The following is a 72,089-nucleotide window of genomic DNA, read 5'->3' as shown; positions in this document are numbered from 1 at the left end:
CAACTCCTTGTTGCAAAATTCAGGCTTAAATTGAAGAAAGTAGGGAAAACCACTAGGCCATTCAGGTATGACCTAAATCAAATCCCTTGTGATTATACAGTGGAGGTGATGAATGGATTCAAGAAATTAATCAGATGGACAGAGTGCTTGAAGAACTGTGGACAGGTGTTTGTAACACTGTGCAGAAGGCAGTGTTCAAAACCATCCCCAAGAAAAAGAAATGCAAGAAGGCAAGGTGGTTGTTGGAGGATGTCTTACAAATAGCTGAGAAAAGAAGAGAAGCGAAAGGCAAAGGAGAAAGGGAAAGACATGTCCAACTGAATGCAGAGTTCCAGAGAATATTAAGAAGAGATAAGAAAGCCTTCTTAAGTGAACAATGCAAAAAAATAGAGGAAAACAATAGAATAGGAAACACTAGAGATCTCTTTAAGAAAAATTAAAGATGTCCAGGGCACATTTTGAAAAAATGGGCGCAATGAAGGACAGCGATGGTAATGACCTAGCAGAAGCAGAAGAGATTAAGAAGAGGTGGCAAGAATATACAGAAGAACTGTACAAAAAAAGATCTTAATGACCCAGGTAGTCACGATGGTGTGGTCCCTCACGTAGAGCCAGATATCCTGGAGTGTGAAGTCAAGTGGCCTTAGGAAGCATTACTAGGAACAAAGCTAGGAGAGGTGAAGGAATTCCAGCTGAGCTATTTCAAATCCTAAAAGATGATGCTGTTAAAGTGCTCCACTCAAATGCCAGCAAATTTGGAAAACTCAGCATTGGCCACAGGACTGCAAATGGTCAGTTTTCATTCCAATCCCAAAGAAGGGTGACGCCAAAGAATGTTCAAACTATTGCACAACTGACCTTATTTCACATCTAGCAAGGTAACAATTAAAATCCTTCAAGCTAGGTCTCAACAATAGCTGAACCAAGAACAGATATTCAAGCTGGATTTAGAAAAGGCAGAGGAACCAGAGGTTGAATTGCCAACATCCATTGGATCATAGAAAAAGCAAGCAAATTCCAGAAAAAAACATCGACTTCTGTTTCATTGACCATTCTAAAGACTTTGACTGCAGGAATCACAGCAAACTGTGGAAAATTCTTAAAGAGATGGGAATAAAAGATCTCCTTACCTATCTCCTGAAAAACCTGTATGCAGTTCAAGAAACAGCAGTAGGAACTAGACATGGAACAACTGACTGGTTCAAAATTGGGAAAGGAGCACATCATGCCTGTTTATTATCACCTTGTTTATTTAACTTCTATGCAGGGTACGTCATGCAAAATGCCAGACTGGATGAAGCTCAAGCTGGAATCAAGATTGCTAGGAGAAATATCAACAGCCTCAGGTATGCAGATGATGCCACTTTAAAGGCAGAAAGCAAAGAACTACAGAGCCTCTTGACGAGGGTGAAAGAAGAGAGTGACAAAGCTGAATTAAAACTTAACATTCAAAAACTAAGATCATGGCATCAAGTCCTATAATTTCATGGCAAATAGATGGGGGAAAAGTGGAAACAGGAACAGATTTTATTTTCTTGGGCTCTAAAATCACTGTGGACGGCAACTGCAGCCACAAAATTAAAAGACGCTTGCTCTTTGGAAGGAAAGCTATGACAAACTTAGACACAATATTAAAAAGCAGAGACATCACTTTACTGAAAAAGGTCTGTATAGTCAAAGCTATGTTTTTTCAAGTAGTCATGTGTGGATGTGAGAGCTGGACCATAAAGAAGGCTGAGTGCAGAAGAACTGATGGTTTTGAACTGTGGAGTTGGAGAAGACTCTTGAGAGTTCTTTGGATAGGAAGGACAACAAACCTTTCTATCCTAAAGGAAATCAATACTGAATAGTCATTGGAAAGACTGATGCTGAAGCTGAAGCTGCACAGCTTTGGCCACCTAATGTGAAGAGCCGACTCATTGGAAAAGACCCTGATGCTGGGAAAGATTGGGGGAAGGAGGAGAAGGGGGCGGCTGAATGGCATCACTGACTCAGTGGACATGAGTTTGAGCAAATTTCAGGAGATAGTGAAGGACAGGGAAGCCTGATATGCTGTAGTCCATGGGGTCACAAAGAGCTGGACAGTAATTGGCAACTGAACACACACTGGCTGAAGTTTATGAATCTCGAGTTCATGAATTAGAATGTTTGCGTTCATGTTCTAGCCTTATTTTTTATAGTTTTATTTAATTTTAATAGGTTATTAATTTAATTTTAATTTAATTGGTCAATACTGTTTAAACTCAGGTTTAGTTATAATTTCAACATAGTGACCTGAAAAGAGAAAAAGAAATTGTTGTGTGATCCCAGGCAGCAGCATTTAAACATCACCATTCCCCCATAAAGCCATTCTGTTTTATATGACTTTATCCTTCTAATGTCACTGTATCTTTCCCATGGAGTGGCTCAGCCTTTAGTGCGGGCTCCCTTCACGTGTGTGCTGAGTACTCAGCTGCAGTGTGAGCACCTGAACAGCAGGTGGTGATGTTTGTAATACACGTTAGGTGGTCATCTTGGGTTAAGCAGGTAGGTTTAAGAAATTTAGGAACATTGTTACCTTCCTGTGCCTTTAAAAAGATAGCAAAACAAAATATATAACTTTATAATGTATTTATGGTATCAGCCAAGTATCAATCAAAAATACCTACTCAATTAGAACACCATGTTCTAGATCAAGGATATTTACTGAAAGTGAAAGTGTTAGTCACTCAGTCGTGTCAGACTCTGCCACCACGTGGACTGCAGCCCACCAGGCTCCCCTGTCCATGGAATTCTCCAGGCAAGGATACTGGAGTGGGTTGCCATTCCCTTCTCCAGGCAACCGTCCTGCCCCAGGGATTGAACCCGGGTCTCCTGCATTTCAGAGAGATTCTTTACATTTGAGCCACTATGTTTATTATCCTCCTAATTTTACCAGTGGTGTTGCCCTGTGCGTTCTCTTATGACTAACATCATCTGCTTGCATCTCCACCCTTGCCTTAGTTTAGATGTCTGCATTTCTCTGTGTCTCTGCCTGCTTCTTGGAGGTCTTCCTCATAAACACATTAGCATCACTGCTAGAACTGTTTTAAATGTGTGTGCTCCACTTTCCTCTGCTTTGCAGATATTGCATTTTTCACAAATTGAAGGCTTGTGGCAACCCTGACCAGACAAGCCCCTCAGTGTCCTTTACTAATAGCATTTGCTCACTTGGTATCTCTGCATCACATCTTGGTAATTCTTGCACTTTCTCAGACTTTTCCATTATTATTTGTTAGGGTGACCTAGGATCAGTGATTTTGATAAGGCTGTTGTGATTGTTTTGAGGTGCCAGGAATAGCACCCATGTAAGACAGTGAGCTTAATCAATAAATGTATGTGTTCTGACTGCTCCACTGGCTGGCCATTTCCCTGTCTCTCCCTCTCCCTGGGCCTCCCGATTCCCTGAGACACAGAAATACTGAAATTAGGCCAGTTAATAAAAACCTACAATGGCCTCTAAGTGTACACGTGAAAGGAAGAGTCTCACCTTAAATTAATGCTAGAAATGCTTATGCTTAGTGAGGGAAGCTTGTCAAAAGCTGAGATAGCTGTGAATTCAAAGGAAAAGTTCTTGAAAGAGATTCAAAGTCCTACCGTAGAGAGCACACAAATGGTGTAGACTTTTTGCTGATATGAAGAAAGTTTTACAAATACCTTCAACACTTTCTTAAGCCAAAACCAATCTAGAGCAAGGTCCTAACTCCCTTGAATTATATGAAGGCTGAGAGAGGTGTGGAAGCTGCAGAAGAAAGTCTGAGGCTTGCGGAGTTGTGACATTTAACACATAACAGTGCAAGGTAAAGCAGCAAGTGCTGATGTAGAAGCTGCAGAAAGTTATCAATTAAACTAAGATAATGAATGAAGGAAGCTACACTAAAACATAAATTTTCAATGTAGATGAAACAGCCTTACATTGGAAGCAGGTGCCATCTAGGACTTTCATAGCTAGAGAGGAGAAGTCAATGCCCGACATTAAAACTTCAAAGGACAGGCTAACTTTCTTGTTAGGGGCTAATGAAGCCAGTGACTTGAAATTGAACCCAGAGTTTATTTACCATTCTGAAAAGTGTAGCATCCTTAAGAATTAAATCTACTCTCTCTGTGCACTATGAATGGAATAACACAGCCTAAATGATAGCGTGTCTGTTTGTAATATGGTTTACTTTTTTTAAGCCTACTTTTGTGACCCATTACTCAAAATAAAAACATCCCTTTCAAAACATTACTGTTCATTGACAATGCATCTGCTCATTCAAAGTGTTTGATGGAGATGTACAATGAGATTAATATTTTAATGCCTGCTAACACAACATCCATTATGCAGCCAATGGGTCAAGGAGTAACTTCCACTTTCCAATCTTAAAGAGGAGAGTGAAAAAGTTGACTTAAAACTCAACATTCAAAAAACTAAGATCATGGCATCTGGTTCCATCACTTCATGGCAAATAGATGGGGAAACAATGAAAACAGTGACAAATTTTATTTTTTTGGGCTCCCAAATCACTGCACTTGGGGACTGCAGCCATGAAATTAAAAGATGCTTACTCCTTGGAAGAAAAGCTATGACCAAACTAGACAGCATATTAAAAAGCAAAGACACTACTTTGCCAACAAAGGTCCACCTAGTCAAAGGTATGGTTTTTCCAGTAGTCATGTATGGATGTGAGAGTTGGACTATAAAGAAAGCTGAGTGCCAAAGAATTGATGCTTTTGAATTGTGGTGTTGGAGAAGACTCTTGAGAGTCCGTTGGACTGCAAGGAGATCCAACCAGTCAAACCTAAAGGAAATCAGTCCTGATTATTCACTGGGAGGACTGATGCTAAAGCTGAATGTCCGATATTTTGGCCACTTGATGCGAAGAACTGACCCACTGGAAAAGACCCTGATGCTGGGAAAGATTGACGATGGAAGAAGAAGGGGTTGACAGAGGATGAGATGGTTGGATGGCATCACTGACTCGATGGACATGAGTTTGAACAAGCTCTGAGAGTTAGTGATGGACAGGGAAGCCTGGTGTGCTGCAGTTGATGGGGTCTCAAGGAGTTGGACACGACTGAGTAACTGAACTGAGTCTTATTATTTAAGAAATACTTTTAACAAGGTTACAGCTGCTATAGATAATGATTTCTCTGATGGATCTGGGCAAGATCCATTGAACTCCTCTGGAAAAGATTCACCATTCTGGATGCCAAGAAGAACATTTTGTGATTCCTGGGAGGAGGTCAAAATATCAACATTAACAGGAGTTTGGAAGAAGTTGATTCTAACCCTCATGGATGACTTCCTAGGGTTCAAGACTTCAGTGGAGAAAGTAACCTCAGATGCAGTAGAAACAGCCACAGAGCTTGAATTAGAAGAGGAGCCTGAAGGTATGACTGAATTGCTGCAATCTTATGATAAAACTTAAACAGGTGAGGAATTGCTTCTTATGAATCAGCAAATAAAGTGGTTTTTTGAGATGGAATATACTCCTGGTGAAGACGATATAAATACTTTTGAAACGACAATAAAGGATTGAGAGTATTATGTAAACTGAGTTGATAAAGCAGTGACTGGGTTTGAGAGGATCTATCCCAATTTTGAAAGTTTTACTGTGGGTAAAATCCTATCAAATAGCATTACATGTTGCAGGGAAATCATTCATCAAAGGGAAAGTCAAAGAATGTGGCACACTGCACTGTTGTCTTACTTTAAAAATTTTGCCATGGCCACCCCAACCTTCAGCAACCACCAACCCAATCAGTGAGTGCACACCAGGGATCAAGCCTGAGTCTCTTGCATCTTCCTGCATTGGTAGGTGGATTCTTTACCACTGAACCACCTGGGAAGCCCCAAAAGCCTAGTATTCCCAGGTGTCTCCCATCCAAGCACTAACTTCCCATCCAGGCCCAACCCTTCTTAGCTTCCAAGATCAGACATGATCAGGTGCATTCAGTTCCGGACCCAGGAATCCAACCAGTGTCTCTGAGTCTCCCGCATTGCAGGCCAATTCTTTACCACTGAGCTTCCAGGGAAGCCCATGATCAATTAGTCACTGTCAGTATTGAGGTAAGACCCTCATCAGCAAAAAGTTTATGATTCACTGAAGGCTCAGATGATGGTTAGCATTTTTAGCAGTATATTTTATTTAACATATATACATTGTTTTCTTAGACATAATGCTATTACCCACTTCAGACTATAGCATAACAGCATAGTGTAAACACAACTTTTTATATGTACTGGGAAGCCAAAAAATTCATCTGACTCACTTTATTGCAATATTTGCTCAATTGTGGTGGTCTGGAGCAGAGTCCACAGGTATCTCTGAAGTAGGTCTGTGATAGAATTGAGCTATTTTTTGCCACTTCTTGAGTTAGTGCATTTTTCTCAGCCTTTTTTTCCTCACAACTCTGCTTCTCCCCCTACCTTAATTCCACATCCAACACTTAATTAAATGGAGTCAGACTGATTATAAAACAATCATTACTTTCCTTTTCTATGCTTGAACGTTCCAATCAGCAGCAGCAGCCTTTGAGTGAGATTCCCCACTGATTACAGCAAGCCTGGGCAGCTGAATGGCCTTATTGAGAACACAATGGAATAATTGTTTAATAAGCCTTACCACTGGGCAGTCAAAAGCTGTCAGTCAACTTGGTTTTTATGGACAACATTAAAATCTACTTCTCTTAAATTCCCTAAACATGAAGCAATATGAATGACTTATTTTAAATAATGCTGTCTCCAAGAGGCCAGGCTGTGGGAGGAACATCAGGGTTTCCCAGCCGCACACATCCAGAAAACAGGCAGGGGTGAACACAGAGCGGTAGAAGACGGTGAGTGTAAATTCACACCCACTGCCAGACTCGTAATTACACTGATGGTGACTCACAGCACCTGGAATAAAGGCTAAGCTGTAGCAAACAAACATAGATGGTGATCGCCGAAGATACACACCAGCTCGTGTCTTTGCACAGTTAAATGGATAAGAAAGACGCACAGAGAGAAACGACAATGGATTAATAAAGTAAAATCAGTTTTAAAGTGTTGTAGTCCTCTCTCTCTTCCTCTCTCTCTATTTCTGCCTCTCTCCCCCATGGATGTCAGAAGAAGAATAACCTCAGATATTCAGTTTAGAGTATTGTGCCTTCTTAGACCTGAGGGGGTTGTCCATATTTGTTTTGGCTGATATTCAGTAGTTAATTAATTTTCAACAATCTGGCAAGGTCATGAACAGAAAACTTGCCTTGAATTGCCCTCTGAGACTTTCTAAGAAGCCTTTCTGAAAACCTTTGAACAAATTTACAACAGTTTTCTACTGCAAGATTTTGGTGCTGGTTGCTTTCTTTTTTCCTATTTATTTGCATTGATCTGAGCTAGCAATTGTATCTGGTTTATGTCACTGAACATGATAATAATAATGACTTGTGTAATTGAATGCCATAATAATGACAAATGCTGACATTTCTTGTTGGTTCCTGGGTGCTAAACATGGATTCTCAGTACTTGATGCAATTTATCTCATTTAATCTTTACCAAAGACCCTGTCTTTATATCTTTATTTTTACAGTTGAAAAAACTGACAGATAGATGGTTAAGTAGTAGATTAAATAGTGTGTGTCAACATTTTATATTTCTCTTAAATTTGATGAAACAGCATCAAGATGGAGAATTTAAGCTCTGACTGATTTATGTCAACCGAACAGAACACATGCTTTATTTGGGAAGAAAAATACAGAAGCTTCGTTCCCTGGAGAGGCAGCTTTAACATAAAAAGACACCATGTCCTCACAGCATGTGGAAGATAGTGCTAATCCTCTAAAATTTAGAGACATGGCTTTGACATTTTTTACAAGCACAGAAAACAACAAAAAATTAAAACACTTTCTATCATGCCCCAGTATTCACACAAACACACACACATTTATGAAAATACTCTCATACATAATACTTACTCTTCCTGTTTGTAATAAAATCTGATATTTCTTATTTATTCTATTTGCTAAGTGCTGATAGGGAGTTATAAAATGATTCCATAAACCGCCAATGGGTTATAACCTGCATTTTGAGGAGTAAGCTGGCTTGTATAGCAAATGGGAACCTAACATCAAGATGCAAATAGGTGTAAAAAGTTATCAGTACACTTCAGCACACTCTGTTTAATGTCATCTCCTACATGTGATTAATGAATGATAAAGAATGAAGGAAATTCCCTATCATGGTATTTCTTGGCTACACTTCTGAGTTGGTTGTGAAATTCCCTGTGGAAATGTAGAAATGTTATCATGCAGCACACAGCTGCAAAAGCCTGGCTGCTGGTAGCTAAAGACTGAAGGACTCTAAATATCAGAATGGTACGAGAGAAAGGAGAATTAAAAAAAGAGAGAGAGGGTTAAGGAAAAGAACATTGAGAGTCACCTGGGATTTTGGAACTTTGGCCTGCAGAGGCTCTGCCCATGTGATGGGTGGGGAGAAGGGAGAAGGCAGGGCTAGCCGGGGAGAGAGGAAGTGTGGGCAGCTGAGCTGGGTTATCCAGACCAGTGCAGCTCATCTAGGATTGACTCTGATGAGTCTTCAGAGACCCGGAATCTGATGGATCTACTGATGTATCCCAGTAGGCAGAGGTTGCAGACAGCCAAGATGTTCAGTCCTTAGCAAGACAACAGAACTGTGGATGGAGGTAGTGGTCCTTAGATTAGCATATATAGGAGTTACCTGGGTGAACTTGTTTAAATCTAGGTTCCTGAGTATCATCCTCATAAAGTCTTATGTAGAGACTGGGGATTCCTTGCATTGTTAAAAGGATGTACTCCTGCCTTGAGAGATGCTGCTTTAGTTTTAAGATCAAGTTGTAAAGGCAGGTAGGGAAATGATGAGTGTGGACACATGATCAGGACTTGGGCAGATTCTGTAAGTTTTTGAAAAGGCTGAATTTCCGTGGGACTGGTTTTTGCTCCAGGCTCACCAGGCAGTTTGATACCAGGTCTTTAGCTTCAAACTTGACCCTGGATAATGATGCTTCTAACCCTCAGAATACCCTGCCTGCTATGGAGGCAGAACTGGAGGAGACAGAGAGTTTTTCAACAAAACCCACTAGATGGTTAGAGATTTAAAGTGGTTCTCATGAATTCATGTTGCATCAGTTAAGAATGAAGGTGTAGAGAACAATAATATAATTAGTAAGGATCTCTGTGGCTGGATGAATTTCTCAGGAGGGTCATAATCTAAATGACCCTGTATAGTCTACCTGGGTTTTCTTGGCATTGCTGAAAAAAGAAAAAAAAAAAAAACTTTATCTGTTTTGTTGTTGTGAAGGAAGGGTCTGAACTTCAGACCCAGTCTTGGGAAAGTTCACTCCCCCTGACCTGGAATACCTGAAGTTCATATGAATACAATATATGTAAGGAACAATTTGGAAATCCATGCTGCAGGTCATTTGAGTGTATTATGGGAGCTAATATTTTCTTTCATCTTTTCAAGTTCTTCTCTGCATGACCAAACAAGTGATCTGGGTGTGATGCTGATAATTATTTCTGGAGTTTAGAGCCAAGACAGAGAGACATGTGATATTGAAACCTGACTTTCTTCTCTGCTTCTAAAAGAATGAGAGAGAGGTGCCAATTTCACTAAGATTTAGCCCAAGGAGTCTTGCAAAACAACACATTACAGATGTCTGCTTTTTTAAAAGAGCATCACTTGTAGAATACGCTTTCAAGTTGATGTCAGTAGTTTCATAAATTTAGGAAAACTAAGCTTATTTTCTCTGAAGCCTTATGGAAATTTGACATTGGAAATGTTTAGAAGATAATATTTTTAGGTCATCAGAGTATTTGTTCTAAACATTTCTCAAGGAAAAATGATTGTCCATTGTTGAATATCTTTATTATCTATATGTCTTTGCTTTGGTTGAAATTTGTGTCAGGTATTTTCATCACAAGATTTTCCATACCTCTATCCTGCTGCTGCTGCTGCTGCTAAGTCGCTTCAGTCATGTCTGACTCTGTGCGACCCCATAGCCGGCAGCCCACCAGGCTCCCCCGTCCCTGGGATTCTCCAGGCGAGAACACTGGAGTGGGTTGCCATAACCTCTATCCTAGGAATGAGTAAATTTTATATGTGGATGACAAAGTGTCTTGTTATTAATACTACTTTTATGAATACATTAAACTATGTCAAGTTATCAATCCACAATGCAATTCTACTTTCTCCCCTTTCCTCTCATATTAAAATTGAACTTGGCATATTAATAGAAAACAGCAGCTACACTAAACTCCTTAGAAAGCTTTTCATACCTCTTGAACCAAAACCCTGCTTTCTCCAAGCTGAGGGTGGTGAGTGTGGCTGGCATTAAGTCAATGTATTGCAAGCTGAAGTTCTTTTTCCAAAACACAAACCTAGTATGGAAAGCTGTGGCTAAGACTTCAGGACTCCGCTCTACCGAGGTGCCTCAAACCATAGTCATGGGGAGCCTTCTTCAGCAGTCATGACTTTCTGCTGTTACAGAATCTTCAGACTTTCATCTGTGATTGTCACAACGTTATTTCTATTGGTTACAGACAGGGGCCCTTCAAACACACAAGCAAAATGAGTTGCGGCATTTTTGCCCAGACTACTGCGGACAGAACATCGCTGAACTACAACACTTTTGATTCCCACTGACTCAGATCAGAATATATATTGGCAACCTGTTTCAGCCTTAAGGTCTCAATACCAGGCCATCATCCAATCCCAACCTACTACTCATTATGAAGAGTAACCTGGTGAGGGAATTATATAACACTGAAAATAAAGCCTATTTTAAAACTGTTTAAACAAGTATTTGCATGAGAGATACTTGACCCAGAAGGTTATTCACTCTGTTGTAGGCTCATTCCTTTGAGGGAGAGACAAGCATCATTAGGCAGAATCTGTAAAGACATGTTTAGAATTCTATCTCAAATTCGTCAGGATGAGTCTTCCCCCAATTTCATCTAGTTATTCTTCTATTCTGGAATGTTCCATCCAGTTCTGAGAGAGCTTACCTGCTTTGTCCACTTGCTGCCAGGAAATTGCAAATGAAATTGAAAACATTGCTCCGAAGACTCCATGTGAAAAAAAAAAAAAAGAACATCCTTGGTTCACTATATTAGTATGCTCAGTTAATAAACTTAGGTTGTGTCCTTTTCATTAATATTTCTAAAGAGCATGGACGAAGGTGTCATGATTTATATAATCACATTGACGAAAAATTGCAGAGCTGAGTAGATTTGAGACTTTTAGAGTTGGAAATATATGTTAAAAATCTCTGGGGAAGCTTTAGGTCTTAATTTATTATTTGTATGACCTTGGGGAGTCACATAACCTCTCTAAGTTAAATTCTTCTCTTCCATCATGGGTAATTTATAATAAGTTTCATCAGCCTCATAGAATTATAATGAATAACCCATGATATAATGCTTCTAAAACATTTAGAAGCAGCAAAGTTCTATAATCACTGGAAGGGTCAAATGTCTCCTTTTAGGCTTGGGGGAAAAAAAAATGAAGCCTAGAAAATTTGGTGCCAGGACTGGGACTAATGGCTGAAGGTCTTAATGAAGCTAATCTAACAGTCCAATTTGTGTTTCCAAATGTACACTTTGAAGTGACTACAAAGTATTGGATTTTTCATTTAACAATTAATTCACTGAATATGTTATTATATGTCATCAACAGGAAAGAGAATGCAGTCCCATGGCTGTTTTCTGAGGGGGTGGCCAAGTTTGAATGACAGGCAGGTCTGCAGAACTGTGAGATGGGTTTTAAGAATTTATAGCTGCTCTTTGAGTGATATGACCAGAGATTCCCAATTTTCATTCAGCTGAGAATTGGCTAACCAACCAGTTCTTGTGGAAGGAGTCTACAGATCCCTGGAAGTTCTCTGTAACAACAGGACTTACAGGTAACCCGACACAGGAAGAGAATTACTCTATATTTTACCTGAAGAGAGTCAGGAAAGAAGGCTTAGACAGCTTAGAGAATTTCAGGTAGTATTTTTAATGTTTGGTGGATATCTATAAAGAATTCTACCTACCAAAGTATGAGCTGCCAGTAAAAGACCGTGTGATATTTGCAAAGTAATTAAGCATTTCATAACCTCAATTTCTTTAGCTGCAAAGTGAGGACAATAATTTTCCTACCTGCCTTCCAGGGTTTCTGAGAATCAAATGAAATAATATTTGTGAAAGTGCTTTAGGCTCTATATATTTATATGTGCTATAAATTTAAGGAGAGTTTTATACAAAAGTGAGTTTTACATTAAAGTGCCTCTGACTTGAGAAAATTCTTCCCTTCTGTTTAATGTTTTATTTTGTGTTAACAATAGCAAAAATATTTCTGTTGAGATATTTTCTTTTAATTTCCTCTCTGAACATCCTGAATACCTTCCCTACTTTTCTTAAAATAACTTTCAATGTCTTTGGAAAACTATAACACCACCAAAATGAGTGACCTGAAAGTGAAAGATGATGATTATAATATTTCCATTGATTTTATTCTAACAGGAAGCAGTGCAGTCCCATGGAAACACTCACAATCTGACCTAGTCTGTAAATAACTTTAATAGACTATATTTAAAGCTATTTATTGAAATACTAGTGGAAAGTTATGGAGAGCTGTGTTTCTACAGGAAAATATGAAAGGGAATGGAAAGCGACAGTCACTGGAAGTGAAAAAACATGATTAAAATTGCTGGATGTACTGAAATAACTTATTTCCTCTTGTAAAGTTTATGTCATTAGGGGTTCCTGCTAACATTGCTGGACATCCAACAGATCACAGCCCCATACTAGGTATCCACTTGCTAAAAGCATGATGCCCATATAACAGAATGTTAAGCTGGTGTTAATTCAAAATGATTACCAAACCATTTAATTTATTTTATTTTCCTTCTTTGACACGATGAATTCTAAGTTGTTTCATTGATTCATTGAACAAGTATTGATCACACCAACACCATATATTTAGTCTCTCAAGAAATTTAACAGTGAGTGGAGAAGTTATGTAAAAACATAAAGTTTATGTCATAAAAACCTGAAGAGAATTATAAAATATGAAGTTGGTGTTGTTCAGGCACTCAGTCATATCCAACTCTTTGCAACCCCATGGACTGTAGCATGCCAGGCTTCTCTGTCCTTCACCATCTCCTGGAGCTTGCTCAAACTCATGTCCATTGAGTCAGTGATACCATCCAGCCATCTCATCCTCTGTCATCCCTTCTCCTCCTGCCTTCAATCTTTCCCAGCATCAGGGTCTTTTCCAGTGAATCAGCTCTTTGCATCAGATGGCCAAAGTATTGGAGCTTCAGCAACAGTCCTTCCAGTGAATATTCAGGAGTGTTTTCCTTTAGGATGGACAGGTTGGATCTCCTTGATGTCCAAGGGACTCTCAAGAGCCTTCTCCAGCATCATGGTTTGAAGACATCAATTCTTCAGCAATCAGCCTTTTTTATTGTCCAGCTCTCACATCCATACATGACTACTGGAAAAACCATAGCTTTGACTATACAGACCTTTGTTGGCAAAGTGATGTCTCTACTTTTCAGTATGCTGTCTAGGTTGGTCATAGCTTTTCTTCCAAGGAGCAAGCATCTTTTAATTTCTTGGATGCAGTCACCATCTACAGTGGTTTTGGAACCCAAGAAAATAAATCTGCCACTGTTTCCATTGTTCCCCTCTATTTGCCATGAAGTAACGGAACCAGATGCCATGATCTTAGTTTTTTGAATGTTGAGTTTTAAGCCAGCTTTTTCACTCTCATATTTCACCTTCATTAAGAGGCTCTTTAATTTCTCTTTGCTTTCTGCTGAAAGGGTGATGTTATTTGCATATCTGCTGCTGCTGCTGCTGCTGCTGCTAAGTCACTTCAGTCATGCCCAACTCTGTGCTACCCCATAGACGGCAGCCCACCAGGCTCCCCCACCCCTGGGATTCTCCAGGTAAGAATACTAGAGTGGGTTGCCATTTCCTTCTACAATGCATGAAAGTGAAAAGTCAAAGTGAAGTCGCTCAGTCGTGTCTGACTCTTGGTGACCTCATAGACTGCAGCCTAGCAGGCTCTTCCATCCATGGGATTTTCCAGGCAAGAGTACTGGAGTGGGGTGCATTTGCCTTCTGCATTGCATATCTGAGGTTATTGATATTTCTCCCAGAAATCTTAATTCCAGCTTGTGCTTCATCTAGTCCACATTTTGCACAATGTACTCTGCATGTAAGTTAAATAAGAAGGGTGACAATATGCAGCCTTGACATACTCCTTTCCCATTTTGAAGTAGGTTAAAAGAGATGTCTTCAGAGATGGTAGTGCTTGGATTGGCCCTCAAAGTATAGAGAAGACATTGACAATTAAAGAAGGAGACAGATACAGATGTTTAGTAAAATACAGGGGAAATTACAGGCATGGTGCTGCTGATGAATAGCCAGAGCTCATGGTGACATGGAGCAGAAGACATGGGCATATGTTTAACCAACTGAGTCTCTATTTATGAAAGGTCTTGAATATGGGTCTGTCGATTTGCTTTTGAACTGAAACAAAATGGAGATGCACTGAAGCTACTGAATCATATCACTGAGACAATTGAAGAGTCCAAAGATTTCCAAAGATTAGAGAGACTAATCCGGCAGTACCTACAGGCTTGACTCTGATATCTATCTCCACAGTAGAGAGATAGTGGGTGGTTATGAGTGGAACAACGAAACAGCAGATCATTTTACAATGAGGAACATAACTCAAGCTGTGTGCGTTCGGTGGAAACTCTGAGCTCCCCATTGCCATCTTGGGAAAGATGTTGAAAGATGTTGACTTGAAAGACGTTGAAAGATGTTGACTTGAAAGACGATGAAACAATAAAACATCTTGCTTGGTTTCACAGGGGATTCAGAATCTTTGTCAGATAAAAGATATGGAGATAACCCAGGAAAAGTTCTTTATTTCAAAAACAGGTTTTCCCAAGAAGAAGGAAGTAGGAGTGGAGGAAGAGAAGGAGATCATATTTATTTTAAAAAATTTAAACCCTTCCCTCCAGTTTATCTGCCACTCACTTCTAAGCTACCTCCGTTTGACAATAATTGATAGAAAACAAACACTTCTACACCAGAAAAGCCCCGTGAAGCTCTAGTCACAACAGTAGGGTGATATATCAAGGCAGCAAAAAATATAGCTTTCAAAGAAGGACGGCTATATGCGTGAAAGACTGAGAGGATTAGAAAGCTGAAGTCTCGTTTTAAAAATATCTTTTTAATCTTACAAAATTGTAAATCATATGGGTATGCACTTGAAGACTTGTTCATTACTTGGCATAACAGAATCAATACCTAGAGTGCTCTTCAAAAGCCTTACAAAGGAAGGATTAGGACAATTAAAAGAGGGGTTATTTCAGACAAAGATAGTGTCCAGCATCCTCACAGTGGCATGGACGGACAACATTAAGAGGCTTATGAAAAATACGAAATAGAAATGTACACTTGACAGAGTCATACTACACTATTAGCCAGAGCTAAGGTACCTTTAGTGAGAAGCAGACCACAACCTCGTCTTTTGTGGAATTACTGTTAATAGAAGGAAGGGAAGAATGTTTATTCTGTGAAAAGGAAAATATATATATATATATTTTATATTTTCGTATTTCTGCTGGGTAGTAGGCACTCTGTTCAGCACTTTTACAAGAGTCATTTCACTTATTCCTCATAGTAACTCTGTTGCACATGTGAAATTTGAAAATAAGTAGCTTATCCAAGTTCACATAGGCATGAAGAAACAGATCCAGGGTCTGTGTACAGACAGCAATGCCTTTTCTTTCCCTCTTTGCTACAAGTATTTTTTCAACAAATAACTACTGAGTACCTACTATGTGCTATGCACTAAGAACACACTAGTGAACAAAGTAACAATCTCCGTTCCATCCTGGGGTTTACATTCTAAACAGACAAATCTACAGTGAAGTATGAGGTGGAAAAAACTGCTGTGAAGAAGTACAAAGCAACAGGGTGAAGGGCGTGTTGGTGGCGCTGTCATAAAAATGCTGGTCAAGCAAAGTATCCGTGAGAAAGTAACATTTTGGAGAACATCTGAATACAAAGAAGCAGCGAGACAGAGGACTCTGCCAGGAGTGGATTCCGGGCAGGTAAGACTGTGAATGCAAAGGCAGGGAGGCAAGAATGAACTTGCTGTCTTCAAGAAACAACAAGATAATGTGACTAGAGCAGAGAGTCAGGCAGGTTGTGAGAAGTAAAATTTTTCCACCGCCTTAGAATACAGATGGTAATTGATGCCAGGAGTTTAGTTATCCAGGGAAAGAGGGACTTGAGTATTTAAAGGACAAGTAAAAGAAGATAAACTTGTAACAGAAGTTGAAAGAACAGATGACTCAGAGTAAAATCTTCAGAGCATGGTACCAGGAATGCAAGAGAAAGAGAGACAGAGCATTTGGGGAAGAGCCCGACCAGTCAGGTAAAGTTCAGCTGAAGGATAATATGAGTACCAAAGGACCCCTGGTACACTGACCAAAGTGGGGATTGTTATTTTGGCGATTTGATAGCAACCCAATGGAAGAAGGACAGCGTTTTTGATAAATGGTGAAGGAATACTTGGACATTCATAGGCAAACAAGAAAAATGGAATTGACCTAAACCTTACACCTCCTAAAAACATTAACTCGGATCATAAACATAAATATACAACATATAACTATGAAGCTTTTAGATATAAAAAAATAGAAGAACATTTAGGCAATCCAGGAGAGCAATGAGTTCTTAGACTTGACACTAAATGCACAATCCATAAAAGGAAAGATTAATAAATTACACCTCATCAAAATTAAGACTTATGATATTTGAAAGGCTATTAACTTGTTTCTGACAAAGTTCTTTGTTGCAGCAGTCCCCAGCTTTTTTGGACTTTTTTTTAATCATTGAATTTTGAGTCCCACCTGGGACCAGTTTCATGGAGGACATTCTTTTCATGGATGGGGGTGAGGAGTAGTTTCAGGATGCTTAAGTGCACTGCATTTATTGTGCATTTTATTTCTATTACTATTACATTGTGATATATAATGAAATAATTGTACAACTCACCATAAGGCAGAATCTGTGGGAGCCCTGAGCTTGTTTTCCTGCAACTAGTTGGTCCCATCTGGGAGTGATGGAAGACAGTGACCCCTGAAATGAGTTCCTTATGTCCGGTCTACTCCATAATATTTTGGTTGCTATCACTGCAGAAAACCCTGCTTCACAAAGAAAGGCTGTTGGAAATGGAAGGAAGTTTTCAGTGCTGTGTGTGGCAATCTCAGGGATTCTGCCCTGACTTTAATCCAGACAGTGTGGAGATTTGAAGTTGTCTCAAGCATAGTTTTAAGGCCACCATCATTTGTGATCTAAAGTGGTAATCTGAGTGATGGAGGGCCATTATAAACACAGATGAAGCTCCGCTTGCTCTCCTGTGGCTCACCTCAGGCTGTGCAGCCTAGCTCCTAAAAGGCCATGGACCAAGACTGGGGTTGGGGATCCCTGATCTAGGGACATGACTCCCAGTTGACCCAAGAACTGGACCTGGGGAATTGGAGGCCCTTCCCCATCCTGTCCTTGGAATGTATGCAGGCACACAGAATATATAAAAAACTCAATGATAAAAAAAAATGCCCAATTTAAAATGAACAATAAAGTAAATGGATGGTAGATAAATAAACACACAAAAGATGGTTAATATCATTAGCCATCCTGAAAATGCAAATCAAGTCAAATCAAATCACAATGCTGTATCACTAATAGAATAGTTAAATTTCTTTTTTACTTTATTTTTTAAAATTTAAATTTATTTATTTTAATTGGAGGCTAATTACTTTACAATATTGTATTGGTTTTGCCATACATCAACATGAATCCGCCACGGGTGTACACGTGCTCCCCATCCTGAACCCCGTTCCCACCTCCCTCCCCGTACCATCCCTCTGGTCATCCCAGTGCACCAGCCCCAAGCATCCTGTATCCTGCATCAAACCTGGACTGGTGATTGGTTTCTTATATGATATTATACATGTTTCAATGCCATTTTCCCAAATCATCCCGCCCTCTCCCTCTCCCACAGAGTCCAAAAGACTGTTCTATACATCTGTGTCTCTTTTGCTGTCTCGCATACAGGGTTATTGTTACCATCTTTCTAAATTCCACATATATGCATTAGTATACTGTATTGGTGATTTTCTTTCTGGCTTACTTCACTCTGTATAATAGGCTCCAGTTTCATCCACCTCATTAGAACTGATTCAAATGTATTCTTTTTAATGGCTGAGTAATACTCCATTGTGTATATGTACCACAGCTTTCCTATCCATTCATCTGCTGATGGACATCTAGGTTGCTTCCATGTCCTGACTATTATAAACAGTGCTGCGATGAACACTGGGGTACACGTGTCTCTTTCAATTCTGGTTTCCTTGGTGTGTGTGCTCAGCAGTGGGATTGCTGGGTCATAAGGCAGTGCTATTTCCAGTTTTTTAAGGAATTTTTTTAAGTTAAATTTTTAACTTTTTAAGTTAAATTTTTAAAAAGTAATACTTATTATCAAGTATCTAATAAGCACCAAGTATTTATTAGAATCAATATCTATTGGCAGATATTGTGATCAGATATTAATAAGTAAGTGAGTGTGTGTGCTCAGCTGTATCTGACTCTTTGTGACCCCATGGACTGTAGCCCTCCAGGCTTCCTTGTCCATGGGGTTTCCCAGGCAAGAATACTGGGAAATCTTCTTCCTCCAAGGGATCTTCCCTATCCATGAATCGAACCCATGTCTCCTGCTCTGGCAGGAAGATTCTTTACCACTGTTCTACCTGGGAAGCCCTGAGATATTAATATAATTATGAAAATGAGCTTTTATCTGAAATAATTCTGTGTACACTTTATTATTTTTTAAAAGATAAACGTTTAGCATAATTGTCTTATTTTCAAAATAACCACTATCTGGAAATATGTTGTATATGTTTGTTTTCTAGTTAGAGAAAGTGGGAAACAAGCATTAAAATAAATCAGTACAGTTTAATATAATTAAGGTAGTCTAAAGAACTCTATTTTACTTAGTTTTTGGCCATTGCCTCCTGTTCAGTACAATGGTAAAGAATCCACCTGCCAATGTAGGAGACACAAGAGCTGCGGGTTCAATTCCTGGGTGGGGAAAATCCCCTGGAGTAGGAAATGGCAACCCACTCCAGTATTCTTGCCTGGAAAATTCCCTAGATGGAGGAGCCTGGCAGGCTACAGTCCATGGGGTCGCAAGGACTTGGGCACGACCGAGCACGCATGCACAGAGAGTTCCTGTTTCAGGAGGATACAGTGTAGACATTCTTCCATGGTGTACTTGGTCATGCACAGCACCACAGAGTAAACGGATTTTTTTAAATGCATTTGTTTGTGTCGGTCTTAGTTGTAGGTCTTAGCTGTGGCACACAGGACCTTCCTCGTGTCATGTGGGATTTTTCATTGTGGTGCACAGCTCTCTAATTGTGACGTGCGGTTCAGTCGTTGCCCTGGGGCATGTGGGATCTTCCTGGATCAGGGATCAAACTCGCTTCCCTGCATTGCAAGGCAGATTTTTTTTCTTCCAGCAAGAGAGAAGCGTTTTCTCTTTGACAAATTATTTTCTGAAGTCCAACATGTCGTCAGGTTCTCCCTACCCAGGTGAGGATGCGTGAGGCTCCGTGTTCCCCGGCAGACTGGAGGGCGCCAGCCTTGCCCACCCACCAGCAGCAGCAGAACAACGCACAGGGCCTTTGGAAGGCAGCTTTTCAGCTCCACGCATATTTCAGAGCTGCTCTTGAGGCAGGAATCGGAGTTCTTGTCCACGGAGTGGAAGAATGGAATCCGCAAACACACAGACACTCATGGTGGCAAGTGAACAGGATTTATTAAAGAGGAGGAAAGTATGAACCTCCCAGCACAGACACGGAGAGGGGGTAAAGAGTCCTCTGCAAGGCAGATTCTTAACGACTGGACCGAGGGGAAGTCTTGTGGATAGGCATTTTATGATTTTAACATTAAAATATTTGATTACATTCTGTTGAAATATCCTGTGATGTTACATGTCTATATGTGGAGAAGCCGTCTACGGGAATTCTCTATGCACTTTGGTTTTCAATTTTTTACTTTGGTAATGGGTTTGGACAAACATGAAAACAACAAGTTTATAAAGAAACACTTATTTAAAAAATTTTACAACTTACAACAGTTCTCTTTTTTCACTATTTTGTCATATTGGTTGTTAAGCATTTTAACTTATTATATAATGGCAAAGCATAGAGAGGTGTAAAGGATGATGTAATAAACATTCATGAACTAGTTTTGATATTTGTTAAATCTTTGTCAAATTCAATACTTTAGTTTTTTAAAAATGCTTTAAATTCTTTCGTTCTAAAATGTGTATTAAAGTTTCATCTGAAGCCCGCTGTGTATACCTCCCCAATACTCTCTTATCTCCTCCTCTCTATAAGTAGACCCACTATCCTATGTTTCAAATGTGGGATTTCTATGAGCACTTTTATAACTGTATTCTATATGAACAGTTCTATAAAGCAAATATAGTAATTTTTGAGCAACGTCTGACATGCTTTTAACTTTATATAAAGAACACAAGTTCCATTTCCACTCAGAATTTTGTGTTTGCAGTTTGTCAGCTCTCATAAATGTAGCTTTAACTCTTTTTTTTTTAGTTGTCATGGTAGTGTTTAGTCTGAATATATCACAATGTATTTTCTTACACTTCTACTTAAATATTTAGGTTCTTTCCAATGTATGGCAGGTAAGCAGTTCTACATGGCTACAGATTCACATGTGGGAGCATTTCCCTAAAGTATATACACTTGGGGTTCACAAATCTTCATATTTATGAAGTGGTTTTATCAATTAACAGCCCCATCAGCAATACTTGAGAGTTCTCATTTCTCTACATCTTCACCAGTATTAATATGCAACACCATTTAATTTTTGCTAATTTGACAAGTACATTATTATTGCTTTTACATGCATTTTTTATATTTTATGTATTAGTAAGCTTCATATATCAATCTTGATATATGAAATGTATTAACTCAATTCATATTTCCTCTCCTCTAAATTGTCTGTCCATACCTTTTGCCTACATTTTTTTTTATTGGACTGTTTCTTTTTCTTACTGACTTTTGATATTCTTATTTCCTGAACGTGATGCTTTGTGAAATACATAAAGGGGCATGGCTAGGTTTAAACCTTATTTATAAAGTTTAAATATCTAGAATATTGTCTTCATTGTAATTATTTCAAATTTATCAATCTTTAAAAAATATATCTTATATGCCTTGTATAAGAAATTCTTTGCTGCCTCAAGATCATAGATACTCTATCATTTCTTATCAAAGTTTCAGAGTTTTGCTTTTTATATTTAAGTGCTTGTTCCACATGGAATTGACTTTGCCTGGTGTGGTATAATGTTGGAATCTAATTTTATATTTCCCCCTATGGATAACCCTTAGTACCATTAGTACCATTTTTTATATGATCTTCCCATTACTCAATGTTGACAAATATCAAGCTTTCAAAGCTTGCAAACGTGAGAGAGATTCTGCAGCATCACTGGAGATTGTACAACATAACTGGGGATCTTGGTACCACATTCATCTCTTCTGGTTTTTTTTTTTAATTTATTTATTTTTAATTTAGGATAATTGCTTTACAATATTGTGTTGGTTTCTGCCACAGATAAGCATCAATCAGCCATAGGTAAACATACGTCTGCTCCCTTTTGAACCTCCTCCTTCCTGCCACCCCTTCCCTCCCTTCTAGATTGTCACGGAGCCCCAGTTGATGTTGCCTGAGTCATGCAGCAAATTCCTACTGGCTGTCTGTATTACATATGGCAGTATGTATGTTCCCATGCTACTCCCTCCTGTCACCCACCCTCCCCGTCCTCCCTGCCCCTGCCCGCACGCCTGTGTCCACGGGTCTGTTCTCTATGTCTGCATCTCCATTACTGCCCAGCAAATAGGTTCATCAGCACCATCTTTCTAGATTCCATATAGATACATTGATATACAATATTTGCTTTTCTCTTTCTGACTCACTTCACTCTGTATAATAGGCTCAAGGTTCATCCACCTCATTAGAATGGACTCAAATACAGTTATTTTATGGCTTAGTCATATTCTGTTGTATATATGTACCACAGCTTCTTTTTCCATTCAGCCATTGATAGACATCTAGGTTGCTTCCATGTCCAAGCTATTGTAAATTGTTCTGCAGTGAATATTTGGGTACAAGTGTCTTTTTCAGTTTTGCTTTCCTCAGAGTATATGCCTAGCAGTGGGATTGCTGGGTCATACAGTAGTTTTATTCCTATTTTTTTAAGGAACTTCCATATTCTCATAGTCCATATTCTTCAATTTACATTCACACTAACAATGCAAGAGGGTTCTCTTTTCTCCACACTCTCCAGCATTTATTGTTAGTGGATTTTTTTGATGATAGCCATTCTGGCCAGAGTTTGGTGATAGTTCATTATAGTTTTGATTTGCATTTCTCTGTATGTCTTCTTTGGAGAAATATGTTTAGTTCTTTTGACCACTTTTTGATTTGGTTGGTTTTTTTGTATCAAGCTGAATGTGTTCCTGCTTGTATATTTTGGAGATTAATCCTTTGTCAATGATTTTGTTTGCTATTATTTCCTCCCATTCTGCAGGTTTTACCTTGTTTATAATTTCCTTCACTGTGCAAAAGCTTTTAAGTTTAATTAGGCCCCATTTGTTTAGTTTTGCTTTTATTTCCATTACTCTAGGAAGTGGGTCATAGAGGATCTTGCTGTGATCTATGTGTTCTGCCTATGTTTTCCTCTAAGAGTTTGTTAGTTTCTAGTCTTACATTTAGTCTTTAATCCATTTTGAGTTTATCTTTGTGTGTGGCGTTAGGAAGTGTTCTAATTTCACACTTTTACATGTAGCCTGTCCAGTTTTCCTAGCACCACTTATTGAAGAGACTATCTCTTCTCTATTGTATATTCTTGCCTTCTTTGTCAAAGACTAGGTCCCCATATGTGCATGAGTTTATCTCTGTCTTGTTTCATTGGTCTATATTTCTGTTTTTGTGTCAGCACCATGCTATCTTGATGACTGTAACTTTGTAGTATAGTCTGAAGCCAAGAGGTTGGTTCCTCCAGTTCCATTCTTCTTTCTCAAGATTGCTTTGGCTATTCAGAGTCTTTTGTGTTTCCACATAAATTGTGAAACTTTTTGCACTAGTTCTGTGAAAAATGCAGTTGTTTATTTGATAGGGATTGCACTGAATTTGTAGATTGCATTTGGTAGGTTATTCATTTTCATGATATTGATTCTTTCAACCCAGGAACAGGGAATGTCTCTTCATCTGTTTATCTCATCTTTGACTTCCTTCACCAGTGTCTTATAGTTTTCTGTATAGAGTTCTTTTGTCTCTTTAGGAAGGTTTGTTCCTAGGTACTTTATTCTTTTTGTTGCAATTGTAAAAGGGATTGATTCCTTGATTTTTCTTTCTGATTTTTCATTGTTATTATATAGGAATGCAAGTGATTTCTGTGTATTGGTTTTGAATCCTGTGCCATTACTAAATTCACTGATTAGTCATTTTGTGATAGTATCTTTAGGGTTTTCTATGTATAGTATCATATCACCTGCAGTCAGAGTTTTACTTCTTCTTTTCTTAACTGAATTCCTTTTATTTCATTTTCTTCTCTGACTGCCATAGGTAGGACTTCTGAAACTATGTTGCATACTAGTGGCCAGAGTGGGCATCCTTGTCTTCTTCCTGATCTTAGAGGGAATGTATTCAGTTTTTCACCACTGAGAATAATATTTGCTGTGGGTTTGTTGTATATGGCCTTATCTCTTTGGTTTTGAATATCACACTCCTTCCATCTGTTTCCTTTTCCCAAATAATTTCAGCTTTGGCTCTTTCTTATGAGCTATATCATCAGCTCATTATTTCCTCCTCATCATCCCCCAGAAATTTGCTGATATATTGATTCATGTACATATTTTATTGATTAATTTTGGAAAAAATTTTTATAAAATTGAAATTTCCAATTCATTTATTCCATTTTATTTTGTAATCTTCAATATATTTCAATTGTTTTGCATATACGTCTGACAGGTATTTGATAGATTTATTCTAAAATTTTAAAGTAGCACATGTTTATATTGTTAAGTTTTTATCCTTAGAAAATTCCAGATTCATATGCCCCCTTCATGAATCACAGCCTTGTCATGGCAAAGGGGCTTGTGTGACTCAATGAAGCTGAGCCATACCTCGAAGTGCCACCAAGATGGGTGAGTCATAGTGAAGAGTTCTGACAAATGTGGTCTATTGGAGGAAGGAATGGCAACCCACTCCATGGATAGCATGAAAAGGCAAAAAGATATGATACTGGAAGATGAGCCTCGTCAGGTCAGGCATCCAATATGCTACTGGGGAAGATTGAAGAGCAATTACTAATAGCTCCAGAAAGAATGGAGCTGCTGGGCCAAAGCAGAAATGACACGCAGTTGTGAACGTGTCTAGTGGGGAAAGTAAAGTCCTCTGCCGTGAAGAACAATATTGCACAGGAACCCGGAATGTTAAGTTCATGAATCAAGGTTTGGAGGTGGTCAAGCAGGAGATGGCAAGATTGAACATCAACATCTTAGGAATCAGTGAATTAAAATGAATGGAAATGGGTGAATTTAATTCAGCTGACCATTGCGTCAACCACTGCAGGCAAGAATGAAATGAAATAGCCCTCATTGTCAACAAAAGAGTTCTGAAATGCAGTACTTAGGTGCAATCTCAAAGGAAGGGCAATGCCAAAGAACGTTCAAACTACTATACAATTACACTCATTTCACATGCTAACAAGCTTATGTTCAAACACCTTCAAGCTAGACTTGAGCAATTTGTGAACTGAGAACTCCCAGATGTACAAGCTGTGTTTCTAAGAAGCAGAGGAACCAGAGATTAAATTGCCAGTGTTAGTTGGCATCTACTCCTGCTTCATAGACTACACTAAAGTCTTTGATTGTGTGGATCACAACAAACTGTGGAAAATTCTTAAAGAGATGGGAATACCAGACCACCTTATCTGTCTCCTGAGAAACCTCTGTATGGGTCAAGAAGCAACAGTTACAACCGAATACGGAACCACTGTCTGGTTCAAATTGGGAAAGGAGCACAATCTATGTAGCACCCTGTTTATTTAACTTCTATGCAGAGTACATCATGCAAAATACCAGACCAGATGAATCACAGCTGGAATCAAGATTGCTGAGAGAAACATCAACAACCTCAGATATGCAGATGATATCACTCTCATGGTAGAAAGTGAAGAGGAACCAAAGAGACTGAATGAAAGTGAAAGAGAAGAGTGAAAAAGCTGGCTTAAAACTCAACATTCAAAAGGCTAAGATCACGGCATCCAGTCCCATCACTTCATGGCAAAGAGATGGGAAAAGGTGGAAGCAGTGACAGATTTTATTTTCTTTGGCTCCAAAATCACTGTGGGCAGTGACTGCAACCTGAAAATGAAAGACACTTGCTCCTTGAAAGGAACGGAACAAACCTAGACAGTGTATTAAAAAGCAGAGACATCATGTTGCCTACAAAGTTCCATTCAGTCAAAGCTATGGTTTTTCCAGTAGTCATGTGTGGATGTGAAAGTTGGACCATGAACAAGACTGAGCCCTGAAGAATTGATGCTTTCAAATTTTGTGGTGCTGAAGACTCATGAGAGTCCCTTAGACTGCAAGGAGATCAAACCAGTCAATTTTAAAGGAAATCAACCCTGAATATTCATTGTAAGGACTGTTGCTGAAACTGAAGCTCCAATACTTTGGCCACTTGATATGAAGAGCTAGCTCATTGGAAAAGACTCTGCTGCTGGGAAAGATTGAAGGCAAAAGGAAATAGGGTGGCAGAGGATGAGATGGTTGGGTGGCATCACCGACTCACATGAGTTCCAGCAAATTTGCACATGAGTTTGAGCAAACTCCAGCAGATAGATAGTGGAGAACAAAAGAGCCTGGTGCGTTGCAGTTTATGAGGTTGCAAAAAGTCAGACATGACTTAGAAATGAACAACAACAAGATTCCTATGCGGGAATAAGATGTAATACAAAAAGAAATCCCATGTACACTTTCCCTAGTGTCTCCCAATGTAACATCTTACAAAACTATAACAAAATAACCTAACCATTTCTATAATATTTGTCATTTTAAAAACGTTAAATAGATTCATATAGTTGGTAATGTTTTGAAGCTGGCTTTTTTTTTTCCCCCACTGGGCATAATTTTCTGGAGATTCATCCTGGTTGTCACATGTATCCATAGTTTCTTGTTTTTATTGCCAAGTAGTATTCTGTGGTAAGAATGTGCCACAGTTAATTCACAAATCACTCACTGAGAGACAATCATTGAAGAAACTATGGGTGATTTGCAGTTTGAGGTTATCACAGATAAAGCTGCTGAAAATGTGTGTTTATGTGTTTCTGTGAACACAAGTCTTCATTTCTTTGCAATAAGAGCCAAGGAATACAACTACTGAGTTATATGGTAGCTCCATGTTAACTTTTTAAAGAAACTGCTGAATTATTTTTAATGGTACAGAGCAACTGTACCATTAAAAGTTTTATGAGATCCACTTTCTCTGTATCTTCACCAGCATTTTGTGTTGTCACTATTTCTTATTTTATTTTATTTTATTTCCACTTTATTTATTATTTTTTTTCTAGTCGCAAGGTTTGTTTATTAAATTATCTTTCTTTTTATTTAATGTTATTTTATTGTGGTAAGAACAAAGATCATAACATGAAATCTACCTTTGTAAGAAAAAAATTTTTTTTTATTATTAGCGTGGATTTTTTTTTTAATTAATTTTATTCTATTCTCAAACTTTACATAATTGTATTAGTTCTGCCAAACATCAAAATGAATCCACCACGGGTATACATGTGTTCCCCATCCTGAACCCCCCTCCCTCCTCCCTCCCCACACCATCCCTCTGGGTCGTCCCAGTGCACCAGCCCCAAGCATCCAGTATCGTGCATTGAACCTGGACTGGCATCTCGTTTCATACATGATATTTTACATGTTTCAATGTCATTCTCCCAAATCTTGCCACCCTCTCCCTCTCCCACAGAGTCCATAAGACTGTTCTATACGTCATTGTCTCTTTTGCTGTCTCGTATACAGGGTTATCGTTACCATCTTTCTAAATTCCATATATATGCATTAGTATACTGTATTGGTGTTTTTCCTTCTGGCTTACTTCACTCTGTATAATAGGCTCCAGTTTCATCCACCTCATTAGAACTGATTCAAATGTGTTATTTTTAATGGCTGAGTAATACTCCATTGTGTATATGTACCACTGCTTTCTTATCCATTCATCTGCTGATGGACATCTAGGTTGCTTCCATGTCCTGGCTATTATAAACAGTGCTGCGATGAACATTGGGGTACATGTGTCTCTTTCCCTTCTGGTTTCCTCAGTGTGTATGCCAAGCAGTGGGATTGCTGGATCATAAGGCAGTTCTATTTCCAGTTTTTTAAGGAATCTCCACACTGTTCTCCTACAGCTCAACTCCAGAAAAATAAATGACCCAATCAGAAAATGGGCCAAAGAACTAAATAGACATTTCTCCAAAGAAGACATACAGATGGCTAACACACACATGAAAAGATGCTCAACATCACTCATTATCAGAGAAATGCAAATCAAAACCACTATGAGGTACCATTTCACACCAGTCAGAATGGCTGCTATCCAAAAGTCTACAAATAATAAATGCTGGAGAGGGTGTGGAGAAAAGGGAACCCTCTTACACTGTTGGTGGGAATGCAAACTAGTACAGCCACTATGGAGAACAGTGTGGAGATTCCTTAAAAAACTGAAAATAGAACTGCCTTATGATCCAGGAATCCCACTGCTGGGCATACACACTGAGGAAACCAGAAGGGAAAGAGACACGTGTACCCCAATGTTCATCACAGCACTGTTTATAATAGCCAGGACATGGAAGCAACCTAGATGTCCATCAGCAGATGAATGGATAAGAAAGCTATGGTACATATGCAGAAAAAGAAATAAAAGGAATCCAAATTGGAAAAGAAGAAGTAAAACTCTCACTATTTGCAGATGACATGATCCTCTACATAGAAAACCCTAAAGACTCCACCAGAAAATTACTAGAACTAATCAATGATTATAGTAAAGTTGCAGGATATAAAATCAACACACAGAAATCCCTTGCATTCCTATACACTAATAATGAGAAAACAGAGAAATTAAGGAAACAATTCCATTCACCATTGCAACGAAAATAATAAAATACTTAGGAATATATCTACCTAAAGAAACTAAAGACCCATATATAGAAAACTATAAAACACTGGTGAAAGAAATCAAAGAGGACACTAATAGATGGAGAAATATACCATGTTCATGGATTGGAAGAATCAATATAGTGAAAATGAGTATACTACCCAAAGCAATTTATAGATTCAATGCAATCCCTATCAAGCTACCAACAGTATTCTTCACAGAGCTAGAACAAATAATTTCACAATTTGTATGGAAATACATCTTCCTATTAGGCTCTTTCACAGAGAAAATGTTTCTAATTTTGATGCAGTTCAATTTTTTTTTCATTTTATGAATCATTACCAAATGAATGGTGATAAACATCCTTTGGTTATAGTATATAGGCTAATGTCATTAGTATTAAAATTCTAGAAGTTATATAAAATTCTAAAATTTGCACAGGTATTTTTATAATGATATCAGTAATAGTTCTAATTATCTTAAAACATATGTTGTAGTGAATTGATTAATTTTCTTTGTTAGCTGTCAGTTATGTTCTAATCAGGTCTTTAACTTTTTTTTAATTAATGTATTTATTTTAATTGGTGGATAATTACTTTATAATATTGTGATGATTCTTCTCACACATCAACCTGAATCAGCCACAGTAAACGTGTGTCCCCCCATCCTAAAACCCCCTCCCAGCTCACTCCCCACCCCATCCCTCTGGGTTGTCCCAGAGCACAGGCTTTGGGTGTCCTGCTTTAAACATGCTCTTTTAAAGTTTTTGCCACTCATAGAAAGTTATGTTTTACTCTGATGGTTTTGTAAAGATGTTTCATCTTAAAGAAGATTTATAGCAAGGACTTTTAAACAAATACAGTTTTCTAATAACTTTCAGATCATACTGCTGAACTGGCTAAGAAATTTTAAAATTCTAGTAGAAACTCTGATGGTTCCATAAAACTGTTTACCAAATGTTTGTCTCCTTATAAAAACAGAAAGAGAATTCTAGGGTCTTCCTACTCCACTAACTTGTAGGTCTGTTTTGTTTTTCAGGTATTAAACCAGCCTTACATTCCCAGAATAAACCCCACTCAATTATGGTACATATTTTTCCTTATGGATTGGTGAATTATATTTGCTAATATTTGTTAAGGATTTTTATGTCTCTTTTCATGCATGTCATTCTATAGTTTTATTTATATTCTCTTTATCTGGTTTTGATATGAAGATGATACTAAGATATAAATTAAAAATGTTTTCTTTTTCATTTTCTCGAGAGATTGTATAGAATTGGTATGAAATCTCTTTAATCTTTTGGTATAGTCTTCCAATGAAAATATTTGTGCCTGTACATTTCTTTGAGGAAGGTTTTTTTGTTTTGATTTGTTTTGTGCAGTTATGAACTTAGTTTCTTTAATATGCATAAGGCTTACAACATAGTCCTTTTCATATTGAATGAGTTGTATTAATTTGTGTTATTCAAGAAACTGTCCCATTTTACTTAAATTTTAAAATGTACATCTTTGAGTTGTACTTGTTCCCTTATCCTTTTGCAATCTGAAGGATATTTAGTAATATCTTCTGTTTCATTTTTTATATTTAATATGTGCATGCATGCTGCTGCTTCAGTCATTTCTGGCTCTTTGTGACCCTTTGGTCTATAGCCTGCCAGGCTCCTCTGTCCATGGGATTCTCCTGGCAAGAATACTGGAATATGTTGCCATGCTCTGTCTTATTTCTTTTTTTATTTGTCAATCTTGCTACATATTTGTCAATTTTACTAACTTTTCAAAGAACATGGATTTGGTTTCATCATTTTTTCTTTTTTGTTGAACTTCTTATTCCAATTCTGTGGATTTCTGCTTGCATATTATTTCTTCTGATTACTTTGGCTATCGCTTGCTTTTCTTTTTTTAGGTTTTTGAAGTTCAAGCTTAGACTTTTCCTCTTTTCTAATGTACACATGTAGTGACATAAATTTCCCTATCATTACTACCTTAAGAGTGCTCCACAATTTTGATGTATTGAATTTTTGTTTTCATTTGGTCTACTGTATTTTAGAAACCCCCCTAAGACTTTCTCTTTGATGTATGGAGTATTTAAAAATCTGTTTTATCATTTCACAAATACTTTGAGATTTTCTTGTTTTCTTTGTATTACTGATTTCTAGTTTGATTCCATTATGGTTAGAGAACATACTTGGAGTGATTTTGATTTCTTTATTTTTAGTGCTGTTTATTTCATGCCCGAAGGTGTTTTATTTTGGTGTATGTTCTGTGGCCACTTGAAAATAATGTGCTATTTACTTGTGTGAAATGTTATGTTAAGTATTGGTTAGCTCCAATGAGTTAGTGTTGTTGAGTTCATTTACATATTTGCTGAGTTTCAGTCCAATTGTTCTAATACTTATTGAGAGAGGGATATTGAAGTTTCCAACTATAATAGTGAGGACTTTTCCCATTTCTTTTTTCAGTTCTATTAATTTCATTTCATTTAAGCTATTTTTTTCTCTTTCCTTTTTTTAATTCCTCTATGCTCACCTGCATTCACCAACCCACTTATTAGCATTTAAAATTTTGATCATTCTGACAAGTATGTAGTATTATTGCATGATAGCTTTAATTTCAGAGAAGGCAATGGCACCCCACTCCAGTGGGTTCTTGCCTGGAAAATCCCAGGGATGGGGGAGCCTGGTGGGCTGTCGTTTATGGGGTCCCACAGAGTCGGACACGACTGAAGTGACTTAGCAGCAGTAGCAAGAGCAGCTTTAATTTGCATTTTCCTAATGACTAATAAAGTTGATCATCATTTCCTATATTTATTTATACGATACCCCCTTTTGTGTATTGCCTACTGAAATATCTTACTCAATTTACTCTTAAGTTGTTTGTCTTTTTCTTTTTGATTGGTATAGTTATTATAGATTTCAGACACTTTTTTTGGTCAATTATGTGTTTTGAAAATATTTTCTTCCTTATCTAGTCTCTTAATGATATCTTTTGATAAACATAAATCTTTCTTTTTAATGTACTTCATTTGATTTTTTTTTTAATGGGTAAGATTTTCAGTATATTATCATATGTGAAATGGGTCACCAGTCCAGGTTCGATGCATGAGACAGGGTGCTTGGGGCTGGTGCACTGGGATGACGCAGAGGGATGGGATGGGGAGGGAGGTGAGACAGGGGTTCAGGATGGGGAACACATGTACACCCACAGTGGATTCATGTCAATGTATGGCAAAACCACTACAATATTGTAAAATAATTAGCCTCCAATTAAAATAAATAAATTTATATTTAAAAAAAAATACGAATGGCCCATGTCATTAGGAGCTTACCTTCAAACTGAGTAAGCGTTAATATGCTTGTAAGACTATGATATGTATGTAAGTGCTTCATGGCACTAGGTTTCAGATACTGTATAATGCAAGTAGAAAAACAGGGCTTCCCACGTTTCTCTAGTAGTAAAGAACCTGCCTGCCAATGCAGGAGACTAAGAGACCTGGGTTTGATACCTGGATAGGGAAGATCCCCTGGTGAAGGGCATGGCAACCCACTCCAGTATTCTTGCCTGGAGAATCCCACGGACAGAGGAGCCTGATGGGCTACAGAGTCGCAAAGAATCGGACACAACTTGGTGACTGAACAACAAGGGAAATTCCAGTGTGTTGAAACATGATGGAAGAGATGAGTTTTGAGCTAACATGGAGGAAATACAAAATTTAGTTTTATACAAAGAAAAGGGAAAATATTCAGGAATCTTCCAGAAAGACATGTTAACAGAGCATATAGTATAAGTAAGTGTAGATAAAAAGAGGCAGTTAAGGTAGTGATTAAGCTTGCAGACTCTGGGACCACACTGCTTGGTATCAAACTTTTGCTCTGCTATGAGCAGGTTTCTTTGTGACCCTGGGCAAGTTGTATCACCTTTCTTTAGCTCAGTTTTCTGAGGTATAAAATGGGAAGGGAGAAATGATCAACCATTACTTACCTCTTTCAGGATTAAAATTAAACTACATTTTCAATTCAGTTCAGTTCAGTCACTCAGTCGTGTCCGACTCTTTGTGACCCCATGAATCGCAGCACGCCAGGCCTCCCTGTCCATCACCAACTCCCAGAGTCCATCCAAACCCATGTTCATTGAGTCAGTGATGCCATCCAACCACGTCATCCTGTGTCGTCCCCTTCTTCTCCTGCCCTCAATCTTTCCCAGCATCAGGGTTCTTTCAAATGAGTCAGCTCTTCACATCAGGTGGCCAAAGTATTGGAGTTTCAGCTTCAAAATCAGTCCTACCAACGAACACCCAGGACTGATCTCCTTTAGGATGGACAGGTTGGATCTCCTTGCAGTCCAAGGGACTCTCAAGAGTCTTCTCCAACACCATAATTCGAAAGCATCAATTCTTCGGCACTCAGCTTTCTTGATAGTCCAACTCTCACATCCATACATGACTACTGGAAAAACCATAGACTTGACTAGACAGACCTTTGTTGGCAAAGTAATGTCTCTGCTTTTTAATATGCTCTCTAAGTTGATCATAACTTTCCTTCCAAGGAGTGTCTTTTAATTTCATGGCTCAATCACCATCTGCAGTGATTTTGGAGCCCCCAAAATAAAGTCAGCTACTGTTTCCACTGTTTCCCCATCTATTTCCCATGAAGTGATCAGACCAGATGCCATGATCTTCATTTTCTGAATGTTGAGCTTTAAGCCAACTTTTTCACTCTCCTCTTTCACTTTCATCAAGAGGCTTTTTAGTTCTTCACTTTCTTTCATAAGGGTGATGTCATCTGCATATCTGAGGTTATTGAAATTTCTCCTGGCAATCTTGATTCCAGCTTGTGCTTCTTCCAGCCCAGCGTTTCTCATGATGTACTCTGCATAGAAGTTAAATAAGCAGGTGACAATATATAGCCTTGACATACTCCTTTCCTGACTTGGAATCAATCTGTTGTTCCATGTCCAATTCTGACTGTTGCTTCCTGACCTGCATATAGGTTTCTCAAGAGGCAGGTCAGGTGATCTGGTATTCCCATCTCTTGCAGAATTTTCCACAGTTTATTGTGATCCACACAGTCAAAGGCTTTAGCATAGTCAATAAAGCAGAAATATACGTTTTTCTGGAACTCTCTTGCTTTTTTGATGATCCAGCAGATGTTGGCAATTTGATCTCTGGTTCCTCTGCCTTGTCTAAAACCAGCCTGAACATCTGGAAGTTCACGGTTCACGTATTGCTGAAGCCTGGCTTGGAGAATTTTGAGCATTACTTTACTAGTGTGTGAGATGAGTGCAGTAGTTTGAGCATTCTTTGGCATTGCCTTTCTTTGGGATTGGAATGAAAACTGACCTTTTCCAGTCCTGTGACCACTGCTGAGTTTTCAAAATTTGCTGCCTGAGGCGAGAGTGATTATGAATACTTGACCTTGGGGCTTTAGTCCAGTGGTTAAGATTGCGTCTTCCAGTGCACAGGTGTAGGTTCAATTCCTGATTGAGAACTAAGATCTCACATGTTGCATGGTGCAGCCAAAAAAAATACTTCCTTGTACTTGATATATGTTTCTTATATTTCAGATAGATTTTAGTCAGTCTATGAATTTGTGTACAACAGAAACAAACATGTGGAGATTAAACAACATGCTACTGGGGACCAGTGGGTCAATGAAGAAATCAAAGAAAAAATTTAAAAATACCCAGAGACAAATGGAAATGAAAATACAACCTTCCAAGACATATAGGTTGCAGCAAAAACAGTTTTAAGAGAGAAGTTTTTAACAATACAGTCCCAGCTACAGAAATAAGAAAATTTCAAATAAACAATCTAATATTACACAGAAAAACATGGAGAAAGAAGAGCAAACAAGCTCCAAAGTTTATAAAATAAAGGAGATAAAAGCTCAGAGTGGATATAAATGAAATAGAAGCATCCTCCAAAAAATAAAAGATCAATAAAACTAAGTGCAGGTTCTATGAAAACATAAACCAAATGGACAAAACATTAGCCAGATTCTCCAAGAAAGAGAGCTAAAGCTCAAATAAATAAAAGTAGAAATAAAAAAATGTTATAACTGCTATCAGAAATACAAAGGATCTTAAGATCCTGCCTTTAAAAATGATATGCCAATGAATTAGATGACCTAGAAAAAATGGATGAATTCTTAGAAACATGCTATCATCCATAGCAATCATGAAAAAATAGAAAATCTGAATAGGCTGATTACTAATGAGGAGATTGAATGAGTAACCAAACTTCTGCCCCCAAATAAAATTCAAGGACAAGATGGCTTCACTGGTAAATTCTACCAAACATCCAAAAAGGGTTAACACTTATCCTTCTCAAACTCTTCAAAAAAATGGAATAGGAAGTTAAACTTTCAAACTCACTCAGACTTATCCTGATTCCAAAACAAGACAAAAAAATCCATAAAAGAGAAAGTTATAGCCAATATTCCCATGACATAGATGTAAAAATGATCAGTAAGTTCAGTCACTCTGTCACGTGTGACTCTGCGACCCCATGGACTGCAGCACGCCTGTCCATCACCAACTGCTGGAGCTTGCTAAAACTCATGTCCATCGAGTCAGTGAAGCCATCCAACCATCTCATCTTCTGTCATCCTCTTTGCCTCCCACCTTCAATCTTTCCCAGCATCAGGGTCTTTTCCAATGAGTAGGTTATTTGCATTAGGTGGCCAAAGTATTGGAGTTTCAGCTTCAACATTAGTCCTTCCAGTGAATATTCAGGACTGATTTCCTTTAGGATGGATTTCTTGGCTCTCCTTGTAGTTCAAGGGATACTCAAGAGTCTTCTCCAACACCACAGTTAAAAAGCATCAACTCTTTGGTGGTCAGCTTTCTTTATAGTCCAACTCTCACATCCATACATTACTAATAGAAAAACCACAGCTTTGACTAGACGGACCTTTGTTGGAAAAGTAATGTCTCTGGTTTTTTAAAAAATTTATTTATTTAAATTATTTAATTTATTTTTTTTTGAAGGATAAATGCTTTATAGAATTTTGCTGTTTTCTGTCAAACCTCAACATGAATCAACCATAGGTATACACATATCCCCTCCCTTTTGAAACTTTCTCTATCTCCCTCCCCACCCCACCCCTCTAGGTTGATACAGATCCCATGTTTGAGTTTCATGAGCCACACAGCAAATTCCCCTTGGTTATCTACTTTACATATAGTAATGTAAGTTCCCATGTTACTCTTTCATACACCTTACCCTCTTCTCCCCTCTCCCCATGTTGATAAGTCTATTCTCTATGTGTGTTTCTCCATTATTGCCCTGTAAATAAATTCTTCATACCATTTTTCCAGATTCCATATATATGCATTAGAATATGGTTTTTATCCTTCTCTTTCTGATCACTTCACTCTGTATAATAGATTCTAAGTTCACCCAACTCATTAGAACTGACTCAGTGCTGTCTAGGTTGGTCATAGCTTTTCTTCCAAGGAGCAAGCGTCTTTTAATTTCATGGCTGCAGTCACCATCTGCAGTGATTTTGGAGTGCAAAAAAAATAAAGCCCATCACTGTTTCCATTGTTCTCCCATCTACTTGCCATGAAGGGGTGGGACAAGATGCCATGATCTTTGTTTTTTGAATGCTGAGTTTTAAGCCAATTCTTTAACTCTCCTCTTTCACTTTCATCAAGAAGCTCCTTAGTTCTTCTTCACTTTCGGCCATAAGGGTGGTGTCATCTGCATATCTGAGGTTACTGATATTTCTCCTGGCAATCTTGACTCCAACTATGCTTCGTCCAACCCAGCATTTTGCATGAGGTACTCTGCATATAATTTAAATAAGCAGTGACAATATACAGCCTTGACGTACTCCTTTTCCTATTTGGAACCAGTCTGTTGTCCTGTGTCCAGTTCTAACTGTTGCTTCTTGGCCTCTTTACAGATTTGTTAGGAGGCAGGTCAGATGGCCTGGTATTCCCATCCCTTGAAGAGTTTTCCAGTTTGTGGTGATCCACACAGTCAAAGGTTTTGGCATAGTCGATAAAGTAGAAGTAGATGTTATTCTGGAGCTCTCTTGCTTTTTCAATGAATTAACGGATGTTGGAAATTTGATCTTTGGTTCCTCTGCCTTTTCTAAATCCAGTTTGAACATCTGGAAGTTCATGATTCACATACTGTTGAAGCCTTGCTTGGAGAAGTTTGAGCATTATTTTGCTAGCATGTGAGATGAGGGCAATTGTGCAGTAGTTTGATTCATCTTTGGCATTGCCTTTCTTTGGGATTGGAATAAAAACTGACCTTTTCCAGTCCTGTGGCCTCTGCTGAGTTTTCCAAATTTGCTGGCATATTAAGTGCAACACTTTTACAGCATCATATTTTAGGGTTTAAAATAGCTCAACTGGAATTACATTACCTTCACTAGCTTTTTTCATGGTGATGTTTCCTAAGGCCCACTTGACTTCAAAGGATGTCTGGCTCTAGGTGAGTGATCAGAATATCATGGTTATCTGGGTCATTAAGATCTTTTTTGTATAGTTCTTCTGTGCATTCTTGCCACCTCTTCTTAATATCTTCTGCTTCTGTTAGGTCCATACCATTTCTGTCCTTTATTGAACCCATCTTTGCATGAAATATTCCCTTGGTATCTCTAATTTTCTTGAGATCTCTAGTCTTTCCCATTTTATATTTTTCTTCTATTTCTTTGCATTGATAACTGAGGAAGACTTTCCTATCTCTCCTTGCTATTCTTTGGAACTCTGCGTTCAAATGGGTATATCTTTCCTTTTCTTGGGGATGGTCTTGATCATTGCCGCCTGTACAATATTATAAACCTCTGTCTGCAGTTCTTCAAGCAGTCTATCTATCAGATCTAATCCCTTGAATCTATCTATTTGTCACTTCCACTGTACAATCATGAGGGATTTGATTTAGGTCATACCTGAAAGATCTAGTGGTTTTCCCTGTTTTCTTTAATTTAAGTCAAATTTGGCAGTAAGGTGTTCATGATTTGAGCCACAGTCAGCTCCCAGTATTGTTTTTGCTGACTGTATAGAGTTTCTCCATCTTTGGCTTCAAAAATATAATCAGTCTGATTTCAGTATTGACCATCTGGTGATGTCCATGTGTAGAGTCTTCTCTTGTGTTATTGGAAGTATATTAGTAATATTATACTACTAATATACAGAGTATATTAGTAAATCAAATTCAACAATATCTTAAAAGGATTATACAGCATGATTAAGTTGGATTTATCCCAGGAATGCAAGGATGGTTCAATGTCTGTAAATCAATCAGTGTGATATATCGCTTAACAAATTGAAGTTTAAAAATCACATGACCATCTCAGTTGTTGTGGAAAAAGATTTTGACAATTCCAATATACATTTATAACAAAACTCAGTAGAGTGTATATAGATGAAAGGTACCTTAATGCAGTAAAAATCTTTTTGACAAACCCACAACTAACATCATACTCCACAACAAATAGCTAAAATTGTTTCCTCTGAAATGATGAATGCCCAGAAGATAAGAATGCCCACTGCTGCCATTGATATTGCATGTTCTAGCCACAATAATTAGGCAAGGAAAAGAAATAAGTGCTTTCCAAATTGGAAAGGAGAAAGTAAATCTGTTACTCTTTGCAAGATGATTTGATAATATATGCAGGACTCTACTGATAAACTATTAGAACTAATAAATGAATTCAATAATGTTGCAAAACAAATATCAATATACAGAAATATGTTGTGTTTCTAAATACTAATAAAAAATCTGATAGGGTTATTAAGAAGAGAATCCTTTTTACAATGGTAACAAAAAAAGCAAAATACCCAGGAATAAGTTTAACAAAAGAGATGAAAAACCTGTTTTCTGAAACCTGTTAGGCATTGATGAAAGAAATTGAAAAAGACAGAAAAGGAAAGATACTCTGTGCTCATGGATTAAATAATTAATATTGTTAAAATGTCCATGCTATCCTAAGCAATCTACAAAACCTCAATATAATACTCAAAATTCCCATAGAGTTTTTCTCAGAACTGGAAAAAAGTAATTATAAAATATTTATGGATGGAGAAGGAAATGGCAACCCACTCCAACAGTCTTGCCTTTGAAATCCCTTGGCTAGAGGAGCTTAGTGGGCTACTGTCTATGGGGTTTCAGATGAGTTAGACACAACTTAGTGAGCCATAGGGCACTTTTGAGGGGAGGAAACAGGCCCAGAAAAGTTGAGGCACTAACCAAAGGCCCCAGAACTTTTGATAGCAGAACCACAACTATGGCTGAGGACTCCCAGCTCTCAGGCCTCTTGATCTTAGCCTCTTTCACCAGATATTCATGTGGAAAACTAGAATCTAAAATATGCCTGAGGGCTTCCCTGGTGACTCAGTGATAAAGAACCCACCTGTCAATATAGGAGATGCGGGGTCATTCCCTGGTCCGGGAAGATCCTGCATGCCACGGAGCATCTAAGCCCATGTGCTACGACTACCGTGCCTGCGCTCTAGAGCCCAGAGCAGCGACTGCCGACACACAGCCTCAGCGACTGTAGCTACTCTGCAGCGAAACTAGCCGCTGCAGTGAGAAGTCCACATACCACAGCTAGAAGCCTTTGATACTTGCTCACTGTGACTAGAGAAAAGCCTGCACAGCACCGGAAACTCGGCATAGCCAAAAATTAACAAGCAAAATTTTAAAAAAATATTTATGGAACCACAAAAGTCCCCAAATAGCCAATCTTGAGAAAGAGAATTGCATTTTGAAGAATCTTGCTCCCTAATTTCAAGTATAGTACAAAGCTATCTTAATGGGAGCTGTGTCGTATTGACATAAAAACAGATACACGGCTCAATGAAATATAATAGGAATCCCAGAAATAAACACATACGTGTGGTTAATTGACTTAGACAAAGGAACCAAGGATATACAATGGGGAAAGGAAATTTCTTCATTAAATGGTGCTAGGAAAACAGGACAGATAAATACAAAGAAATTAAATGACCGTCTTATACTGCACACAATAATTAACTCAAAATGAATTAATTTGAATGTAAGACCTGAAACCATAAAACTCCTAGAAGTTAGACAGTTAGCTCCTGGATATTGGTCCTGATGTGGAATTTTTGGATCTGAACCCAAAAGCTAAGGCAATAAAAGCAAAAATTAAAAAGTAGAATTATATCAAACTAAAAAAATAAAACAAAACAAGAAGACTCCATAGCACAGGAAGACATTAACAAAGTGAGAAGACAACATACTGAATGGGAGATAATATTTGCAAATCATAAATCTGATAAGCAGTTAGTATCCAAAATATATAAAGATTTCAGACAACTCAATGAAAAATAACAATTTGATTTTAAAATGGGCAGAAGTCTGAAAAGATATCCCCCCCCCCCAAAAAAAAAGACATTAAAATGGCCAGCAAGTACATGAAAAGATGTCCAACATCAATAATCATCAGTTCAGTTCAGGTCAGTCGCTCAGCTGTGTCCGACTCTTTGCGACCTCTTGAATCACAGCACGTCAGGCCTCCCTGTGCATCACCAACTCTCAGAGTTCACTCAAACTCATGTCCATCGAGTCGGTGATGCCATCCAGCCATCTCATCCTCTGTCTTCCCCTTCTCCTCCTGCCCCCAATCCCTCCCAGCATCAGGGTCTTTTCCAATGAGTCAACTCTTTGCATGAGGTGGCCAAAGTATTGGAGTTTCAGCTTCAGCATCAGTCCTTCCAATGAATCATCAGGGAAATGCAAATGAAAACTACAATGAGGTATTACTTCATACCTGTCAGATGTCTATCATCAAAAAGTCTGCAAATAAATGTCAGAGTGTATATGGAAAAAAGAGAATTCTTGTGCACTGTGGTTGAGTATGTAAATTGGTACAGCTCCTATTGAAAAATATAGATTTTCCTTACAAAATGAAAGCTAGTATTACCATATAATGCAGCTATTTCACGTCTGAGTATTTATCCAAAGAACAAAAACCTTAATTCAGAAAGCTACATGCTCCACTATGTTCATTGCAGCATTGTTTAAAATAGTCAAGATATGCAACCAACCTCAAGTGCCCATCAGCAGATGAATGGATAATGACGTGTTGTACATGTACAAGGGAATATTGCTCAACCATAGAAAAGAAGGAAATCTGGTGATTTATAATAGCATAGATGCACCACAAAGGTACTAAACGAAGTGAAGTAAGTCAGAGGAAGGCAAATACCACACGATACCACTGGCATGTGGAAATATATTTTAAAAGCACAGCAAAACTAAACTCACGGAGAACAGAGAGGAAGGGTGTTGGGGGATGGGTTAATGGGTAAAGGCGGTCAATAGCATGGTGATGGATAGCAACTAGATATATTGTGGTGATCTCTTTCAGTGTGTACACAAAACTGGAATTCTTATGTTGTATACACTTTTACATATACATATCGGAGAAGGCAATGGCACCCCACTCCAGTACTCTTGCCTGGAAAATCCCATGGACAGAGGAGCCTGGTGCGCTGCAGTCCAGGGGGTCGCTAAGAGTTGGACACGACTGAGCGACTTCACTTTCATGCATTGGAGAAGGAAATAGCAACCCAATCCAGTGTTCTTGCCTGGAGAAGCCCAGAGACGGGGGAGACTGGTGGGCTGCCGTCTATGGGGTCGCTCAGAGTCGGACACGACTGAAGTGACTTAGCAGCAGCAGTAAGGCACACACACACACACACACACACACATATATATATATAGACTACTATTTGTTGACAAATAAATTAATTGAAAATCTATAAAATCTTGTTTTCCCACTTAATGACTTTCAGATCAAAAAATATCCTTTCAGACTTCTTGCTAGGATTGAAGGTCATTCTGGTGGGCTGTCGTCTATGGGGTCGCATAGAGTCGGACACGACTGAAGCGACTTGGCAGCAGCAGCAGCAGTACTTAATTTAGAAAATGAATCATGGGATAAAAGTTATTTCCTTTTTTATTCTGACTTAATGTAATTGTTCAGAACTACATCTTGTGGGTAAAATTTTTACATGATATGCTAAAATCATATAGTTTCAAATTATCTCAAATTTGCCTTATATAATGAATTGTATTTATTTACATACATACATATAGAGGATACAGTGTATAAAAAAATAACGAAGCATCTCACATACTTTCTGAACTGTCTCAGGACCTAATTCTATGAACAACACACTGAAAACACTCTGTGAAAAAAATAATTTGCCTTGTAATAAAGTTGCTTTGGGGGTGTGTTTCTCAACTGATAGAACTGCAGTCTGTTGCCTGTCAAGATATGGAATTTTTTCAAAGTGTTCAAAACAACAACAACAACAAAACCTCCATTGATACCAACTCTCTCTCAGAACCTCCTAGCAAGTAGAAAAGGCCACACAAGTTATGGTGGAGCATTCATGTCTGACACTAATTTGGTGTCTGAAGCTGAGTGGACAAATTAATGTTATGACACAGTGAGACTTTCTAGCCCTCTAGTGAGAACTGTTAATGCCGATGTACAGGTTGCAGTAGAGTAATAAACCAAGCAGAGACCTGCACACTGCAGTTACACAGAATGGAAAGGTTATACAGAAAAACATCTGCTGAGAGTTTGGACTTTCTGCTTGGAATAAACCTGGCTTTTATTTGAGATGAAATTTTTCTTTTGTTTCCATCATTAAAGCTACTACTAAACCTTAAAAATTCATGTGGAATACCCAGTCATATTTCTAAAGCGGATGAAATATGTAAGTATTGTATTAGTTAACATTAAAAAATATTTTGATATTTCATAACCACACATTATTTTTAGAAACTGACATTGCTAAAAAGAATACATTATTGCATTCATTCAAAACATTTCTTCATAACAAATAAACTATGGGCATATTATGGAATAAAAATTCTGTAAAGCATTTTAATATACAATCATAGAGGACACTGAGTGGCATCATTAAGATGAATGTTATGTTTCTTAAAACCAAGATACTTGTTACATTCCATGCACTTTTGGGGGCTGTTTTTCAGGTGTTGTTGTTTGCTAGTCAGAGAGAGAAGAATCATGGTGAGCTAGGAAAAACAAATCAAAATATGCTAAAAACATAACACAAACTGAATTAAGGTAAACATTTTTGAGTATCTAAAGAAAGCAATTTAAAGAAGTACTAAATATTAAAAGCCACAGGGAGTTTTTAGGTAACAACAGTGCAATTATTTCATCTCAATTGAGGAAAAAGCATCTGACTTTAACTTTCAAAGAGAGATTTTTCAAAGTAGAATTTAGGACAGACTTCTAGGGAAAAAAGGATAGTTTACTAATAATAGGAATATAAACTGTGTAACTAGAATTACACTTTTGAGTTATTTGATGAAGAATGAAAGATGCCCTGAGTTTTGCTGTATCATAGTCCTTCAATTAGACATTCTACAATAGAATCTATTGTACTATCTGGGTATGTTAGTCATCAGCACCATTCACCACTCCCGCTCCATTTCTGTTTCTTTAGTATGTAACACAGAATTGCATTCCTGCACCCTTGAGAAGTCTGGCATGACCTCAGGGCTAGGACTAGGGTGAAGTAAGTGAGGTACTTGCTTCTGATACAAAATTTAAGGGGAGATGCCAGATAAATTTAGTATAAATTTATACTGTAAATAATATGAAAAAGAAATAATATTTTAAGGCAATATTTTCAAGAATCAAAATTAACACAGAAAATCCAAGATGATAAAAATAATATTTTTATTATTATTAAAATAATAATTTTTAAGGCAATATTTTCAAGAATCAAAATTAACACAGAAAATCCAAGATGATAAAAATATCAAAATGTAAGTAAAGTAGGACAGTATTACTGATCTTTCCTTTTGCAATATAGATTTGTATGGCTATGTGATGATGGAGGAATGAGTCATATCTAATCATAATATGTGAATTTGAAGCCATACTCATTGGGGGCAATCAATTATTAGCTATGCACATAGAACAAAACTTATTTATAAGATGGAATGACACTCTCAGTCAAACTTATAATACGAAAACATCCAGTTTTATTAAATTGTAGCTCAATGGGCATTCCTTGGATCATTACTGCTCTATCATTATAAAACTCTATCTGGAAGTAGCTTCACAAAGGAAGTATTATGTTTACTTAAGAAGCAGGAAATTCTTCTCATGTACAGATATAGCCAGGCAGCTGTTTATTCAGACTTTATTGATTTATTTTATAAATTAATAAACTAGTATCCTCACGTTCAGTGAAAACTTTTCTAACTATTAATATATAAAAGAAGTACAGGGAAAAGTCCTTGCCTTAACAGGAGAATATCATTGGCAAGATGATACATTCAATGTCCTTTTCTAGAAAAACTGAGTCACAAAAGTCTAATAAGTCACCTGTTTAGAATTCAAACTTCATTCTCCCCAGGAAACACAATTGGTTGTTTCCTGAAGCTATATTCTAAACACCATTAAACCAAATAGGTTAACAAGACAAATTTCTAGCATATGCTCACACTTGATTCTTCTCTCCCTTCTGATCACTAGAAGACTAGATATCTCACTCCCTTCAAATAATGTGAAACTATATGTCTGGTTTAGATCCATAAAATGTTAGCAGAAGTGATATTTCAAAAGTGGTGGGTTCTCATGTAAAACACATTCACCATTTACATTATCTGAAGGATGAAGATTCTGCAGATAAGAAAGGACTGTGCAGAAAAAGACCTCCATGGACCATGGATTTTTCTTGGTCAAATTACTAAAATTAATTCCTAGATAGTGGGTGGTAAGATGGTACCCTACACATAAAAGCAGACTGGAGTTCAGAAGCTAGAAACTCAGACAAGTCCCCTACAAAGTTATACCAACCCTTTGGAGTGGGTATAACTGATTCAAGACTAAATGTAAAGTAGGAGGGAACTTGCAGGTAGAGGTAGCAAATTTGGGGGGGAAGCATCAGAAATATGTGCTGCTGCTGCTACTGCTGCTAAGTCACTTCAGTCGTGTCCCACTCTGTGCGACCCCATAGACTGAAGCCCACCAGGCTCCGCCGTCCCTGGGATTCTTCAGGCAAGAACACTGGAGTGGGTTGCCATTTCCTTCTCCAGTGCATGAAAGTGAAAAGTGAAAGTGAATTCGCTCAGTCGTGTCTGACTCTTGGTGACCCCATGGACTGCAGCCTATGGGAGGACAGGCTCCTCCATCCATGGGATTTTCCAGGCAAGAGTACTGGAGTGGGGTGCCATTGCCTTCTCCAGAAATATGTGCTACGAAAGTCATATTATGTTTATGTGTTTTTAAATTACTAGGCTTATTATTTTTTTTAAGTTAGCAGCTAGGTAAATTTTTTGAAAGTTCTAATCTAGTTTATTTGCCCTAAATGGAGTCATAAGAAAGATGCATGCTGATATTTAGGCTACATTGTTAAAAGAAGAGGGTGCATCCTGGTCTGTGTTAGGCATCATTTTGTTGTCTGGGATAACTAAAGAAAGAAACAGTAAAACTCAATAACTGGAAACTATATCAGAAGACAGTCCTTTGAAGATAAACCTTGGAGGCTCTTCATTCTGTTTGTGCCTGTGTGTGTGTATTAGTCACTCAGTCATGTCCAACTCTGCAACCCCATGGACTGTTGCCTGTCAGGCTCCTCTGTCCATGGAATTCTCCAGGCAAGAATCCTGGGGTGGGTGGCCATTCTCTTTTACAGAGGATCTTCCCAACCCAGAGATTGAACCCGGGTCTCCTACACTGCAGACAGATTCTTTATCATCTGAGCTACTGGCGAAACCCACATTCTGTTTTAGAGAATGATCCTGTTGCCTGATTAGACATCTACAGTTAAGGAGAAAACTGAGTTAGAGGAGACTCCAAGAACTTAATCCCAAATGACAAGAAGAATAATCGCACCTTTACCAGCTCAGACGATCAGAGGACATTAGATGGAAGAGGGGGAGCTCTTATTTGAATACATTAGGCTTGAAAGGGTGATGAAATAACACTGGTTGCTGATCGTGTGCCAGGCTTGCTTGTGCTGTGTGCCTGGGTTTCCTTCACGAATTCTGGGTTGGAAAATGGGAATGAAGTTGAAGGGATGATAGTAGTTAATAACATGCGCACTGTACCATGGTGGGATGGAGAAGAAAGTAGATCAATAACTGGGAGAACCTCACACGCTTCATTGAGAATAAAATATCTGAGTTTTGTCTATGATGATGAGTGGGCCAGGGAAGGTAGCAGGGAAGAGGGAAAGAACAAGCTGTCCAAATAGAGGGAACAGCACACCTCTAAGTGTATGAAATCACATGGTATACTGGGCAAACCAAAAGTATGAATAGCTTGGTAGGGATTGAGAAGAAGAAAAGGAATACTGAAAGGTAACTTTGGAGAACATGATTTGCAATATCCTAAAGACGGTCTGGGCCGTGAAACAATTTGGATTTTATTCTGTAAGCACTGTGGAGCCATCTTTTAAGAAGAACAGAAATTGATCCAGTTTATATTTTAGAAAGATCAACTAACAAGACAGCGTGAAGAATGGATTATATGAGGACAAGATACAATTTAGAAAGAACATTATTAAGCGTTTTGGGTTGGCCAAAAAGTGCATGCGAGTTTTTCTATAACATCTTACAGAAAAGCCCAAATGAACTTTTTCACTTGAGATGAAGAATGGTGAGAACCTGAAAATGATGAGAATCTAATAATCCTATCAATGAGGATGGAAAAGAGGGAATGAATACACAAAGGATTTAGAACCCAAACTCTGTGTGTTTGGATGACATCATGTGTGTCTTGTTCAGTAATTGGACATGGTTTAGGATGGGGTTGGAAGGATGCAACACCTTAATCTAAGGAGAATATATAGGATGACAATCATTTTCTTGGCTTAGGAACCATTCACCTTCACTAGCCTTTTACAGGATCAAAAAGAATGTCTACTAATTGGTGCTGTGCTGTGCTTAGTCATTCAGTCATGTCTGACTCTTTGGGACCCCAAGGACTGTAGCCCACCAGGCTGCTCTGTCCATGGAGATTCTCCAGGCAAAAATACTAGAGTGGGTTGCCATGCCCTCCTCCAGGGGATCTTCTCAACCCAGGGATTTATCCCAGGTCTCCTGCATTGCACGTGAATTCTTTACCATCTGAGCCACCAGGGAAGCCCAAGAATACTAGAGTGAGTAGACTATTCTTCTCCAAAGGAACTTCCTGACCTAGGAATCAAACTGGGGTCTCCTGCATCTCAGATGGATTCTTTACCATCTGAACTACCCAGGAAGCCCACTAACTGGTAATACATGCTAATTGTTGCCACTGTTCTTATTCAGTCACTAAGTCATGTCCAACTCTTTGTGACCCTATGGACTGCAGCACACCAGGCATCTCTGCCCTACACTATCTCCTGGAGTTTGCTAGAACTCATGTCCATTGATTCTGTGGTGCTGTCTAACCATCTCATTCTCTACCACCCTCTTCTTTTGCCTTCAAGTTTCCCAGCATCAGGGTCTTTTCCAATGTGTCAATTCTTTGCATCAGGTGGCCAACGTATTGGAGCTTCAGCTTCAGCATCAATCCTTCCAGAGAATATTCAGGGTTGGTTTCCTTTAAAATTGACTGGTTTGATCTCTTTGCAGTCCAAGGGACTTTCATGAGTCTTCTCCAACACCACAATTCAAAAGCACCTATTCTTCGGTGCTCAGCAATTTTTATGGTCTAACTCTCACATCTGTACATGAGTACTGGAAAAACCATAGCTTTGATTATATAGACTTTTGATGACGATGTGATGTCTTTGCTTTTTAATATGCTGTCTAGGTTTGTCACAGCTTTCCCTCCAAGAAGTGTCTTCTAATTACCTGGCTGCAAGTCATTATGGATTGTTATCATAGCTGACAGTCAACGTGAGTTCTGTGTTTTCCAGTCAGTCCTATCAGAATTACAGGGGTTTAGTGGAACTTCTGGAGAAGGAAATGGCAACCCACTCCAGTGTTCTTGCCTGGAGAATCCCAGGGATGGGGGAGCCTGGTGGGCTGCCGTCTATGGGGTCACACAGAGTTGGACATGACTGAAGTGACTTAGCAGCAGCAGTGGAACTTCAGGAGTGAGAGGAGGCAAATTAGTTTTAGTGTAACTGATAGAGTCACTAAGAGATCACTCAGCTGAGAGGGATGCAACTCCTCTTCCAGCTGTGGCTGCCAAGGGACTATTCCCTTTGCATTGTTGAGAATTGAAGTAATTTTCCCATTCCACCTTTAGAAAACAACATTTTAGTTGAGTTCTAAGTCCAAAAGGGAGAGGATATATGTATATATATGTATGGCTGACCCATTTTGCTGTGCACACAGTAAACATGCTGTTAATAGAAACCAACACAAAATTTAAGGCAGCTATACTCCAACAAAAATTAGTTAAAAAATAAAAAGGGCACTTTTTAGATCAACAAAAATTACAGTAAAATGGCAATAAACTATCCATGCATGATGAAAGTGAATGCTCTATTTCTCTTGTCATTTAATGGGTTACTTAACTGACTCACCTTAGAAACTTCTATGAGAAAATAATACGAAATGCTTTGGTCCTGAAAGCCCAAGATTTATTTTTGGAACATGGTGCAACAAAGTGTATCACTATCTTTGCTAATGCAAATAGAATAATATATCAATTCTGATGACCCAGAAGCAAATTTCTGCAAAATTTGATTTATATGTCCAATAGTAGAGATAAAAATCCTGACGTCCTTACACACTGACTAGAGCAGACATTTGGCTATTTTCCCCTTTGCTAACAAACATAGAGATTTCTTATTAGGCTCCACAGATACTACCAGCTGTCTGTCAGCAAGCAGAATATTTGAGAGGGAATGCAGAAATGACAGCTAGTAAGAGAATACAGAAGTAATAAAGGGGAGATAAAAAGCAAAAATATCCACAGGGCATCATAAATAAGGAAGAAATATACCAGTAAGGTAAGGAGGTTGATTTTGGTTTGGCTGATAAAAAGAAGAGGACCAAAGTTCACATATCCTCTTAATAAATTTCAAACAGCCAACATCCCCTTACATATATACTAGTTTTTACTCGAAAGCAGTTTTTATAATTAGAGTAGACGTGTGTGTGTGTGTGTGTGTGTGTGTGTGTGTATTAGTTGCTCAGTTGTGTCTGACTCTTTGCAACCCTGTGGACTATAGCCCATGAGGCACGTCTGTCCATGAAATTCTCCAGGCAAGAATACTGGAGTGAGTTGCCATTTCCTTCTGCAGGGAGACTTTTTGATTAGCAGGGTCAAAAAGCAAAGTGTACCAGCTTAGAGCAAGCACTTACAGTAAGGAAAATATTCTCTGATTGATACAACCTATTGGTGCATGCCATTAAAGATGAGAAAGCAGTAGCATTAAAGTTGCATATATTGAGTATTAGGTCTCTGTGGAATACTGGTGGCAATATCTGACAGCATTAGGTATAAAGTTCTGAGGCTTCACAGTCAGAAACAGAGATGGAAAAGATCTTGGAGAAAAGATGTTGATATGGAAACCAAGGAAAGAGTGAATTTCAACAATAACTGAGAACTCAGCAGTTTGAATACCAAAATGATGTCTTCCTCTTCATATCAGCCCATTGACTCATAACCCCTTCAACCACCACTCTGCTCAATTCTTTTCACTTCTTCCGTTGGATCTTGAATCTTTTTTCCATACTTCGGGGCTCTTCCTACTGTATGACATGATAAGTATATACCTAAGACAATGATTATTTCTTATGGGATTCCTAAATACTGTTATTTGAACAGACCAATCCTATGCTCTTCTAACAGTCTATATACCATTAACGATGTCTGTAAGCAACAAGAAACAGTTTTTAACATTCAGTTTGGCCTCCATGACTGGCTTGATTTTCAGAACCAGTCTTTATATTCTAATCCTAATAATCTTGCTGCTGCTGCTAAGTCACATCAGTCGTGTCCGACTCCTTGTGACCCCATAGACGGCAGCCCACCAGGCTCCCCCATCCCTGGGATTCTCCAGGCAAGAACACTGGAGTGGGTTGCCATTTCCTTCTCCAATGCATGAAAGTAAAAAGTGAAAGTGAAGTTGCTCAGTTGTGTCCGACTCTTCGAGACCCCATGGAGCGCACCAGGCTCTTCTGTCCATGGGATTTTCCAGGCAAGAGTACTGGAGTGGGGTGCCATTGCCTTCTCCGAGGAGGTAGCAATTAGACCCAGGAGCTGAGATTTTTATCCAAGAGATACTGCGTATCTTTGATAGCTAGCACTTACTTTGTCTTGATCTTACATAACCCACTTTTTTGTCAAGAAAAATCTCCCCTACTTCCTGCACTACTCATCTTAATGTACATAAATACTTGCTTTCTGATTTCTTGATCACTTTTCTGGTCCTTTCTTAGTAGTCTCTCGCCAATTTATTCTTCTCTTTCAGCCATTAAACTTCTCAGTTCCTCAAACTTTAATTCTAATTCTTCTTCCTTTATCACTATTTCCTTGCACTCATTTCCCAGGTAACAAAATGTACAGAGGATATTGTAGGACCAATGACCACTCTAATCTAGAAAAATTCACTAATCCACATACGTACATCAAATTCAGTGCTACCAAGGATAAATCCATGATATTTACTTTACTGATCTTGTCCTTATCCAGAATCCCCTATCTTGTTTTGAGTGGCACCTATCCTTAGAGTTATGCAAACCCGAGATAGGAGAATCTCTACATGTCTCTTTTCCACAAAACCTCTGGAACATGTTCAACTTGTAATTTTCATTTCTTAATCATCTCTTGAGTATATCCTTTTGGTTTTTCATTTTCAATGTTATTGAAGTCCAAACCACAGCAATGTCTCACCTGGACAATTATAAATAATCTTTCAATAGGCTTTCTCTCATGCATTCTGCTCCCTTCAACCTGTTGTCCACACCTCGATCAAAGTGATCTTTTAAAAGGCAAATATGTCATCACCTTTAAAAACCCTTCAAAAATCTGCCATGGATGTTAGGATTTAAAGGAAAAAAAAATCAATGTGGCATACCATAGTCCTAATTCTCCAACCTCATTTACTGTGTTCTCATCCCCTCTCTCCGCACCCTGGCCACACAAGCTTCCTTTAAGTGTCTTGAGCTGGTCACTGGCTTTTGTAGATACTGTTTTATCCATATGTATAAAATATTAAACGTATCATCTCATCATCTCTTAGAACTCAAATTGGCCACTATTTTTTCTGCAGTAGTTTCAACACAAGCATATCTTTATCCGGAAAAGTATTCCTGAACTACTAGTATAGGTTAGATTTCTTTGTTAGAAACTTATTATTCTATTCCTGTTTGTTTTCAGAACAATTATAACTGTTTCACACATTAGTGTTACTTTTTATTGATGTCTATTTCCCTCTTTGAACTATAAGGTCTATGATATTTAAGATCAAGGGCTTCCCTGGTGGCTCAGATGGTAAAGAATCTGCCTACAGTGGAGACCTGGGTTCAGGCCTTGGGTCAGGAAGATCCCCTAGAGAAATGGCTCCCCATTCCAGTATTCTTGCCTGAAGAATTTTATGGACAGGGGAGACTGGTAGTTTATATTCCATGAGGTCACAAAGAGTCAGACACGAGAGTGACTTTTACTCTCTTATTTGACTTACCATTTGTTTCTGTTATCTGATAGAAGATCATAGGTGCCCAACTGATTTTCTGTCATCTCTGAAATCAGTATCAGAGCTACAATATGGATGAGTTATGCCATAAGCTTCTATAATGTCAGATAAGGCTAATGTTTCAGTATATTATTAACATATTTTAAGTAACTTCCATAACACATGTTATGAATGTGCTTGGTATTTTTGTTAATGAATCAATGATGAAGAACTACAAGAATGAATAAAATACAGTTAGGCTCAAGATCTCACCTTTGAGGAGATTCCATCATAGGTGCAGTAATTTCTTCTGGTTATGAGCATAGAGTTGAAAATACATTGTTTTAATTCAATTTCTGACTTTTATATTTGGCAGCCAAGTTATTTGCCTCTATGGACCTCAAGTTTTCCATATCTGTCCTAGGAATGATGATAGCATTTTCCTCATAACTTGTTGTGAGAATTAAAAAGATGATACATATATATGTCCTCAGAACAATGCTTATCATACAAAATAAGCATTGATTAAAAATTAGCTGCAATTATTAGTGAATATAACCTTGTATGGGTTTAACTGTGTCCTCTCAAATTTTGTATTTTAAAGTCCTAGCCCCCAGCACCCCAGAATGTGGCTTATTTGGAAAAAGTGCTTTTTAAAAGGTAATTAAGGTAAAATGTGGTCACATGGTTTGGGTTGTAAGCCAGTATGACTTTCAGTTCATTTCAGTTCAGTTGCTCAGTCGTGTCCTACTCTTAGCGACCCCATGAATTGCAGCATGCCAGGCCTCCCTGTCCATCACCAACTCCTGGAGTTCACCCAAACTCACGTCCATTGAGTCGGTGATGCCATCCAGCCATCTCATCCTCTGTCGTCCCCTTCTCCTCCCGCCCCCAATCCCTCCCAACATCAGTCTTTTCCAATGAGTCAACTCTTCACATCAGGTGGCCAAAGTATTGGAGTTTCATCTTCTGCATCATTCCTTCCAAAGAACACCCAAGACTGATCTCCTTTAGGATGGACTGGTTGGATCTCCTTGCAGTCCAAGGGACTCTCAAGAGTCTTCTCCAACACCACAGTTCAAAAGCATCAATTCTTCAGCGCTCAGCTTTCTTCACAGTCCAACTCTCGCATCCATACATGACTTTAGTGTCCTTATAAGAAGAGATCAAGACACAGACAAGCATAGAGGGAAAACTATGCAAGGCTGCAGTGAGAAGGCAGTCCTCTACAACCCAGGAGAGAGGCTTCAGAAGAAATCAACCAGCCTGACACCTCGGTCTCAGACTTGTAGCTTCCAGAATTGTAAGAAAATAAATGTCTGTTTTTAAGCCACTCAATCTGTCCTGCTTCGCCATGGCAGCCCTGAGAAATTACTGCAATTTGACTGCATCTGACACTGCCATCATAATGGCACTGTCAGAACAACAAAGATGTTCTCAGGTATTCATCTTCCATCCACTCTTCCACCTACTTAAGTTCTCTTTTTGGTTCCAAACTCCCAGGAGGATGTATGAACCTTGGGGACATATGTTTGCCCTATAACTACCCTCACTGAAGTAACTTTAATGATATGCCCTCAGAGTTTTATTGAAATATGTAAGAGGAAAATTAATGTGAATTAAGATTTGCTTAAACCCATGTGTCAGACCTCATATACTTAAGCCTGAGTGTATATACATATAATTTTTATATTGTATATTCAAAATTATGTTCATATTATAATTAATCTGAATTACTTAATTTGCATGAGTTTTAGATTTAATATTTATTGGTCATATTAAATTTGGATGAAGAATTCATTATTCAGGGGAGTTTCCTGACTATCTAATGGTTAGGACTCAGTGCTTTTACTGTTGTGGCCCGAGGTTCAGTTCCTGGTCAGGAACTAAGACACAGCAAGCCACGTAGCACAGCCATTAGAAAAAAAAAAAATTCACTATTAATATTTTTCTTATGTTCACGCAGAAAGTATACAAAACCTAAAAATCATCAATGATTTTTAATACATGATCTATATACTCTTCTATAAACAGTCTTGAAAGTGTCAGCATCATTCAAAGTAAATTTATTCCATAAGATCCATAATGTATCTTAATTTGTTAAAATCTAGAGTTTCATAATCTATATACACTGAGGTAGCTTCTACTGTGCCTCTGTCTAGATCAATAAACAGTTCTAAACTTTTAGGCTTGAGTTCTGAGAGCTAAATTAAACACAAGAATTACATGATTGTTAACATGAGTATAAACTGTTTCTCTACATACTTTGTGTATTTGATTGAATATCTTGCAAGCATGGAGATAACATGGTTAAAAGTTTTCTGATTTGAGAAACTAGTGGTTGGAACTAACTTTTATTTCATGGTTCAGCTTTGACTGTTATGTTCTTTACAACCCTATTTACTTGTATGAGTGGACTCTTAAAAAGATTCCAGTAAAATTCCTGACACATAAGAGGTGCCCAATTAATGTTAATTACCCAGCTAACCTCTTGCAATCCCATCTTAATTTATCTAAGCCTTTTCCCAGATTTGCTCACCATTATCCTTGCTCTACTTAATAACAGGACAAAAGTCCACACATGACTTTCTCTACTCTCTTCTAAAAATTTCAAAAATGCCTTTTGTTCTTTGAAGTAATCTATAGCAAAGAATAATTTACCAATATTAGTAGCTCTGACAATCTAAACCTATCTTTGGAGACCGCAGTCAGTGGCAGAAGGAAATATTGAAAAAAATAGTGGCAATAATGCTACAGCAAAAATATGACAATATTTTCTGACCTGAAAGGGCAGTGAAGTATTCTTACTTGGGTGTCTGAAGGGGAGGGATCTTAAGCTATTTCTCCAGGAAGACAAATGAGTTAAACAGACAAAGCAGAGATACACAGAAAGTATTGCTTTCCAGATGATGCAAGCAGCATGACCCTGATGGAGGGTCAAGGGAGGTGGATGGGTTGCAGACACACACATGCTAGATCAGGAAAGACTGTGATGCCTTGTAAGGGTGGATTGACCTTATCCAATAAGCAGCAGGAAAACAGTACAAGATTTTTAAGCATGCAAACGACCTGATCAGATTTGACTCTTAGACCTCACTATGGCTGCAGCATCATGGAACTTTCATTCAATAAGACCCCTCTAGAAAGGAAACAAGGCAATTTAAGAGCTGCACCATTTGGAGGAAGTCAAGTGATAGCTAGCACTAATGCAGTACCTCAATTGACTGCTCTTTACTTTGGGCAGATGGAGGGAAGCTTAGATTAAAGTGCTAGTGAAAACTATTCCCCCCCCCCCTCATAAATGAAAATATTACACTTATTCCAGACTAATACAATTTCTTCCAGTGATTCATACTTCTTGGTTACAGCACAAATTGATTCGCTCCAAATGGAGACTAGAACAGCAAGCTAGATGAACATGATCTGGTCCCCAACCTTTTTGGCACCAGCGACCAGTTTCATGGAAGACAATTTTTCCATGGACAGGGATGGGGGATGGCCTTGGGATGATTCAAGCACATTAAATTTATTATGCCCCCACTGATCTGATGGGAGGTGGGGTTCAGTGGGTAATGGAGCAGTTGTGAACACAACAAAGCTTCACTGGCTCACCCGCTCATCACCTCCCGCTGTGTGGCCCAGTTCCAACCAGTCACAAGCCAGTGCCAGTCTGTGGCCCTGGGGTTGGGGACCCCTGACTTGGCACATGTCACATGAAGGAAAGAGCCTGGGATTGCAGGAGGAGGCTGATTACTTTTGCTTGGGGACAGCAGGCTGGGGGAGGGAGATGATCTGCCTACGACCAGTTTTGTTTAACATCTTTGCCCACAAATATTTGAGTGGTTACTGGTTACTTTTTTATATTACAAAAGCTTTGTTGGAGTTAAAAGAATAAAAACATTAACATCTTTAATGGACATTATACAGGCAAGAGCATGATGAAACAAATGTGAAGCAACATAGGAAGAGAGAGAAAATAAAGTCTCTAAGTGCAGGAAAGATACATCAGAAGAGTCAAATATATTCTTGGGACCATGAGGAACCTCATGTAAATAAGCACATTATTGGATTAAGTCATGCTGGTAGCTTAACAGACATGTATGTTCCTGAAATGAGTGAATAGAAGTATGTGAAGAATGCAAATAATTGCCCTTTAATTATCATTCTTGTTTTATTAGAGAAACAAATACATTTTTAACCCTATATTTTAATAATAAATTGGTTAGAAATCCCTACACTAACTCATTTTATCCTCATAATAACGTTACAACATAGTCACTATTATACTGCCATTTTATGGATGAGGAAACTAAGTAGCTGAACATAGGTACTAATAAATCACGAAGTAATGCCAGGGTCTAGAGAAAAGAAATAGCAAAGAAAAATTTAAAGCAAAAACTAAAATGAAGAGAGGTAGATTTTGGACATCAATTACCACATTTGAGAGCTCACTGAGAGAAAGCCATTGCATATCTGAAGTCTTATAAAATATGATCAAAATTTGGTTTGATGGAATGCAGAGTAACATGTCAAACATATCAGAAATATTATTTAGCAGTGACTGAGTAAGAGCCATTTTGACCCAAGTCATTATTTGAAAAGAAAATTGAAGGAGACTGTTTCTATCTGAATATTCTTTATTCTCTGGAGACCTTCCACAGGCCAACTTGACAGATGGTGAACGATGTAACGTGGCAAAACTGACCTAAAACTTTCAATAAGACTCACACATTATTCTTATTTGCAGATGTTTTTTAGCTACTGCATTTCAATTTAGGAAACTATGACACCAAGGAGAAGCATGGTCTTCAACATAGTATTTTTTATGTTAAGATCTACTGAAGAATGAATAGAATGAACTCATTTTCAATAGAATGAATCTTCAGAGTTTGACGTATACACAAAATGTTAAACCTGTTATGATTCCTGCCAGGGTTACTGCTTAGACTAAATGAGTGAATTTGCTTAAAGTCCTGGACAACACTGGCACAGACTAAGCACTCAAGAACATGAATGGGCACTAAAAATCACTTATAAATCTGGGTTTAGAGGTTAAAGAGAAAGTCAGGATGAGAGTTACAAGCATCAACTACAATCATTGCAAGCAGTAAAAGTGTCCTTTATGACAAGTTTTGCTTCAAATGTCACTCTAAAAAGTTATTTTATATTTTATTTTTTATTTTAAAGGCTTTTTTAAAAAATTAAAATCAGACTGGGTAGCTACAGGGGAAGGGATGGAAAGAGGTCACCTCAGAAAAATCAGTAGGAAGAGGAAAAATGAGTAGAAAATTGTTGGAGCAAACAAAAAGAAAATCATGTAGTTTCCTCCTTCAGGATGGGATGGTAAGCAGAACTTTCAGCTTTGAAGAAAGACTCTTTCTTCAGCCTTCTATAGTGGAGAGGAGATGGAACACAGACCCTGCAGAGGGGTGTCGCTTGAAGAAATGAACAGCCTATGACAATAGTGGAATTGATGTCCATGATACAAAAGTCACTGCAGAGTGTTTGGTACCAGGTAAATCTGCAGATCTCTAGAGTTGTGCAAAAGCTCATGAAGATTCCTAATGAGTCAAGATGAAAGGATCCTATTCAAATGTGGGAGCAGAAAATAGGATTAGATTAAGTAAGTGTGCAGACTTCTATTTAGCAACTAACTAGCTCCTCCTGATTCTCATTCATCAGTTTGAATATTTAACAGTTGCATTACGATCTAAAATTTAAATGTTCTTTCCTGGATTCTGCATATATATGGGCTTTCCTGGTGGCTCAGACTGTAAAGAATCCACCTGCAATGTGGGAGACCTTGATTTGATCCCTGGGTTGGGAAAATCCCCTGGAGGAGGGCTTGGCAACCGCCTCCAGTATTCTTGCCTGGAGAATCCCCATGGACAGAGGAGGCTGGTGGGCTACAGTCCATGGGGTCGCAAAGAGTCAGACATGACTGAGAGACTAAGTACAGGTACTGAATATATGTTGAGAAATTATACTTCTCTTAACTGGATCTTAAGATAGCCTCTGAATTTTGTCTATTTTCTCCTTCCTTTAAACCACTGCTATTTATTTTTCCACAACACAAATCTGATCTTGTCACTTACTTAACTTACAACTAACAGTTGCATTTCATATTTGAACTCTAGATGGGCTCTGAAAATCCCTGAAATTTTTATGCCAGAATGTGTGAATGGACGCATTTTTCTGGATCCCTAGCTTTTGGACATGACTGAGAGAGTAAGCACAGCACAGCACAGCTTCATCAAATAGCTTAATAGAGTGAACAAGTCTTATGTTCTGCTCCAATTGCATGGCCAAGCTTATCTGTAGCGATGGCCACACGACCTATTCCACCCACACTGTATCCTCCACATGATATAGACCAGGGGTTTTCAAAATTAAGTGTACTTAAGAATCACCAGGCTTGGGGGAGGCAAGGCAGGGTGGTGATGAAGATTTTGTTAAAAATGAGAATTCTGTTTCCATACATCTGGAATAGTACTGAAGTTTCCTCATTCTGACAAACTCACAAATGATAATGATGATGCTGGTTCATGGAGTACATGTTGGGGAGCAAAGCTGTATAGTTACTCATGCCAGATCCCAGCAAAAACACCACACACACACACACACACACACTTATACCTAAGGAATTATTACAAAAAAAAAAACTGCTACAAAGCACAAAATCCATCCACTTCCTTGTAAGTTTATATAGGTTATTTCTTTTTATCCCTGTAGACTAAGAACTTTTCTCTTCCTCCCTCTTCCTTACAAGCTGATAAACTCCTGCCCCAACACACTCTGTGCAAGTTCACACAAATAATGAACACTAAATCTAATAGATTCTACTGGAGGAATGGACTCCTTTTATTTTTATCCCTATTACTTAAGCGCTTTTATTTAATGAATTTAAGGTGTAATAGCTGTCCATAATCTAGCTGGAGAGACATGACTCTTTGTCATAGCTATAGAAATAATTGGAAACAATACTACAAGAGCTCCTCACACTTTATCCCCAAGGTGATAGTTTTTTTATTAATAAAATAAAGTACATAGAGTGAATGGCTCTGCCTCCAGAGACACTAAGTTGAAAACCTGTGCGACTTATGAAGAAAGGTAATGGGAATCAGCACGGTCCACACAGAGTCCCTGAGGGGTCAGATGGTAGCTGAGCAGGGACAAAGGTAAGTCCACCTGTGCTCAGCAACAGACCGTGGACCAAAGATTAAAGACCATCATGAGAACTGTCCATCGTCCATTCTGTATGTTGGGTGGGGAACCATGACGCTGAGGAGACGGCCTGACTCATTGGAGGTGCAGAGTTGGAGCTGTCAATTAGGAGTATGGATGGGTCTGAAAATGGCGAAGGCTTTGTGTAAAGGTCAAGCCACTGACTGGGACAGAGCCAGGCACCAAGGCTTCTCAGCAAGAGAAGTGACGGGACAGAACTGAGTCCAAGAGAAGCTGGCACTCGCAAAATGAAATCTGAGTAGCACAGTATCAGGTTATCAGAGTCAATATGGCGTGATTTGCTCACAAAAATGATTGCTTCAATATTGATCATAAAATATTTGAGAAAGAAAACATTTTATGTGACATTTTTATTTACTTTTATATTATAATGGTAAATGACTTAGCCACAATTATTCAAAATATGCTATTTAGAAAGAAACCAATAAAAATTAGGTCCTTATTAGTCCATTGATGTACAGAGCACATTCTTAACTTTATTTTTTTTTTCATAATAATATCTCTTGGTATTATTATCTTTTGGTTTAATTTTTTTATATTTATTTTTTTTTTACTTTATAATATTACATGCTTAATTTTAAAATGCATCAGGTAAGGATAGGAATTGCAATGCACTTAGGGCATGGAAGCAAGTCTAGATTCAGCACTTTAGAAGTCATATTTAAAAAACAAATTCCCCAAATAAACACCTAACTAGAAGATGGTCAAACAATTTCAGGTTAATTTATAATTATTCATTCTCATTCTTGGAATATTTAACACCTTATTGTTGTATAAAGGTATGAGATAAATACTTATATATATGATAAATATATTTATTTATCATAAGTACATACAAATATCTTTAAAAATTTTATAAAATAAATATATTATTTATATTTTATAAATATAAATTTTAATTTTTTAAATATTTAAATTTTATTAAAAATAAATATAAATATTCATATATAATAAATATATGATAAAACAACATATATATTTTTCAAGAACAGTTTATATTCCCTATAGTATCCTCATGTTTGTGCCTTTTTAAAAAGCTTGTCAAATGAAATTTATTAGTCAAGCTGAAACAAAGAAACAACAGAAAAGTCAGAAAAGGAAAGACAAAACTGAAAAATAGTTGGAGCTTATGTTCAATGACTTATCTATTAGTTTGAACATGTCACCCTCATAAAGAGTCCCAAGCCTCTTGTTGTATGCATCCCGGTTCCTTTCAATTTGGAGCCAGAAAATTATGTAACTGGAAATTAGACATAGAACTTTTGGCTCAAAGTTGCACACATTTTTGTCTGTCATGAGTGTGTGCTTAGTCACTTAGTCGTGTCCGACTCTTTGTGACCCCATGGACTGTAGCCCACCAGGTTCCTCTGTCCATGGGATTCTCCAGGCAAGAATACTGGAGTGGGTTGTCATGCCCTCCTCCAGGGGATCTTCCCGAACCAGGGACAGAACCTGGGTCTCCTGCATTGCAGGTGGATTCTTTACCATCTGAGACACCAGGAAAGCCCCTTTGCCTGCCATATACAATTATAAATCCTCTCAAAATTAGTTTTATCCATATTAATGTATAAAATATATGTATTTGAATATGAAAGAGTATAAGCAGACAAGAATAATCATTTTATTCCTTAATATCTGTGACATTTAATTCAAATTATTAAAATGGAGATAGTATGTAAAGGAAAAAACAATGTAGCTAAATTCAAATTTCATGTTCAGTAGAAATGCAGAACATAGGTATTCCTATAGTTCACAGGTATTGAAAAGCCAACTCTGCACATTAAAATCATGTAGGGGGCTTCTCTGGTGGCTCAGTGGTAGAAAACTCATCAGCCAGTGCCGGGGACGTGCTTTCAATCCCTGAGCCTGTGTTCCATAACTACTGAGCCTCTGCTCTAGAGCCTGGGACCCTCAGCTACTGAGACTGCCTGTTGTCACTACTGAAGCCCAAGTGCCCTACGGAAGCCCATGCTCGCAACAAGAGAAGCCACTTCAGTAAGAAGCCTGCCCACCACACCTGGAAAGTAGCCCCCATTTACCGCAAGTAGAGAAAAGCCCATGCAGCGATGAAGACCCAGTGCAAACAACAGCGACAAAAACTTTTAAACAGTTTTATGTAGGAAAACTCTCTCTGCCTTGTCCAAGTAAAAGCTGGTAATAAGTATGTTTATTACAAATGGTTGATGTAACATTTTTTGGTGCATATATATCTGAAGTTATGAATCACATACATGTAGAATTGAATGAACTGAAGATTCTGGATTCACTGCCCTTATTTCATAGATGAGGCAACCCAAGTTTCAAAAGAAGTCCCTAGCTTTTACCACTAGATATTGATGAATATAGTGCAGCAAAGGACTTAGTGCCTGGCTTCCTAGTTCCTGGGCCAGGATTTTTTCCTCCTCTGTCTTCTTATGTGAATATACTTCTTATGTGAATAAGATGGTTCAGATCCCTGAGATATTGTTTATTGTAGTATTTTTGCCTCAACATAGACTTGTCTGGCACTCTAAGTTCTTAAATTGCATTGTACCTTCATTTCTCCATAGAACAATGGGAAAAATGTCTTTCCTACATGAACATGGGAAGAAGATAAATAATGAGATATATAGATTACCAGGTGTATATACTTGATGGAAGATATTCAGAAAAATCCCTCAGCATTGTGGATAATTACAATATGAACTTGTAGTCCACTAAACTGCATGTGTATTGTCAATTGTAAGATCCAGGGCAAGTTTCCTGTCTGTTTCCTGGTGTGCCTATGATCCCTGGCACCGTTTGAGTTCTCCATAAATTTGTGCTTTAGGCCAATGAAAAGCAGCTTTCTTTAAAAATATTCAGATGTTTGACCTTAGCACCTCAAACATCTATATGATTCCCTGAATATTCTGCTTTGTGTTCACCTATGGAAAAAGTCCTCAAGAATGACTTAACTCTTCCAAGGACACTAAAAATTGATCATAAATTAGTGCCTGGTACAGTAGTAATAGGTACTCTGTTGACTAAGGAAAGATGCTTGAAGAAAAGTTTAAACCATCAATCAAATGGTTTTCTTTTGATTTAATTAACATATGATTAACCGTATTTCTACTTGCATCACAAACCTAACCTTAAACAAATTTTCTAAACTCCTGACAAGAAATCTGTTCATTGAATTTTTCTATTTGACTTTCAAATCCTAATAATTCTGATAAGGTTAGGCCAGTCATATGCTTTAAATTATTTATGATACATTATGGGGTAACAAAATAATTCCAGTAAGACTAAAATGCATATTTATATAAATTATGATAGTATAAATGATATTTATATATTAATATAAAATTATTAACATATTTAAACTAATAATTACCTTCAAATTACCAAAGGATCCCTTATGAATGTAATTTTACAAAAGCACTTAAGTGGACCATTTTTGGTATATCTTCCCAATATTTCTTTGAGGAATTTTATAACAAAGTTAACATTGTAATTCATAATTGCTCCAATTTATAGATAGAAAAATAATCATTTTTAGAAACATATTAATACAAATTCACCTAACCCAAAATGCAGTGCTCTCTTAGGTTACATTATGACAGATGATATGGAAATTCTTTATCCATCCTCTCCCTCATGAAAATAATCAGAAAGGATTTTGAGAGCTAGTAAAAGAATATGCCATTAACAATGCTCCAGAAACTAGTTTTCAGAATAAGACAAATGGAATAGCAATTTCAGAGTCTCACTGTGAATCAGCATTGTTAACCAGTCAGGAACATACTGTATCTATCACAGCAATTCAGTGACTAATTCAAGCTCTATCTTACATGATAGAAGAGATCATTGTTGCCAAACACTTATTACAATCAATGGAAAATTTTGTGTCATTTCTCTTAGATCTGCAGCCTGTAATGCCTGGAGACTACTGAAGAGGAGGGAGGAGCAATAGTAATTGTTAATTTGTAACACTCTGTTCAGTCACTACTGGGTCTTTTATTCCTCTAATTCTCCTTGGCTGGGTGGGAAGAGGCCAGAATGGCAGGAAATTGCTGTTAAATATAATCTAATATAACTTCTTCAAGGGCACATAACCCTTCTTACTTATGCCAATGACTTGCTAGTTAGGCATGAGTCAGTGACATGAGTTCTGATAAAACATGGTGGAATTTATTGTTTCCTATGGATACTATGTCCTTGTTTTAGATTATGAGGAAAACTGTCTTAAGATTTCAATATAGAGGAAGAATTTAAACAGCTTAAACATACTTGAAACTTTAACAGCAGATTTCAAAACATTAATAAGAATATGCTTATTATTTTTGTTTTAAAATGTGAGCATCAAGTCATTAATTATCTGTTGATTTAAGATGGAGACAGTTGACCACAAAGTTTAAAGATTGCATCCAAGTCACAACTCTGTATTTGCTAGTTGGGTGGACATGGACAGATTTTTCTTAACCAATTTAAACCATAGCAATCTCAATTTAAAAAAACTGTTATTATAAATGACCACCTAATACAATTATTTCTGTAAGATGATTACCTGACAATGTCTATTTAAGGCAATAGCACAATAGTTATCACAAAATAGCATCTTGATATTTATTGACAACATCAATACATCAATGAATTTTATTACATTCATGTTTTTTCCAAACTTGATCTCATATTTTAAAATCTTTATTGGAGTATATTTGATTTATAATGTTGTGTTAGTTTAAGTGATACAGCAAAGCGATTCAGTTATACATATACATATATTAGTTATTTTTTAGGTTCTTTTCTCACATAGGTTGTCACAGAACACTGAGTAGAGTTCTATGTCCTGCTATACAGTAGAGCCCTGTCGATTATCATGTATGCTGCTGCTGCTGCTAAGTCGCTTCAGTCGTGTCCGACTCTGTGCGATCCCATAGACGGCAGCCCGCCAGGCTTCCTGTCTCTGGGATTCTCCAGGCAAGAACACTGGAGTGGGTTGCCATTTCCTTCTCCAATGCATGAAAGTGAAAAGTGAAAGGGAATTTGCTCAGTCGTATCTGACTCTAGCGACCCTATGGACTGCAGCCTACCAGGCTCCTCCGTCCATGGGATTTTCTAGGCAAAAGCACTGGAGTGGGGTGCCATTGCCATGTACAGGAGTGTGCTTATGTTAATCCCAAACTCCTGATTCATCCCTTCCCCCTACATTTCCTTCTTGGTAACCATAAATTTGTTTTCTTTGTCTGTGAGTCTGTTTCTGTTTTGTGAATAAGATCATTTGTATCATTTTTAAAAATTAGATCCCACATATGAGTGTTATCATATAAGTTATTATTATTATTATTTCACTACTGTTACCATGATTTGAAAGTTACAGGAAAAGGATTCTAGATTAAAAATAAAAAAAGCTTCAGTACATATCAATGAAGCTTTAAGTTACTAGGCACAAGTTCAGTTGATTTAGTCATAACATGTCTCCTCAATTATTACCCTTTCCACTTGAGTGATAGGTCTCACATATTAACCTCAACTATTGCAATAGTTATTTATTGGTCCATTGGTGTCACTAATAATCAGCTTAGTCTCTATAAAAATATCAGAATGATATTTTTAAAGAAGAATAACAGTCTAGGCATGATTTTGTAAACTCATTTTGCCCTGCTCTTATCTGCTATATATAGCTATAAGCCCGGGAAAAAATGCCAAAGGAAGCCAAAAGAAAAAAAAAAAAATGGAAAGAAGGATGCAAAGTGGTTAGGAACTCCAGGACTAGAGAAACAGCACAGTGACAGGCTAACTATCTAGCTTCCACCAGAGAAAGAGAGAGAAAGGACATTAGGGATCTAAGGGGAAATAACAAAAGATCCATCCTTTGTATTATTGGAATCCTAAAAGGAAACAAGGAAGAGAGACTTAAAGAGTACTCAAAGAAAGAATGGTTGAAAATTTCCTAAATTTGATAAAAGATATAACCCTACGGGGGCTTCCCTGGTAGCTCAGTTAGTAAAGAATCTACCTGCAATGCAGGAGACCCCAGTTCAGTTCCTGGATTGGGAAGACCCCCTGGAGAAGGGACAGGCTACCCACTCCAGTATCCTTGAATTTCCCTTGTGGCTCAGATGGTAAAGGATCCACCTGCAATGCGAAAACCTGAGTTCAATCCCTGGGTTGGAAAGGTCCCCTGGAGGAGGGCATGGCAACCCACCCCAGTATTCTTGCCTGGAGAACCCCTATGGACAGAGGAGCCTGGTGGGCTAGTCCATGGGGTTGCAAAGAGTCCGACATGACTGAGCAACTAAGCACAGCAGAGCGCATAAACCTACAAGCTTCAAGAAGCTGAATGAGCCATAAGTAGAAGTCATGTCTGTGTCTCAATTTATTTTTCTGCATGTAGATGTTCAGTTGTTCCAGTACCATTGTTTAAAAACAATAACAAAAGAAAAAAAAAAAAAACAGACTTAGAAAATGAACTCACAGTTACCAGGGAGAAAGGTGGGGTGAAGGGATAGTTAACCAAGTTTGGGATCAACATATACACACTGCTATATTTTAAATGAATAACCAACAAGGACTTACTGTAAAGCACCGGGAAGTCTACTCAATGTTATGTGACAGCCTAGATGGGAGGGGAGTTTGGAGGAGAATGGATGCATGTATATCTATGGCTGAGTCCCTTTGCTGTCCACCCGAAACTATCACAACATTGTTAATTGGCTATGTTCCAATAGAAAATAAAAACTTAAAAAAAGAAAACACCATCCTTTCTCCATTAAATTACCTTTGCTTCTTTGTGAAAGATTGGTCAACTATATTGGTATGGGTTTACTTGTGAGTTCTCCATTCTGCTCCCTGGATGTGCTTGGCTGTTCTGATGTCTTGATAACTGCAACTTATCTAGTAAGTCTTGAGATCTGGTAGCATTAGTCCTCTGACTTTGTTCTCCTCCTTCACTACTGTGTTGATTATTCTAGGTCTTTTAATTTTCTTATAACCTTTATATATCAATTTGCCAATATACACAAAATAACCTGCTATAATCTGTTTATTGTATTTTGGCATATTTTTATCCCTTGGGTTTTGTTTTACTTTAAAAAATATCTTCACATTTAAAACTATGGGAATACAAAGATCCAAATGATTTTCCCCAAGGTACTTCAGTTCAGTTCAGCCACTCAGTCATGTCCGACTCTTTGGGACCCCATGGACTGCAGCATGCCAGGCTTCCCTGACTATCACCAACTCCTGGAGTTTGCTCAAACTCATGTCCATTGCGTCAGTGATGCCGTCGAACCATCTCATCCTCTGTCATTCCCTGGGTAGGATTAATCTTAATTTTTAGCAGTTAAATTTTTGTATTAAGGGCACAATTTGTTTTGAATATGTGGTAACTACACTGCATAATAATTTATTTTCTGTTACTACCAAGTCTAAAGTAAAGATCTGGGTGTTTCTGTTTGCTTGCTTTAGTGACGTGTGTTACTCACTTCAGTCGTGTCCGAATCTTTGCAACCTCCTGGACTGTAGCTCCCCAGGCTCCTCTGTCCAGGAGATTCTCCAGGCAAGAATACTGGAGTGGGTTGCCATTTCCTTCTCCAGCCCACATAATTAGGCCCACATAATTAGGAAGATGGAATTACATACAGATAAAACTTCTGAAAAATCAAACTTGTTAAATATTTACTTCTCTTTCATGTCAAATATAGCACTTTAGAATGTGCCTGATTCAGAATAATTTTTCAAATCCTTAAATTTTTCATGAAATCAGCTATTCTCTGGAATGAGTACCTTGAGAACTATTTTTCTTTATTTTTAGGCACTGCAGTGTATTATAATAGTGCTAGTATCCATCCTGGCTATTCTTCTCTTATAAGGCACATGACTGATATTTTTTCTCTACACTTAATTCACTAGAGCCTGCTTGGTTCTTTTACTTTTCTTGTGGTTCATATATAAAGGGTATTAACATTATACAGCTGAACATTTCAATAAAAGTAAGATGAAGCCCCAGGAAACTGAGCTTATACTCAAGAGACAGGAGATTAATCTTTTTTTTTTTTTTTCATCTTCTGATAGGACAGAGAGAAAATGCAAAAGTAATGTTTTTAATTAATTTTTATTCAAGTGTAGTTGCTTTACAGTATTGTGTTAGTTCTGCTTATAGCAAAGTGAATTGGCTGTATGTATGCATATATGCTTTTTTGGATTTCCTCCCCATTTAGGTCACCACAGAGAAGAGAAGGGTTTCCTGAGCTAAACAGGAGGTTCTCATTAGTTAGCAATTTTTGATTAGCCTTTCTGATGGACAAGAAGCACCAGATGGCACACTGGACTCCCTGGCAGCACAGCAGCCCCTGGGCAGCCCCCAGCGCCACCTTTCCGCTGGCCCAGGCTCACCGCTTCCATACCCGTCATGCCCACTGGTCAATCCCAATCTGGATGGCTCCCACCTTTCTTTCCTCTAATCTTGCTCCAGCGTCTGAGCAGTACTAGATCAAGTGCAGAAGTGACTGGCCAAACTTCAGCTGGACCCTTTCCAGACCTGTGAAATCACTTAGTAGATCACCGGGCTAGTTCTTCAAGGATGACAAGACAGTAATTGCCTGACCTTCCTCTTCTCGAGGCTTCCCTCCCACTCTCTCATTTCAACCCTCTATCTCAGCTAAAATCCATCTGGAGTAAGCTCTCATATATCTCTCTGCTTACATTTATATTCATCTTTTCCCTCTGGACAGAGAAAGATTCCACTTCTTGCTGAAAGCTACTTTACACACAGTAAATGCTGTTGTGTTTCTCTCTCACTTCTTAAATAACTTGGATCATTACCATTCCATTTTCATTAGTGAAATTCTACATGCAGGCATCTCCTCTAGCTTGATAAAAACAATGGAAACTCCCTCTTAACACAACTGCCCTGTCTAGATACCCGTCTTATTTCACTGTAAAATGTCCTAAATGTCTAGACAGGATAGCTTGCTGGATCTAAGCTAATGATCCCAAGTTTGACAAACAAGCATAAAAACTTGTGTCTCCAATGTTCTTATCTGTAAGTCATAATTCGTTCAAATATAAAAAGAAGATCCCAGCATCTTGCTCTATCTACCCTTTTAAAAATTTTAAGTATAGTTGATTTACAATGTTGTAATCATTGTAAACAAATCATTGTAATCATTGTATAACCGAATCAGTTATACATATAGATATATCCACTCTTTTTAAGATTCTTTTCCCATATAGACCATGGCAGAGTACTGAGTAGAGTTCTCTGTGCTATACAGTATGTCTTTATTAGTTATCTATTTTATATGTAGTAATGTATATATGTAAATCCCAGTCTCCCAAGTTATTCCTTTTCCTCCTTTTCCTCCCTGGTAAACATGTTTGTTTTCTACATCTGTGACTCAATTTCTGTTTTACAGATAAGCTCAGTTATACCATTTATTTTAGATTCCACACATAAGTGATATCATAAAATATTTGTCTTTTTCAGTATGACTGACTTCACTCAGTATGACAATCTCTAGGTTCATCCATATTGCTGCAAATTGCATTATTTTGTTCTTTCTTATGGGTGAGTAATATGTATATAATGGAGAAGGCAATGGCATCCCACTCCAGTACTCTTGCCTGGAAAATCCCATGGACAGAGGAGCCTGGTAGGCTGTGGTCCATGGGGTCGCTAAGAGTCAGACACGACTGAGAGACTTCTCTTTCACTTTTCACTTTCACGCATTGGAGAAGGCAATGGCACCCCACTCCAGTACTCTTGCTTGGAGAATCCCAGGGATGGGGGAGCCTGGTGGGCTGCCATCATGGGGTCACACAGAATCGGACACGACTGACGCAACTTAGCAGCAGTAGCAGCAATATGTATATATACACCATATCTTTTTTATCCATTCCTATGTCAATGAACTGGAGAAGGCAATGGCACCCCACTCCAGTACTCTTGCCTGGAAATCCCATGGGCGGAGGAGTCTGGTAGGCTGCCGTCCATGGGGTCACGAAGAGTCGGACACGACTGAGCGACTTCACTTTCACTTTTCACTTTCATGCATTGGAGAAGGAAATGGCAACCCACTCCAGTGTTCTTGCCTGGAGAATCCCAGGGACGGGGGAGCCTGGTGGGCTGCAGTCTATGGGGTCGCACAGAGTGGGACACGACTGAAGCGACTTAGCAGCAGCAGCAGCATGTCAATGAACATCTATGTTTCTTGTATGTCTTGGCTGTTGTAAACAGTGCTGCAATGAACATTGGAGTGTATATATGTTTTCGCATTATCATTTTCTGTGGAAATTTGCCCAGGAGTGGAATTGCTGCATCATATGGTAGCCCTATTTTTAGTTTTTGTAAGGAATTACCATACTGTTTTTCATAGTGGCTGCACCAATTTACATTCCCATCAACAGTGGAGGAAGGTTCCCTTTTCTCCACACCCTCTCTAGAATTTATTGTTTGTAGATTTTGATGATGGCCATTCTGACCAGCTTAAGGTGCTGCCTCATGGTAGTTTTGACTTTCATTTCTCTAATATTAGTGATATTGAGCATCTTCTCATATGCGTTTTGGCCATCTGTGTTCTATCCACCTTTTTAAACAATCTTTAAGCTCGGGCCATATTCATTTCTTTTCAACTACTAGATCATTTGAGAATATGAGCCAAAATCTATTCTTCCTTCTCTTCTTCTTGGCCTTTCTTCTTCTTCTTATCAATCTCCCCTGTTCATAATGGATATTATATGGTGCTAGCTCATCCTTTAATTGACATCCAGATGCTTTAAATGTTTTGCTTAAGTGGAGAGTAAGGCTGCTGATCAGAAGAAAACAACTTTCACAAAAGCAAGGCCGGAACCTACTCTAGCCAAATGGAATGATGGATTCCTTTTCTCCTGGGTGGAAGAAAGGACTCCTGCTCACCTATAAATAAACTACAAAACAAATCATTGCCAAGTGACTGAATCATGATGTCACAGTGAACCACTAAAACCACATATTCAACTTAATTTCTCAACAGCTGTTGTTGTTCAGTCACTCAGCCATGCCTGACTCTTTGGGACCCCATGGACTGTATCATGCCAGGCTCCCCTATCCATCACCAACTCCTAGAGCTTGCTCAAACTCATGTCCATTGAGTCACTGATGCCATCCAACCATCTCATCCTCTGTCATCCCCTTCTCCTTCTGCCTTCATTCTTTCCCAGCTTCAGGGTCTTTTCTAATGAGTCAGTTCTCATCAGGTGGCCAAAGTATTGGAGCTTCAGCTTCAGCATCAGTCCTTTCAATGAATATTCAGGACTGATTTCCTTTATGATGGACTGATTGGATCTCCTCACAGTCCAAGGGACTCTCAAGAGTCTTCTCCAACACCACAGTTCAAAGGCATCAATTCTTTGGCACTCAGCTTTGTTTATAGTCCGAATATCACATCTGTACCTGACTGCTGAAAAAACCATAGCTTTTGCTAGATTGACCTTTCTTGGCAAAGTAATGTCTCTGCTTTTTAATATGCTGTCTAGGTTGGTCATAGCTTTTCTCCCAAGGAGTAAGCATCTTTTAATTTCATGGCTACAGTCACTGTCTTCAATGATTTTGGAGCCCCCAAAATAAAGTCTGTCACTGTTTCTACTCTTTTCCCATCTACTTGCCATGAAGTGATGGGACAAGATGACATGATCTTCATGTTTTGAATGCTGAGTTTTAAGCCAACTCTTTAACTCTCCTCTTTCACTTTCATCAAGAGGCTCTTTAGTTCTTCTTTGCTTTCTGCCATAAGGGTGGTGTCATCTGCATATCTGAAGTTATTGATATTTCTCCCAGCAATCTTGATTCCAACTTGTTCTTTATCCAGCCCAGCATTTTACGTGATGTACTCTGCATATATATTAAATAAGCAGGATGACAATATACAGCCTTGACATACTCCTTTCCCAATTTGAAACCAGTCCATTGTTCTATGTTCAGTTCTAACTGTTGATTCTTGACATGCATACAGATTTCTCAGGAAGTATTCCCATCTCTTTCAGAATTTTCCAGTTTGTTGTGATCCACACAGTAAAAGGCTTTAGTGTAGTCAATGAAGCAAAAGTAGATGTTTCTCAGAAATTCTCTTGCCTTTTCTATGATCCAACAAATGTTGGCAATTTTATCTCTGGTCCTTCTGCCTTTTCTAAATCCAGTTTGAACATCTGGAAGCTCTCAGGTCGTGTACTGTTGAAGCCCAGCTTGAAGAATTTTGAACATTACTTTGCTAGCATGTGAAATGAGTATAATTGTTCAGTAGTTTGAGCATTCTCTGGCATTGCCTTTCTTGGCAATGAATGAAATGCCTTTCTTGGACTGGAATGAAAACTAACCTTTTCCAGTGCTGTGGCCACTGGTGAGTTTTCCAAATTTGCTGGCATATTGAGTGTAGCACTTTCACAGCATCATCTTTAGGATTTGAAATAGCTCAGCTGAAATTTCATCACCTCTATTAGCCTTTTTTGGTACTGCTAAGGCCCAGTTGACTTCACACTCCAAGATGTCTGGCTCCAGGTGAGTGATCACACCACTGTGGTTTTCTGGGTCGTTAAGATCTTTTTCGTGTGTAGTTCTTCTGTGTATTCTTGCCACCTCTTCTTAATATCTCTGCTTCTGTTAGGCCCATGCCATTTCTGTTCTTTATTGTGCCCATCTTTGCATGAAATGACATCTTTATCATAAAAATGAAATTCAACAAATATCATAATGTTATTTGATTACCCTTTTGCTCATCATTTGCTGACTGTGTCTATAACAGAGGACTAGACATAATTTGTGAATACTCAATATACATGTGACAAAGACAAAGAATACACCAATGAAGATGAAGAAGTGATACTGACTTTGTGCCAGTGCCATGGGAGTTTATTATCAGAATCAATAAGTCAATATTCTTTATCCTTAGAGAATGTGGACTGTATTCAGATTCACCAAGAGGTGCAACAAATAATATGTCTTCAAAAGTGGGAAACTTATGCCAACGAAAGTGACAAAAGACTTCTAGAACTTTCTGGGAAAATTGCCATGCGATGCAAGTATTACTGCTAGAAAATTTAGTGAATTGTGTAGGCAATGAGAACTGAGGAGCCTGTTGATACTTGTTTCATTCTTAGTTGCAAAACCAAAAGTAAAATATTCAAAAGAAACATATATCAAAGGAATTAAATTCTAATACTTCATAGTTTCTAGCATGCAGTGAACCCTAAAGACCCTGGTAACTGGATAATCTGGGCTGGATTGCTTTCCTGTTCTGCCAACATGGGCCCTGTTAGTGTAGTTGTTCATAATTATAGGGAATATTTTTTTCTCAATTTATAGTTTAAAATACCTACTATATGCCAGACACTGAACTATATCCTTAATACAGTCAAACAAGACAGGAGCTGGTGCTCTTGCAGATTCACAATGGAGAAGATGATACAGACTATTCTTTAGCTTCAGAATTAAGCACCAGCACATAAACACCAATTTTTTTTAAAGTATCTATATTTTTCAGATTATCCATGTCGTCATTTGCCTCCATTGGTGCAGAAAATTGAGTAGAGGGAGTGAGGAAGAGAAAATCAATTAGGTGTAAAGCTTAATAGTGTTAGATTAAAAAGTAAATGCATTGAAATATTTATTTATCAATTTATTCATTATTTAAAATATATCTTTCCAGTAAATGCAAAGTCATGTACTTTAAACAGCAGGATGACCTCACCTGTCTGTCAAATGCTCTCAACTCAGTGAGAAAATACGCCAAGGGTCTGTCTATGTCCACCAGTCAACTCATCAAATGGGGAGTATTCGTGGGGTGCATGCAATGCAGATCAAAGTTTGACACTGTAGGTTTTCCTTGATACCACTGGAAGTATTTGAATTTTCCAAAGAGAAAGTAACCAGGAAAATAACTTTTACTTTTGGGAAACATCAAT

This window comes from Bos javanicus, chromosome 23 (assembly GCF_032452875.1).
Source record: "Bos javanicus breed banteng chromosome 23, ARS-OSU_banteng_1.0, whole genome shotgun sequence".
Taxonomy (NCBI): Eukaryota; Metazoa; Chordata; class Mammalia; order Artiodactyla; family Bovidae; genus Bos; species Bos javanicus.
The sequence above is the reverse complement of the archived record's forward strand: the minus strand, read 5'-3'. Positions refer to the sequence as shown.